General features: G+C 43.2%; 1 protein-coding gene across 1 annotated transcript; it reads left to right on the top strand.

Annotated features, from left to right (window-relative positions):
- Positions 1-44,136: 44,136 nt before the first annotated feature.
- On the top strand, positions 44,137-53,701 carry RPS25 (ribosomal protein S25). The gene is made up of 5 exons (XM_069224797.1): positions 44,137-44,286; positions 45,659-45,754; positions 46,171-46,354; positions 52,701-52,799; positions 53,645-53,701. Exons 1-4 carry the CDS (start codon positions 44,284-44,286, stop codon positions 52,793-52,795), a joined length of 378 nt encoding a protein of 125 aa, XP_069080898.1. The 5' UTR covers positions 44,137-44,283; the 3' UTR covers positions 52,796-52,799; positions 53,645-53,701.
- Positions 53,702-72,089: the final 18,388 nt, after the last annotated feature.

Genomic DNA, 72,089 nt, shown 5'->3' with positions numbered 1-72,089 from the left:
TTATTGCGCTTCTTTTTGACTGCCCATGCTAGGAACCTCCCCACATGTTCGTTCTCTTCATAATATTGCTGAAAACACGTGTTCTGGTTGATTAACTCCTGGGGCAAATAATAGTGCCTTAGTTTGCATCTGGCTTCTTGCATTCTAGCCTCTGAGGCTGTATTATGTGCTATTTGATGAACATATGTTGCTTGATCTAGCTCCTGTTGCTGGACCCTAGTTTTTTCCTTTCCTACCTTAGTTATGTGTGCTTTATAGGAAATAACGTCCCCTGATTAATGCATTACGTGCCTCCCAGATTACAAATATAGAGGCCGAGCCAGCATTCCTGTTAAAAAAGTCTGTAATGGAAAAACATAGGGCCACAATCCACCCCTTGTTTGTTATTGGGGATTTGTCTAACATACAGCGGGGTCATTCTAGCTGTGTATCTAGAATATTTATTCTAACAAGGGGACCGAATGATCTAAAAATGGATTTGAGAGAATGCATGAATTGCCCTGGCCCATTGGTGTAAGACTAAAATAAAATCAATCCTGGAGGCCAAATTGAATCATTTGGAGAAACAGGTACATTTTTGGGTCTGAGGAAGATCTACCCTCCAAGGGCCTATTAAGGCAAGGTACCTGGCAAGCTTTGCAAGCATGCCCGAGGCCTTAGGTTTTTTGTGGGATTTATTCTTGCATGAAGTATCCTTCCTTAGATCTTGTATAATATTAAAATCTCCTCTCACCACCAAAAGACATGGAAGTGGAAACAGAAGATTGTATAGTTCCTGCAAGAAAGTTGTCACATTGTCATTGGGACTATAAAAACTTACAAAGTGTAAAAGCTGACTCTAGGCTTTAACATTAACTATTATCCACCTAGCATTGGGATCGCTAAGGACCTGATATACCTCCCCCTGGAAATAGTGTGTAAACAACATGACCACACCCCATACTGTAGCGCTAGCCAATGTGGAGAAGGCGTGCAAAATAAAAACTGGAATTTTGGGCCATTTGGTCTGTAGTTTAAGATGTGTTTTCTGAATCAATATTATCTGTGCTTCCGATGACCTTAACCAATACAGTATGGCCCTGAATTTCGCATGGTTATTAAGCCAGTTCATATTGCACAAAGCAATCTTGACGCCCTTATTAGTCATACAGCCAAATAGTCTCCCCACTCTGCCCCTCATCCTCTTGTACCTTCATGGCATGGCTGTTATTAGCTTCAATTAATTCTCCTTTCCCTATAACTACTAAGTCAAAAAGACCTTTCCCTGTTTCCCTACCTGCTTTTTCACTGTCTTCCCATCCCCTAAAGGCCTTCCCCTCCCCTTGGATAGCCACTCCCAGTGAAACCCTACTTCCTGTGGGCTCCTCCCTGAGCGGTGGCAACGATACTCATGTGCCTTCCCCCGCCGCCCTCCTCCCCTCACCCCTAGCCTCTCCCTAGACAAGAAGTACCTTGGCATGGCACTCTTGAACCTGCAATTGGAGGTGCAACCTTGCAGATGGATAAATTGACATTGAGCCCAGCTGCATTTTATTGGGTCGGCCTGATGCTCTTTCTATCAGAAGCATCCTATAGCTTGAGGATGTATAGCCCATTTCTTTAATGGAAATCCCCCCTATATAAATCCTATTTTGGATCTGATTGACTTACACTTCCTGATCACATTTATTGGTCACATCATGCCACTTCACTGATATCCTCTTCCATATCCTTAATGAAAGCTACTACCTTCTCTTCCCCTTGGCCCCTCCTCCAAATAGGATTGTAACAAACATTTGGCCTGACTGACAGCCTGAAAAATATGGATCCGGCCCTTGTGAAAAACTTTAAATTTTGACTGATGGATAATATCGGCTGGTGCCCCTTGGTGCTCAAAGTCATCAATTAGGCCAAAAAAAGAAAAAATAAATGGTAAGTTTTCTACATGCTTGGGGAGTGGTCACATGGAGCTCCTGTCATGCTCCGTGACTGAATCTGCAGTTAGGTGAGAGGCAAGATGGCTCCACTGTGATGATCTGCGAAACGGAGCCAGACACGAACTGCATCTTTATGCCGTAGAAAGAAACTTATGAGGGGGACGGCGAAGTATCGGCAGAGGACTAAGGCAATAACAACATGAAGCAGGAGGGAATAGGAAAAGGAGGCCTGTCATTCTACATGCCACTTCACACTATGGCTCAGCGGTTTAGCGGTAGGCAACAGGTGGACTGAGGGCAGAGGAGGGGGAAAACCTGTCAGGCACATAGTGCATGGCTGTGAGTAGGGTCTGACTGCTGAAAGGGATCACACCATTGGCACTGCGTCCATAACTCCTCCCACTGGTGGCAAGCCAATCTGCCATTTCTCTACCTGATTTAGCGAAAGACTACCACAAAGCAAGATAAGCAGGGGCAGGCAAGGCTTCCTAACTCTTTTCAAGGCATTGGAGAAGGGCTGATGATCCAGGCAGCAGAGAATCGTTGAGCAATACCTCAGCAACTACCACGGCACAATACCGCATATCTCTGCAACAAGTATAAAAATCATCTGCAAGAGATATCTGAGAATACAAATATAAAGATTGACATAGACTGAAGGCGGTATGTAGGGGGGCTTAAGGCCATTTATTTGCAGGCTGAGATGCTTTAGAGGTGCTGCAGAAGCAGTCCATGCAGGATGCGACTTGTGGCCCTCCAGGGTCCTCTCCCACTTTCTCAGCTTATGGATAAACTTGTAAAGGTGTGCTGCTGTGAAGGGATATGAAATGCATTACCAGAGAGGGATCTCACAAGCTGCGTATCATGTCAAAACCCTCAAAATTCTCCAAACTGGTCAAGCCGCAATCAGTCCGGGTCAAACCAAAGTACTAGGGCTTTACCTGTGATGAAGGCATCCCTTGGCCCCTCATTAGATATGTGGCAGGACACATTAACGACGAGAGTCAAAAGTTTATGCACGATGGTACTTCAGGACAGCATTCATTCCAGGGCCCAGCTACACTGGAGGGGGGAAACTCCAATCGAAGCGACTATCATAGCCCGTTAAGGGGTGAGGGCACCGCCTCCCAACACTCACCATCAATTCTGCTGGTTCCAATGCCTCCAAAGTGAAGCCAACCTATTTGCTATTTACAACAGGCAAGGCTAAGAGATTGTCAAAGGAAACTACTCCAGTTAATCAAATAGCAGTTCAAGCCCTAGAGCAAGGGGGGAATCTGACTATGACTTCAAATTCGACCTTAGAGGGCCCCTTCAGTAGAATGGCCTTCTTAGCAGCCAATACACCACCAGACTATATATCAGGTCTAGACTCAGTAAGTAGTTTGGCGCTATCTACATCATTATAAACATCTGCAATGGCACGGGGGTTTCACCTGAGAAAGGGATGATGGCCCTGGTACCAGATTATACATCTTCAGAGCATCTTCCGGCTGCACCACAGATTGAGGCAACGCTAGACAAGATTATTAAGGTGTTACGTGAACTCAAAATATCTCAGGAAGAAGCCCATAGAAAAATGAGTGAGCAGATGGGCCAAATCAATGTCAGGCTTCTTCAGCTCTCCTCACATACATCCCAGCTAGAGCAAAGAGTGTCTGATCTAGAAGACTCGAGCAACAAGCACAATATGGGAATCCGCTGAATGCAAGCAGAACTGGAGGATTTCAGTTTAAACTTGAGGATATTGAAAATAGCTCTTGATGGTTTAATCTTACATTTATAGGAATACCGGAAGATCGGGTGATAGGATACACTGTAACCAAAATGATATCTGACCTTGTCCACAAAAATGTACTTTTTGGTAAAATTCCAGAGGACATGGATTTAACTATTACTCGAGCGCATCAAGTCCCAGTGGTGAGATCCCCTAATGCTAGATTTCCACATACTGTTTTGGTGAACTTTGGGGGCTTTCGGATCAAAGAACAAATTTGAAAAATTACAATGTAGAAGGAAAATTCTCATTTCAGATTTTTTCCGATATGTCTATCTTGTCTGCTCGACTCCATAGAGAATTTCCTGAGAGACCTCAATTTTTACCTCAATGACACCACTGACACCAACTCCACTGACCTGCTAGAAAGACTACACAACATCGACCTCATGTAGCTGGTTAGTGACCCAATGAATAAAACAGAACACGTGCTGTACCCGATCTTCACTTCCAGCAACAAAGTCAGGTACAGCCACACCTCAGAACTTACTTGGTCGGACCACTCCACCCTACACATCACCAATGCCGTACCCCTCTTCACGGCCCTGAACCACCACAACCCCCCCTCTGGCGGCTGGCCCAAGGTCACCAAGCTGCTCTGGACCAACGCCCTCAGCACCCCACAACCTGACGCCAAAACAATGTGGATCAGGCTGTACAGAACTTCAATGACTGGATTACCAGAGCAGCCGATCAGAAACCCCTAATCGATAACCCCAAGACCCACAAAACCACCAAGCAAGCCAGCTGGTACACCTCTGATCTTAGGGAGGCAAAATGCAACTGCAAACAACTAGAGAAAAGATAGTGCATCAGTAAGAACCCCACCGACTGATCCCCTCAAAATAGCCTTCAACGCCCACCAACGCCAGATCACATCCGTCAAAGAAGTCACCTTAGCCTACCAAATCGAATCCAGCACCAACCATACCAAAGAACTCTTCACCATCGTCAAGGAGTTTGCCTGCCCGTCAGCCGCTGAAAACTCCATCACCCATCAAGGAATTCTGCGAGGCCTTTGCTGATCACTTCCACAACAAGACAGAAGCAAACTACAAAAACTTCGACCCCCTCAACCCAAGGAACCCACCATTTTTACTTCCACAATCAATGGCAAACACCCGCTTGCAGCACAGGAACAGCTTAGTGCACTGCCCCGCCAATATCATGAGCTCCAATCAATCAGGGACCCACCGACCCCTGTCCCACAGAATTCTCGTCCTCGGAAGAGACAAGATCAGACACCTGCACACCACCATTACAAATACCTTGCTGACCACAGCCACCTGTAAAGAAGCCTGGAAACACGCCGAAATCCTACCCCTCCTCAAGAAACCCTCCACAGAGCCCAACGAGCTACAACAGTACCGCCCCCTCACCCTGCTCTCTTTCCCCGCCAAAGTCCTGGAGAAGGCCATCAACTTCCAACTCGCCGAACTCCTGGAGCAAAACAACCTGTTTGACCCATCCCAATCAGGTTTCAGAGCCAATCACAGCACTGAGACAGCTATAACCACTGTGACAGGCGACATCCGCACTCTACTCGATAGAGGGGAAACAGCCACCCTGACCCTACTCGACTTCTCCCCTGCCTTTGACACCGTCTCCCACCAGACACTCATTGACTACGTCAAATTAGGATTATTAACAACGCACTCATGTGGATCGCATCCTTCCTCACAGGACGCACCCAGAGAGTCTGCCTCCCCCATTCACCTTGCAAGCCAAGCACACCATCTGCGGCGTTCCCCAAGGATTCTCACAAAGCCCAACCCTCTTCAACATTTACACGGCAGCGCTAGCAGACATTGTGAGAGCACACAACATCAACATCGTCTCCTACACCGATGACACGCAACTCATCCTCTTGATCTCAACAGACCCCACCTGAACAAATGCAAATTTCCATAACTGCAAGAGAACGTCTCCATCTGGATGATGGACAACTCCCTGAAACTCAATACAGACAAAATGGAGGTACTAATCCTCGGCAGAGACTCAACGCTCTGGAACGACTCCTGGTTGCCAGGGGAACTCAGACTGGCCCCAACACCTAAAGATCATGCCCGAAATCTTGGCATAATACTCAATTTCGAACTCTCCATGAGACAACAGGTCAGTGCCATCTCCTCTGCCTGTTTACACACTCTCCACATGCTCCGCAGAATTTTCAATTGGCTCCCCTGGACACAAGGAAGGCAGTGAGACAGGCCTTCATCACCAGCCTCCTGGACTACATAGATGCACTCTATGCAGGCACCACTAACAAACTCCTGCACTACTCCAAACAATCCAGAACTCACAGCAAGACTAATCCTCAACCTGCCTAAGAGAACCCACATCACCCAGCACCTGAAGAACTTCCCCTGGCTCCAGATCCCCAAAAGATGCATTTTCAAACTCCTAACCCACATCTACAATGCCCTCCAAAACTTAAGACCCACCAATCTTAACCACCGCCTCCACCTCTACCAACCAAACAGGAACCTCTGCACACCTTGCCCTCGCAAAAATACTACACATACGGCACTGCTGGGCAGGAGGACGCACCTTCTGCCACCATGCCCCCAAGACCTGGAATGCCCTCCCCACCACCACCACACCCCACCATTGCTGACCCACTCCAGAAAGGGGCTGAAAACCTGGATTTTGAATAACACCTGCAGCAACCGCCTGGATACCCTTTGGAGTGACAAGTCGTGCTATATGAATATAGCATGATTGATTCATTTACAGAAGTCTCTTTTTCTGTTCAAATTTATCACTCTACTCACCAATTTACTATTCTCATCATTGTAAACACTGTTATATTCTACCATTTCAGAGTAATTAACTGGAATGTTAAGGATCTAAATAATCAAATCAATAGAGAGTTCTCTCTCACTTATCTAAATTACATGCGGACATTGCACTTCTTCAAGAAACACGTGTAAGTGATAATGAAGCTACAAAATTGAAGAAAAACTGGGTTGATCATATATTTTTTTCTCCTGCTGTGCAGATGAAAAATTGTACTATAAATCTAATTCATAAAATATTGAATGTTACAACTATATCACAATCCACCGACAATCAGAGTAGATGGATTACAGTTGATCTATTAATCCGTAAAATCCCATTCTCAATCCTCAATGTTTATTGTCCCCTGGTGATATCACTAAACAAATCTTGAATATTACTAGTGAATATTTTATTATCAGAGGTGATTGTAATCAGATTGTTGACCCAATTTTGAATAGACCATCTTAAGTCAAAGTTGTTACCTCAAAAATGCATAAATCATTTTGTTCAACCATAACACAAAAGTCATTGATTGACTCATGGAGAATCGCTAATCCCACAACAAAAGAATATACCTTCTTCTCCCCAGTGCACAGCACTCAATCCAGAATTGATTATATTTTCACCTCCAAAGCACTAGCTCAAAATCTCATCCATGCAGAAATTGGTTCCATTTTGATTTCTTATCATGCTCCCACTATTGCTGACTTCGATTTATTACCAATTTGACCTCATCCAGAAAAATGGAGATTCAAAACTCCCTCCTTTTAGACCCTGCATTTAACACAAAATTCACAAACTTCAATAATGAGTTCTTTACATTTAACACCTTTCAAGACTCACCATTGCATATAATATGGGACTATTTTAAAGCCTCTGCAAGAGGTTTTATTTTTTCACCATGTGCATTGTAAAAAGAAACCAACTAACAACGCTTTCAAGTCCTTACTGAAGGAAATCAAAAATTTAGAACACACATTTTACCATTTAAAATCTCCTGACTCTCTTCAATATCTTATACAAACAAAATTTCTATTCAATAAACGATCTACTGAAGCGTTTTTCTCAATAATTCTCAGACAAAATGCTAGATATTATGGGGGTCAGAATAAGACAGGCAAATTCTTAGTCAATTATTTAAAGGCCAAACAAGAACATACAAATATTGATTCCATTAGGAACTCAAATAATCAAATACTTATTAAAGATGAAGGTCCAATATAACACAAGCTTTATTTGGCCGTAAACCATCAAAGCAAAAATGGAAAAACATTGTTCATATAATAACATATACAATAAAATTCAATAAAAAAATAAATAAATAGCAAGCAATAAGAACATCATTCATTACTAACAGTAAAACCAATAAAATCTATCAGTGCATATCCCAAAGCGTGCCTAATTATAAACTACAACAGTTTTAAAACATGAATTTGTATATATCATGCAGCCTCAAGAAACTTACTAACTGTATGAATCAGAATAACAGAAGTATCACTCTTTAAGATCCTGAGGGCTGTAGCAAATTGCCTAAATCCCATCATCTGACAAACTGGACGAATCCACTTACGACAGGGAAGGCTATTTGCTGTACAGAAGAACATAAAATGTTCAACTGTTTCCAAAGCAGTTTTACAGCATGGACATAGTCTAAGTGTCGGCGATGGCCTCCGACTATTAACAAAAGACAGTAGTGGTAAACACCCATAACAAAAGCGAACGTACAAACTCTTCCCCAAAATATTAGGGATGCGATCTAAAAAAGGCTCAAACCCAGGATACCATTTAAGACCAAGAAAAATATTGGTCAATCGTCCATGTGATGAGCCAAGAAGGTAATTGTTCCTAACATCCTGTGGATTCTCCCAATAGTTCCCGAGCCCCAGGATAAGAAACCACTTAAAAACATGCCTGAACCATGGGATTGATGTTACATTGGGTCTTTTTAAAAGATCAAGAAGAGAGTCCCTGTAAACAACAAGCTGGGGGGTCGTCCAAATTCTTACCCAAAAGAGTAATGGTTTTACAGCTATCATATCAGAGATACGATTAAAACCAAGATCTAAAAAGATAGGTATCAAGGGGGTGCTACCTGGGCACGCAAGTAATGCTCTAGCAAAATTATTCTCACCCACCGCTAATATAAAAGTCTTAGGAGAGCTCCACACTTTAGCACCATAAATAGCGGCATTCTGTGCTTTAGCTAAATAAATCTTTATAGCCGGTGAAACCACTTTTGTAGTTATGCTCTTATAAAAGCGCATAATAGCTCCGGATCTATGTTGAAGAAGGGACACACTCTTGTTAATCTGTTCATCCCAGAGCAGTTTATTAGAAATCCTCACACCCAGGTAATCTATTGAGCTTACTTCCACCAGAGGGGCCCAAGCTAAAGTAATAGTACATCTCTTGACTGATCGAGGGCTAAGTACCATTAATTTGGTTTTACTAGCATTTAGTTCCAACCCATGGTCAGTACAGAAGGTTGTGAACTTATCCACAAGGATCTGAAGACCCACAGGGGTCTTGGAGATAAGGAGAGAATCATCTACAAAAGGCAGTATAGGGATTTTTTGCTCATTCAAAGAAGGGGCATCATTTTGGCAGTGAGACACAGCTTGTACCATCTCATTATATATAAAGTAAATAAGGTTGGTGCCAAAACACACCCTTGACGAACCCCCCATTGAATAGCAATATGATCTTTCAATTCGCCCTGATTACCCTGCCTCACCTGAGTGTATGTGCCCTCATGTAGCCGTTGTAGGAGGTGAATTATGTTAGTTGGGATACCTATTTTATCTAGAACATCCCATAGTTTCCCTCTAGGAACCGTATCAAACACGGACCGTAGGTCCACAAAAGCAACATACAATTTTTGTTTAGCAAGCATTACATATTTCCCGTGTAGAAGTGCCAACCTAAAGACCTGATCCATAGTGCTAATTTTGGGGCGAAAGCCTGCCTGAAGTGGAAACATCTCATAATGGGTATCAATCCAATCTGAAAGCCTTCCCAAAGGTTGTTTAGCAAAAGTATTTTGAAGATTATCAATAAGGCTAATAGGTCTATAATTACCAGGAGAACTCACCACTCCCTTTTTAAAAATAGGAACTATTTCAGCCCCTTTCCACGTACTGGGTATTAAACCCCCGCTGCTATTGCATTTCATATCATATTTATATAACTAGACCAAATCACTGGCTCAGACTTATAGAGGTCCCCTGGTATCTTATCTGGACCTGGGGGTTTGGAGGGTTTCAAGGAGTTAATTGCGGCTAATGTTTCCTCCAAAGTGAAAGCAATACAATCATCCTGTTTGCACGCATCCATTCCCAGATCACCAAATGGAGAATTCACTACAGCTAACTGTTGGGAGTAGAGGTTACAAGAGGAAGAATCACATGGCGTAGCATAAAGATTAGAAAAATGATCAACCCAACTCTCGGGTTGAATATGGGTGCAGGTTATATTCTTGCCCTCTCTCTGTCTGTCAGATAATACTTTCCAAAAGGACATGTTATTGTTAAGTCTGGCAGCATTCAGCAAGTTCTGCCAAGTTAAATCATCCCGACTTTTCTTTGCCTGTGCTATAACTTTATAATAGGCTAGTCTGGCTGTTCTGATCGCCCCCTGAGAGCGGAACACAATAGATAGTTTCAATAAATGTTTGGCCTTTGAACAATCCTTATTGAACCATTCTCTATTTTTTGGTAAATAATCAAATGGCTTGATGGAAATTCTTTTGTGAAAACTGTTTTGCAGCTATCTCATGGATGGTAAGGATTGGAATATCGGCAACCTCATGTCCCTCATAATCCGCCATAACACCAGTAAACAATTTATAGATCTCCCTGATCGTATATGGGTTAGACAGAACTTTTGGCCAACTGACATGAGTACAACTATTATTCAGGTGTGACTCAGGGACAAAAGTATGATGAATATTTAAAAAACTCCTAAATTCAACGCTAGGTAGAGTGAGAAGCAAGGGGTTATGATCACTATCATGACGGAATTCCACCTTCATATCCTCCAAGGTTGGCCATAACCTAACATCCAATAAAAAGTCATCAATAACACTGGACGATTTACCTCGTTTAAAGGTAGATGCAATATTTGGATCAGAAAGTGTACGGCCATTACAGGCCCTTAGACCATACTTAAGACACAAAGATGTCAACTGTAAGGCCACACAAGAACGACTACAAAGTTGCTCATTAACCAAACGAGGAATACCCCATTGCTCATCCTCTTCATCTACTAAATCACTACTTAAATAGGAGGGTTCAAATGTGCAGTTCATGTTCCTTGCAACTACTACCTTGATATTGGGGGGCAGGGTATCTAAGTATTCAGATAGCTGAATTATGGTCTGGGACTCCTGTCTACGCGACGCTGACCATGCGTAAATATTGATTATCACAATCTTAAAGCCTCTGTTGAATACAAGCTGCACACCTAGTAGATCCAGGGAATCGATTTTTAATATTGAATGACTACACTGTAACCTCTTATTAAGCAATATCAGTACGCATCCCTTGACACAAACAATATTTCCATCCGCAGGTAAGGCCATCACTTGGTAAGATAGAAACCCATCCAAGGAAACAGGGTCCAGAGCCCAGGTTTCCTGGAATAAGCATATATCCTGCTTGTTTATATAATTGGCCCAATCAGGATCCAACAATACCCTACATAGCCCAGCCAATTTCCAAGACATGATAGAAAGTTCCGCTCTAGTTCCCACATCGCTAGGCTCAAAGCATTGAACTTCCCCGTAGTCATCTGACTCGATAGACACCTCAAGCCTGCCCGCCGAACCCCAGTTGGAAGCTGCCAAATTGGAGTCAAGACACTGGGCTTCCCCATGACCAAAATAATTATTAAACTCCCCTGGCGTACTCAAAGATGAAGGTATCCTGACATTTTCTGCCTTTTATAAATCTTTATATACTCTGGAATCTGCCTCCTTCACTTCACATATTTCTACCTACTTAAACTCCATTCCTAAACCTACTTTTAAGGATGTGGATTTTTCCCACTTGGAATTGGACATTACCTTTCAAAACATTACAACAACTGTCAAAATACTAAAACACAATAAATTTCCAGAACCAGATGAATTCACATCTGAATTTTACTCTCACTTTTCAAAATGTCTCTTTCCATGGCTCCTTAAAACCTATCACAATTTTGCTCATTCCCAAATTGCTTTTGGTACTTTTCAAGAAGCTCTTATATGTCTAAATCTCAAAGAAAATAGAGATTCACAACAATGTGAAAATGAACGCCCAATTTCCCTAGTTAATATTGTTTATAAAATTATCACCAAAACTCTAGCACTCCAATTGGATCCCTTGCTCCCATATATGATTAGACTGGAACTAACTGGATTTATAAAAGGCAGTTTTTCCTCAGATAACACTAGGGGGGTGATTCTAACCCCGGCGGTCTTAGACCGCCGGGGCCAGGGTCGGCGGGAGCACCGCCGACAGACCGGCGGTGCCCCGCAGGGCATTCTGACCGCGGCGCTTTGGCCGCGGTCAGTGCAGGAAAACCGGCGGTCTCCCGCCGGTTTTCCGCTGCCCGTTGGAATCCTCCAAGGCGGCGCAGGGATTCCGACCCCCCCTACCGCCATCCAGTTCCCGGCGGTCCGCCCGCCGGGAACCGGATGGCGGTAGGGGGGGTCGCGGGGCCCCTGGGGGCCCCTGCAGTGCCCATGCCACTGGCATGGGCACTGCAGGGGCCCCCGTAAGAGGGCCCCTAAATGTATTTCACTGTCTGCTGCGCAGACAGTGAAATACGCGACGGGTGCAACTGCACCCGTCGCACAGCTTCCACTCCGCCGGCTCGATTCCGAGCCGGCTTCATCGTGGAAGCCTCTTTCCCGCTGGGCTGGCGGGCGGCCTGAAGGCGGCCGCCCGCCAGCCCAGCGGGAATGTCAGAATTACCGCCGCGGTCTTTCGACCGCAGAACGGTAACCTGACGGCGGGACTTTGGCGGGCGGCCTCCGCCGCCCGCCAAGGTCAGGATGAGGGCCTAGATGTCTTTTCAATTTGTTCGGTACGGACATTTATAACTTTCTTATGAATTAGCTCTCATTGCTTTAGATGCTGAAAAAAGTTTTGACTGAGTTAGTTGGCAGTTTATATTTGAATCTTTAAAGTGGCTTGGTTTTGGTCTGAAATTTCTAAACCTCATTTCTTTACTCCATACCAATCTTAAGGCAGCTATTTTTGCCAATGGTATGTGTAGGAAGCTGGATCTGTAAATACTATAACAAAGTGAGGTGTAGCATGCATAGGGTCCATGGGTTCCCCAGAGGCTTAACAGGGGCTAAAGCAGGTAATACTAATGCTCTCTTTGTGGTAGTGTGGTTGAACAGTTAGACTTATTAGAAAGTAGTGCAAAGCCTTTGTTGTATACCCACAGTCAAGAAATGAGGTACATACTCAATGATTAACCCCAGGCCAATTTTTTATTATAGCAAAAATGTGTTTTTGTTATTTTATTACTAGACCCAAAAGGTATTTGATGCAGGTAAGTACAGTTGTAAGTATCTATCAAGCATATGTATCAAACGTACTTTGTTTAGGTTTTGCAGATAAAACAGTATACAAGTAAGTAACACTTTTCAATTTTAAAAGCTGACAAAGTGCAATTTCTCATAGGAGCCAAAGCTGTACTAGGGGAGGAAAAGTGTTAGCAGAGTTAACAGGTAAGTACTCAACTTACGATCCCAGTCTTCGGTCGTTAGGATGTCCACAGGTCAAAGTTTAAGTTGACCCCAAAAGTTCACCACCAGCAACACAGAGCAGGCCAGATGCAGAGGTCAAATTTGGTGTCGGGTTTTCAATGGAATCCCATAAGGACTGGAGCACTCGGAAGAATACAGGTTGCAGGTAAGTACCTGCAGCTTCAGGACACGGGCCTGGGAGGGGTTTAGATCAGCAGTGGGGGGCCACAGGTCAGCACCAAACATACACCCTCGGCGGCACAGGGGCGGCCGGGTGCAGGGTGCAAACACAGAGTCAGACACCCAGTGTGTTTCAAAGGGGGAATCCTGGGGGTCACGAAGATGGTGCAGGCTGGGTCTAGGGGGGTCGGTTCCAGAAACCCAAAGAATAGACAAGTAGGAGAAGCACTGCTGGACTTTACTGGACCATTGGTGGGATTCCCCAGGGCCAGGGGGCTGCGGGTGCAACAGTACCTTTGGGCGTCGGGAATCTTCATTGGATCAAGTTGCGGTTAGTGGGAGTCCTCAGGATTAAGGCTGCAGGCATTGTCGTGTTGGCCAGGGGGGGTCAACCCAGGGTGGACTTGAGGTCGGAATTGCCTGGGGACCTCCTCTGGACCAGTGGGCCACCTGGTCTCGGGCTGTGGGCATCGGGTGCAAAGTGGAAAGTGCTTGCGGGTCTGGGGCGGTTCTGGAGTCCTTTTGGAGGGTTTCTTCTGGACAAGGCCACTGTCCTCTGGAGTTCTTGGTCCTCTGCTGGACAGGTAGTGCTCAGTGAGTTTGTAGAGGTCTCTGGTCCTGCAGTGCCTTTTTCTAGCAGGGGTCTTGAAGCTGCAGACAGGCTAGTAGGGCTGGAGCCAAGTCAGTTGTCGTCTGGCGTCTTCACCACTGGGGTCGGCTCTTCAGTCCTTCTTCTTTCTTCTTTCTTGAGATCACCAGGAATCTGGTGAGCAAGGTTACAAGAGTCAGAGAGCAGTAGCCAATGAGTGAACATGTGGCTACACCCTTCCTGTACCCACTCCCTTTGGGGAGGGGGCACATTCCTATCCCTATTGGTCACTCTCCTCTAAAGCAAGGTGGAGGATTCTGCAAGGAGGGGGTCACTTCAGCTCTGGACACACAAGAGGTGGTCCCAGATGAAGTGGTCACTCCTTGTTTTTCCTAATTTTGCCGCTGGACCTGCTGCCAAAAGTGGAGCTTGGTATGGAGTACGGGCATTTCCACTAGCTGGAGTGCCATAGGGCAGTGTAACAGGATGCCTGAGCCTTTGAGGCTCACCACCAAGTGTAAAGCACCTCCACCCAGAGCAGGCTTTGTTCCTGACCCCAGATAGCACAAAGGCTTTTACCCTGTGGGGTTGGAAACATGTCTGTTAATGGCAGGCTGGCACAGACCAGCCAGTCTTACACTAAATAGTTGGGTGAAATACAGGGGGCTCTAAGATACCCTGTGTGTGCATTTTACAATAAATCCAACACTGGCATAAGAGTGGGTTTATTGTGCTGAGAAGTTTGACATCAAACGTCCCACTCTTCAGTAAAGCCATCATGGAGCTGTGGAGTTTGCAATGACAAACTCCCAGCCCATGTAATTAATATGGACACACCGCACTTACAATGTCTAATAATAGACTTAGACACTGTAGGGGCATATTGTTGTTAACGCGCCTGACCTTAATAAGTAAACTTACAAAGGGACGCGAAAAGGTCGATGAACCTTTTGATTCGCAATTAAGATGTTCTCACCATAGATCCAGTACATAATCAATAATCAATACACAATAATCAACATTCATTATTAGTCAATAAAATCAATAAACAAAGGAGTCAGTAATTGTCACGCACCATGACCTTTCAGTCATGAATAACCACACCTTTAGTAAAAGTTTATAATGTTTATTTCCCTAGATTAACAATGCTAAGGCAGGGCCGGCATTTGGGCGGTGCGTGCGGTGCGACCGTACTGGGCACTGACCTCACGGGGGCACTGTGTTTAGCAATTACTTACGAAACATAAGATTTAAAAGTACCTGCTGAAAAGTTCCTTGCGCGTATAGCCTCCAAGAAACAATTAAAAAATCAAGATACCTCTTGTGATTAATGTTCCTGCTAAAGAGAGAGATCGGAGTTTTGCCTAGTGGCAGCTTTGACTCAACATAAAGTAGCATAGAGGGTTAATATGCCTGCTGCAAAAAACAGAACTATGGGGCATATTTAAGAAAAGTGGTGCTGCATACAGTGCAGCACCACTTTTCTTAAACCTCTTACCGCCCCCTAACGCCACCATGTGTGCGTCATATTTAAAATATGGAACACCATAGTGGTAGTTCGGGGATTAGTGTCAGAATTTTTTACACTAGTCCGGTGCTTTGCAGCATTAGCGTCGAAAATGTTCACGCTAATCTAGGAAAGCACCCAGAGGCCCATTGTAACCAATGGAGGCCTCTTTTTAATGCTGCTGTGAGCAGGCGTTAAAAGTGCTGGAAAAAAATGACGCAAAGAAATCTGACAGATTTCTTTGCGTAATTTCCCCCCTAACGGAGGGATGCCCCCTTTGCATACATTATGCCTGGCGCAGGCATAATGTAGCGCAAAGGGTTACAAAGTGGCACAACGCATGCATTGTGCCACTTTGTAAATATGGTACAGCATTTTTGGCCTCCTAACACCACATTAGCTTTAAAAAAATGACAATAATGTGGCGTTAGAATGGCACTAGGGGCTCTTAAATTTGCCCCTGTGGGGCATATTTGAAAAAAGTGCTGCTGCACACAGTGCTGCATCACTTTGCTTGTGCCCCTTAGCGCTCCCCTAGCGCCACCATGTCTGCGCTGTATTTAAACTACAGTGCAACATGGCAGTAGTTACAGGACTAGTGTTAGAATTTGTAATGCTAGTCTGGCGCTTTGCAGGATTAGCGTAAAAAATGTTGATGCTAATCCTGCAATCCCCCAGAGGCCCATTGTAACCAACAGATGCCTCCTTTTAATGCCTGCTCTGAGCAGGTGTCAAAGGTGCCAGAAAAAAATTACGCAAAGAAATTTGTCAGATTTCTTTGCGCCATTTTCCACCCCCCCAATGGGGGAATGTCACCTTTGCAATATATTTTATTCCTGGCGCAGGCATAATGTAGCACGAAGGGATACAAAGTGGCGCAATGCATGCATTGCGCCACTTTGTACATATGGCACAGTGCTTTTGGCCTTATAACGCCACATTAGAGTAAACAAAATGGTGCTAATGTAGCATTAGAATAGCACTAGAGGCTCTTAAATATGCCCCTTTATTTTATGTGGCTACCTGAGTGGATTAGTAAAGCCAGTTTTTACAAGTGCTTTAAAACACATTAATGTATGTAAAAGGGGAGCGATGGAGAGATGAGGGGCACATTTGCCGGTGGTAGTGAGTGAAACCGAGGAGGAGGAGGTCATGGGGTTGGGGGCGCCATAATAAACTGCTGCACATGGCGCCACCAGTCCTAAAGCCGGCCCTGTGTTAAGGTCATATAGATTAATCTCAAAATCAAATGAAACACACATAGAAACAACACCAAAGCAGCGGAAGAAACACAATCTAATAAAAGCTTGAACTACAACACATTCTGAAGTTATGGTGCAAATCAATACTGAAGTCAACTGCGTCAGCTAAATGAAGTACATGAAGTTTAGCAGAGAAATTCATCAAACATTAGTCTCTTTCATCATAAATGAGAATCCTTAAGTAACGTCAGATTAGCATCCGACTGTTGGGCTTCATGCAAAAACAATTTAGTAACACAAATTTGGAAAAACATCTAACTATGGCTCTATCAAAACAGCGCAGTTGGTACCTAGAAAGAAAAAGAAAATATGCTTGGTAATCACAATTCAGAATATACCTATCCTCAGGGTGGATCAGCAGAGCAGAATCAGTCTTCATCCTCAGGACATTAGTCGATCAGCAAAGCATCATGCTTCAGCATCAGAAATTTAAAAGGGCAAAGTCATTAAGCATTAAAATTAAGCACGTCTCTTGTCAAGACGCATAAGAAAGTAATAACTTTTCGGGCAGGAAATGTGGGCAGAATGAGCCAGAATGTCTGAATGACAAACTTCTCAGTGTGCAGTGTCGTTATATTAAAGTTACCTAAACTATCCCCAAATTCCCTATTGGTCAGTTAATCGTATGTTCACACTATGTCCAATAAAACTGCTATCCTAAATCTATGAATTCTAATATTTCTCCGTTCTCATATTGTTGATTGGTTCGTCTTGCGATGTCCTCATCATCCAGCTTGTTAGGTAACAATATTGTTGCAGCTTCTACTCTAGTCAGTATCTTCATTGTTCTTGTCCTGGGAAAGTCAGTCTCGCACACACTACACATAAAATGGTGCATTAGCCAACATCATCTCCTAGAAGTCGGTTCTCACGAAAAGCTTCCGTTATGAGCACATCTGAACAATACAATAGAGATTCACAATTTAAACTCTCTTGGTCAGTATTTTTATTAAACGGTAAGAAATACAGCTTTACATGAGGCCTGGCAAGTAGGCCAAGACACTCATTAAGTTAAGGCCTACAATTAATAAAGCTAAGGCATACTTCATAACCCTCAATATGACATATTACTGCATTAGTCTAACATATATTCAATATTTCATAAGTATTAATCATTGATTAGTACACTTCGCTAACATTGGTGGCCATTCTTCGTAATCACATTTTCAAATGTGTGCATTATTTTTCTGCGTTATTAAAATTTCTACATAAACACTCATTCATAGTTTTTATTAAAACACCTGCGCTATCACAGCTATGCCCTCACTTGAGGTATAGAGCACTCTGCGTTGGGGATGTAAGACCTGCTAGAGGGGTGACTTGCCTGTACCACAGGCAGTGGTTTGTGGGCATGGCACCCAGAAAGGGATGTCATGTTGACTTTATCTCTTTCTCCCCGCCAGCACACACAAGCTTCAATGGCAGTGCACATGTGTTTGATGAGGGGTCCCTTAGGGTGACAGAATACATGCTGCAGCCCTTAGGGACCCTCTCTGGTCACAGGGCCTTTGGTACCACTGGTATCTTTTACAAGGGACTTATCTGTGTGCCAGAGTTGTGGTAATTGTGGAAACAATTGCACAGTATTTGGGGAAAGAACCCAGGTTCTGGGGCCTGGTTAGCAGATTCCAGCACACACTCAATCAGGTTAGCATCAAATATCAGGCACAATATGGGGGGTATTGCAGCAAGGGGCCAGTTTTCTACAGTATGACTTCTGATTATTTTCCCTTACATAGCGGAGTACGTCAAGGTTGTCCCCATCGCCCTTTTTATTTATGCTAGTATTAGAACCATTTTTACCAAAACAATCAAAACAACCACATATTTAGTTTTTCATATAAAGATTCCCACGTATAATTATCAGTATATGCTGATTATATTTTTATTTATCTCTCTAACCCATCTAATTCTATTCCTGTCTTTCAATCTGAGACCCACCAATTTGCTACCGTTTCAGGGTTTAAATTGAATCTAAATGAATCTGAGATATTACCTCAAATTAAATTAGCATAAAAGAAAAATGTAAAGATCTGGGATTTATGTGGAGTAAAACAAAGATTAAATATTTGTGTTTGTGGATCACCAATTCTATTAAAACAAATCTTAAATTAAATTTTGAAGAGGTATAACAAAAACTACGAAATTATTGTACTAAATGGAATCCTTTATTTTTATCCCTGTGGGGTAGATTACGTTATTTTAAATGTATGCTTTCTGCTGATGAGATATACCTTATCTCTGTTTTTATTCCATTACAATTCTTCAAAAAAATAGATTTGGTTCTTTAGCTTTTTTATGGAATAATAAACATGCTTGCATGTCCCTCTCATGGTTGAAACTTGCCAAACATCTTGGTGCTGTAAACTTTCCAAGTTTTTCTAAATTTCATGAAGCTTTTTATCTTAAACAATCCTCCAATTGACTTCAAAACAATAGAGGTGCCTACACCTTTATGGTTTTTCATTGAATCTTCATTTATGTACCCCTTCTCTTTTAATGATTTTTAAAACTTTTTCATCCATGACAAATTTTCTTTCTCACACCTCTATTGCGTACTTGTATAAAACCCTGAAACCCCTTTGTGGCAGGCCGAACGGTATAAACCAGACTGAAACCGGATAGTATGGTAAATCAAAAAATGAGGGTTTTATTTGTGGTTGTTCTCTTCTTTTCTTTAGTCCAATCAAAAGAAATTATAGTCCGCACTGGGGTTCTTTGGGGCTGTGGTTTCTTCACTCCTTGTAACACTGTATTCCTTCTTCTTCCCTAGGTCGGTGAATGCGGAGTACTGCGGCTTGGTAAGCCACGACCCTCCGGGGTCGTGGCTGGCTCCTGGGTTTTCCGGCTCCAGTCCTTTCTCGTTCGTGTCTCCTCCTTCGGCTGTTTCCTCAATGTACTCGATGTTCTGCTCCTCCGTCTCTGCCCTCTGCACGTCCTCCTTCTCTCTTTCCTCTCGTTCCCCTGGCTGTCCGCGGGCTCTCCTTTTACTCTCCTCGGCGTTCCGGATGTGTTCGAGCGTTTCCCTGGAAACAGGGAAACGCGTCAGCAATGCCGAGGGCGTTCCCATGGCAACATGGGAACGCGGAAGTGCTGTCTCGGTCTCGTCCGTCCCGGAGACTGCTGCCTGTGCCAGAGGTGAGTTTGGGTCGGCCCGACCACACCCTTCTTTTTCTAAAGCCCTTTTGTTACACTAATTTTATAAATTCCTCCCCTTGGCATCTTGAATAATTGAAAATAAACAATAGAACCTTCTTTTGGAAAACCTGGAAGAATAAAGGCATTAATCTAATTAACCAACTAGTTCTTAGTGATACTTCTCATCCGTTTCCTTCAGACCAGACTCTTTTTCACCTACCTCAATTATTTCTTCATAAATGCACACAATTAACTCAGCACATATTTTACTTACTTTGTAATTCTAAGACCACTTTTATTTACAAAAATCTTGTCTTTTTCTCCACAATTAAAACCAAATCTAATTTAGAATTGCAATGAGATAATTATTTGCAAGTGAAGTGCTCTGCTCAATGTTAGGATAAGATCAGGTCTAAATTACATACATCTTCCGGAGCAAAACATGTTACCCAAACACTGTTCTTTATAGACAACAGATTAGTTATTACTACCATATTATTACATAAAATAAAAATTGGCACACTAGATGTTTGCTGATCCTGCAACGCACCTCATTGTGATTTGTTGCATATGTTAGTCCTTTGTCTTCGTATTCATGCTTTTTGTTCAGCTAAACTCAATCCTGCCAATCCCCAGGTTTGGGGTCACCTTACTAAGATTTTTAGAGTTAACATTCCTATACTGTACAGAATATATTTTTGGGAATCCTTTCCCTAATTTGGTTTCACCTCACCTATTAGACACCTTAAAAGCTGTAACTTTTCAACAGATAACTTCAATTTGGAAAAACAATATATGTTTCATATAAAGCATATTGGTATGCTGTTTGTTTTAATCACGGATTGGATAGAGCTGATGTACTTCCCATTTCCTTAGCTCTTAAGAGAGAAAGTATATGGTTGTCTTTAACTTTGTTTCTTGATATTTCAAGTTATCATAGTAAGTCAGTTAATATTGTTGCTGAAGAGGTTTCCAAACCTCCCTGAAATGTTTCCCATTTTTACATCTCAGTTTATGTTGTTTTACTATTTGTAATGCTTATCTTTAGTGCTTACAATGTTTCGTTTTATGAACTTCTGCTTAAATTTTTTGACATTCGTATATCATGACTGTCTTTTTCCTCTTTCCTTTCTTTCTTTTACTTGCTCGTAATGTTTTATTGAAACTTTATCCCAATTGTACTGCTCTTTTCTTACTTCTTAGTGTTCATACGGATGTATCCTTTGACACCGAAGTAATATTTCCCACATGTTAATCAACATCCTGTTACTTTGTTATTAATTATGTCTACTATTTCAATAAGGGATGCTTAAACTAAAAAACAATAGTAATAGTAGTGGTGAAAAACATACCAAAGCTACCAAGCTAAATCTCAGATGATATATGGAGACTAATCACCCTATCTAAGGTGCTGAAACAAATTATCCAAAAATATAATGCAAGGCTCCCAGCGTATGTCAAATTCATAGTCTCTACCTCCTGAACAGTGGGAAACTGATGAGTGTTTGAAGAACAGCTGATATCCAAAATGGAAAATGCAGCTCTTCACATAGCTGCCAAGTTTCCCAGGTCCATGCATGATGTGCTGCTTCAGTTCAGCTTTTTTTCTTTTAGTTGTGGGACTTGTAGTCCTGTTTTATAATGCAATAAGCAAAACTACAAATCCCAGAATTCAAATAAAAAACCCGGTCCGGAGCAGACCATCATGAATGGATGTGGGAAACGTGGCTGGCCTGAGTCCCTACTAATTGATCTAAAAATAGAGATTTTCTTAGCTTTCTGTGAAAGAAAGTCTTGATTTTATTAAAGACACGGAGGCGAGTATTATGCTATCTTCTCTTGCTTTTAATTCAATAGCAGCCAAGACACCACTACAACTCCCAGCATTCCTAGCTGGAAAACTTCAAAACATGTCGTAATGAAACGAACCAATCATCACACAAAATGAGTATAAATGTCTTGACTGAGAGCAACAAGTCCTATTTTCTTGTGAAAGCAGTTAATAAACTCCGAATAAGGGAACAAAAAGCATCAAAATGGAAAAAGCTAAAACATTTGTAAAAAAGCTTTCCAGGCGATTGATAACTTTGAAAGTCTTTTCGTCGAAGTCCGGAACCATGGAAATATCCCTGTGCCCATCCATGAATGACAGCTTGTGAGCAGTAGCAGCCAAACCAGGAAGCGGACTGAGGCGAGGATGGAGATCCTTCCTAAGACATCTGGTTGGGAGTAACGGTTGTACCTGATAAGACAAAGGGAGTGTTAATGAAACGTGGAGGGATAATACTCGCCTCCGTGTCTTTAATAAAATCAAGACTTTCTTTCAATGAAAGCTAAGAAAATCTCCATTTTATTACAAGACACATAGGCTCCTATTATGCTAGTTGAAAGCATAGAAACTAACGAACTGGCTACATGAGAGACTGGTTTGCAATAAAACGTTCTAAAAGTTGCAACATTGCTTTTGACCAATCGGACGATGTGGTAATGTCAGCTAAACTCAATCCTGCCCAAAAGGCCTTGGTTGCCATAGCGCCTCTGATAGAATGTGCCCCAAAAACGGAAATGTCAACACACGCTAGATTCATGATCCATTTTACCCAATGGGCATAAGTGGCAGAAGAAACAGGGTTATGCAGTGTTTTAAAGGAGACTAGGAGTTGAGGTACAGTTGACTTTCTCAAACCTATCTTTCTAGAAATATATTCTCTTAAACAGATTCCCACACACAGATTTGGAGGATCCAGAAAATACGGATAAAATACAGACATCAAATTTGTTTTTGTTCTTCTTCGAACCTGAAAGAAAACAACTGCAGCAGTATACTGTACAGAGGAGACATCTAGAGCTCTAACATCTGAAATGCGTTTTAGAGATACTAGGCCAGAGGTCTCCAAACCTTTTAATGCAGCGCCCCCCCAGTTGAAAAAGAAAAATCATTGGGCCCCCCTCAGAATTTTTCACAATTATTTTTATAAACATGGCAATATTTAAATATGTCTAAACCTATTTAAACATTGCAGTTAAGTACTGTTTCCTTTTTAAAACTGCAATAACATGCTTCTGCTTAAAACAAAGGCCTGTTATCTGTATAATATTTATTTTGGCCAGTGTCTGGGGCCACCCCTGGGATCACTTCAGGCCCCCCTAGGGGGGCCCGCCCCCCAGTTTGAAGACCTCTGTACTAGGCAGAGGAGCATAGTCAATTTTGCAGAAAGGATTCTAATACAAGATCTGATATAGAGAATTTAGTTTCTTATGTGAAAATTTTTCTGTGCCGGAAGTTGAAGAATGGATTTGTCTGAATCTATTAGGAATCCTAGAAATTCCATCTGACGAGAAGGGTTGAGATCCGACTTCGCTTTGTTTATGAGAAATCCCAGACTCTGCAAGAGGGAAATAAACTCGTTAACTGTTCTGTCAGGACGGCCCTGTCCTGATGTAAAATATGAAATTTGTCTAGGTAAGCCAGAAATCTGAATCCCTGAGCTCTCATATGTGTTACAACTGGTTTCAGAACCTTGGTAAAACACCATGGAGCTGAAGAAAGACCAAAGGAAAGGCTTTTGAAACGGAAGAACTGGTCCTTCCAATGAAATTGAAGGGATTTTCTGAAAGACTGGTGGATTGGTATAGAAAAATAAGCATCCTGATGGTCTAAAAGGACCATCCAATCATTTTCCAACAAGGAGTCTCTGAGATGTAGGATAGTTTCCATCTTGAAATGGTGATATACTACAAAATTGTTGAACAATTTCAAATTTATCACAGGACGATATTTTTTGTTCTTTTTTTGGATTCAAAATAAAATACTGACAAAACCTAAAGGATGAGGGGAGAACATGTCTATTGCCTGTTTATGAATTAGGGACTGGATCTCTTGAGAGAGAAGCTTTTCCTGTTTTTTTGGAAAACACCAGCAGTTTTGGAAAGCACTCTTGCACAGGAGTGGAATAAAGCTCCATGCAATAACCTGAAACCGTTTGCAACACCCACAGATCTGCAGTTATCTTTTGCCAATTTGCTAGAAACAAACTTATCCTCCCCCGACTAACAATGGGCCAGAACACTGATCTCTTACCTGAATTTTGGAATCCCCTACCTCTGTAGTCATGTTGTCTGAACGACCTATTCCTCTGTGGGTAGAATTGTGGCTTGAAATCCTGCGCGGATCCAAAGGAGCCTCTGGTCTGATTGACCGCACCTCTGTGGCCAACTCGGCAGACAAAGCAGCTCCTACCTTTGCCGGCCCTACCAAAAACACAAGAATGGATACAATTTTGTAAGGAAGATTGCGCCTTGTCAAGGGATGCAAAAGTGGCCACATATTTGCTGAGCTCCTTGATAAAGGAGTCTCCAAAAAGCAATCCATTAGCATCCTGACCCATCTCTTTAGAAGCAAGGTTGCTTAGTTTGGGATCAATTTTCAAATGGAGTCTCTTCTGCCTCTCCTGTGCCATAGCCACATTAGTATTACCTAAAAGACAAATAGCCCTCTGGTCCCAATTTGATAAAATGACAGGGTCGACTTTGGTGCCCTCCATTCTGGCTTCTTCTGCCAAGTCTAAAATTCTCGTGAGAGGACCAGAAAGATCCAACAATCTATCTTGGCAATTGGTCCAGGCTCTGTCCACCCCTTTTGTAGGGTCTTTTCCAAACTTGGTAAAGAACATTAACATATTCGGATTATTCACAGGAGTAGCTGAAATGTTATTAGCTTAGAACGGTCGAGGACATTCTGATTTTAGTCTATTTCATGGCAATTTATCTAAAGGTTGACGTAATTTATTGGAGACATAAGTGGTAACATGATCACAAGGCATCCACTCAGTGGAATTTTGGTGACGGATAAAGACAGGATCAAACATCGGTTGACCTGAAAAGTCTAGAATAGATTCATTAGTATTAGAAACTTTAGAGGACTCTCCCAGTTCAGAAAGAGAAGTTTTACTCCTCTTCTCCACAGGCCCTGACCAGATCATTATGTCTGGATCATCCTTATCCTTGTCAGAATCACCTAAATCATCATCCGTGTCTCCCATTTGAGTAATATGTAGGGGAAAACTAAGGTTTTAAGGGTGTACAGGCTCAGAAACAGAAACATTTGAAGGAGAGTCGATATTTGTAGCCTAATTATCTGCAATCTTTTCTTGGGCTTTTTAGAACCAGTACCAGTGGTATCTAATGTTAGTAATTTTTTTTACAGAATCCTCAAAAGATTTAGAAAAATCTGACATAGGGTTTGATACAGCTTTTTGGACTGAGTCCTTAATAAAGAAATCCAAATTGTCCTTAAAAATGTGTGTCTCTTCTTCTTCAGAAAAATTATCCATATTAATTAATTTATTCAAATTAAAATTATCAAATTAAAATTATAAAATTTCAACTTTAAATGAAAAATGTGGGCACAGAGTCAACTGGCTTCACTAAATAGAAAGAATAACCCACCGGACTAGGAAGGGTTAACTTTCCAAGACGCCCAAAGCAGGAAGTATTCCTGTCACAAACAAAGAAAAGGGGGGGTGAACTAGCACTCCGGAGCAGAAGGAGGCAAGACACCACCAAAGCCGGTGAAGAAAATACGAAATACCAGTATTTTGGGAGTCCTGAACGAAGAAGGAGCCGACCGCTGCCTTCACAAACGCGACAAGCAAAAGCGGGTAAGAGCGCTACTGTTGGAGTTAACGGTTGAGGAAGCGCGCGCTGCCCGACGACAACACTTGTTATAGAACATTGTGTTCTATAACGAGTAGAAGCAATTCAAGTGAACAGAAAGAACTACGTTTCTACAAGCATAACTGTAATAATAAATGTAATTATAAAACATGAAATACTGCAAATAGATGTAATATTATAAACAGTAGAAAAGTGGTACTTATCTTGACTGCAAGCAGCAAGAAAAGAGGACTTGTTGCTCTCAGTCAAGACTTTTATACTCATGTTGTGTGCTGATTGGTTTGTTTCGTTATGACATGTTTTGTAGTTTTCCAGCTAGGAATACTGGGAGTTGTAGTGGTATCTTGGCTGCTATTGAATTAAAAGCAAGAGAAGATAGCATAATAGGAGCCTCCAGTGCCTTGTAATAAAATCCCTGAGCATCCCTGCCCCAAGTCTCCTCACACACGTTGCTGTCAGTGCTGTGAGCGGGTTGGGTGCTTGAGGGGTGAGAAAGACTGAAATAAGTTTCCCCAAGACACCCCTGTCTGATGTCTCCGCACATCCTTTGCTCAAAGTGCTGAACGTGGGTGGGAGAAGCTTTGATGTGTAATGCGAAATTTCCTAGCTATCATGAAGGAAAGTTTCAATTCTATTAAGGACACGGAGGCGAGGATTATGCAGATCTTTCTTCACTTTTTATTAATTAGCAAGTTCAAAGTTAAACACAAAACGAACAAAAAAACTACAAGTTCCATGAAGCCGCCGCCATGGTAACCAGTATCCAATGAGGTTCCTCCAATCACGTCGGTATAAATATCCCCAAATGCGTCACACTTCCTCGACTTCACTGCAGAAAGAATCCTGGTAGAGTCAATTGGTTGTAGTTTCGGAACCTACAAAAAAGATGGTGTAATTAGGGACTACACTGATAAGATAATGTCGCATTCCAATGGCATTAATGAATGGAACATACAAGTCTTAAAACTTTAATAAAAAATACAAGCATAATAGCCATCAACTCCGCTTAATGTAAACTAGACATATGAGCAAAGATAATAAATAAGAGAATTAATGCAAATATATATACCACCTCAATACGAAGAGACAAGTGATCGCGTGGGAACAGACTCGTGAGTAGTATGTGGGTGGGATAATCCTCGCCTCCGTGTCCTTAATAGAATTGAAACTTTCCTTCACGATAGCTAGGAAATTTCGCATTCTATAGCTGGACCGGAGGAGAGGATTATGCAGGTTCAAAGCTTACCCACCACCAGTGAGGCTGCTTCATGAATTGGTTTAAAGTAAAACTTTTTAAAAGTAGATTCAGAAGACCAATCAGCCGCATGCATGATGTCCTCTAATCTACCCCCCACCTGTATGGCTTTTGAAGCCATGGCTCCCCGAGTAGAATGGGCGCCAAACACCTGAATATTAATACCTGCTTCGGACAGAATCCCTCTGACCCATCTGGCAATGGAAGGAGAAGAAACCGCCTTAAACGGTTTCTTTATGGAAATCAACAATTGATTTTCGCCTGGGGGTCTATGATTCACGGTCACTTCTTCATAGACCTTGAGACATCTAACAACGCATAATTTGGGGGAATCAGGAAAAGCTGGATAGGATACTGACCTGGTATTATTCTTCGTTCTCCTTGAAATAGCAAACGCGACTCCTTCTGGAGTAAAGACTCGAGATGATACATCGAGTGCTCTGATATCTGACACCCGCTTACATGAAATGAGGCACAAAAGCATGGCTAATTTGGCTGACAACTCCTTTCTCGACAAATACTGATTATCCTGCCAAGAGGTTAAAAGATTAAGAACTATGTTTACATCCCAGAGCTCTGCGTATCTGGGTTGTGGAGGTCTGGAGAGTCTAATACCTTTGAGGAGTTTACATATCCAGGGATGTTCGCCGATAGGGTGATTGTTCAGAGGGGGGGTGACCCGCGGAGATGGCTGAACGAAAGAATTGATCGTACAATAAGCGAGACAGGATTCCGCTAATTCTGCAAGGAAATTGATGATGTCTGTAATACTGGCCCCCATGGGATCGCAGTGTTTGCCCACACACCAACAAGACCATCTGTCCCATGCAGATCTATATCACTTGCATGTCCCAGGGGCCCATGCCTGTGCAATGAACTTTTTAGCCTCTTGCGAAAGTCGGCCGTCTTGCCAACGATGCCTGAAATCTTCCAAGCCATGAGGGAAAGATGACCCTGAAGGACCAGGGGGTGATAAAATCCCGACGGGTCCCGGAGGACCGAGGGAAAGACCGGGAGACGAAGAGGACACTCGCAAGAGAGTTCCAGCAGAGTCGGGAACCACGCCTGAGACCTCCACCAGGGGGTTATTAGAATCACTGTCCAGTGCTGGAGAAACGCATCTACTGCCGTCGCTCCCGGATCCGGGCGCCAGCTGAAGTATAGGGGAAGATGAGCATTCCATCTGGACGCAAAAAGGTCCACTGAGCAAGGACCCCAACGAGTCATGATCGCCTGAAAAATCGAATGATGTAGTTGCCAATCGCTGGAATCCGTGAGAAAAAGGGAATTCCAGTCCGCCCGAACATTCTGGGCTCCCGGAAGATATTCCGCTGTGACCGAGATTTGGTGTTGAAGGCAAAAATGCCAAAAATCCTTTGCTAGTTCCGCTAAGGCCCTTGATTGCGTCCCCCCTAAACGATTTATGTATTGTACCGCCGATACATTGTCCATCCGTAGTAGCACTACACATGAAACCCTGTCTCTCGTCAGAGACCTGATCGCAAACGATCCCGCCAGGAGCTCCAGACAATTGATATGCATGGTGAGCTCCTGACTCTATCACCAGGTCTGGGGCGGTTCCGAAAATGGCCCTGCCATTCCATGCTTCCATGTGGTCCAGCCACCAATGTAATTCCGTCCTTGCCTCCTGAGAAAGGGAGATGAGTTCGGAATACGTCACCCCTCGGCGAAGGTGAAAGGCCTTCAGGCGCTGCAGGGCTCTGTAATGTAGGGGACCTGGAAAAATGGCCTGAATTGAGGAGGAAAGCAGGCCGACAACTCTGGCTAATTGACGTCGCGAAATCATGTCGCGTCGAAGGACTTTCCTGAGTTCCTTCTTTATCTTGGATATCTTCGTCGTCGGAAGACTGAGGGAAGCCGACCGAGAATCTATGAGAAAACCGAGGAAGATTAGTGACTGGGTCGGAGTAAGTTCTGATTTTTGTTGATTGATTACGAAACCCAGATCCTGGAAAAGAGCAATAGTTGTGTTCAGATTGAATAAAAGTTGAGACCTGGATTGGTCCATTAAAAGGATGTCGTCCAGGTAAATGATGAGACGTATGCCTTGCAACCTCAGTGCTTCCACCACTGATTTGAGGAGTTTGGTAAAGCACCATGGTGCTGACGAGAGACCGAAAGGGAGAGTGGTGAATTCGAAGACCTGATCGTTCCAGATGAATTGCAGGAATCTGCGATGAGGGGGAAATATAGGGACGGTGAGGTATGCGTCCTTGAGATCTAGACGCACCATCCAGTCCCCTTGTAGGAGGAGGTCGTGGATCATATGAATACCCTCCACTTTGAAATGCCTGTAAACAACCCAATCGTTGAATGCACGAAGATTGATAACAGGCCGAAAACCCTTGTCCTTCTTCTCTACTAAGAAGATGTTGCTTACGAAACCTGTGGGGTGAAGGGATGGGAAGGATATGGAGCACTTGTGAAGAAGATCTTGAACTTCTAAGTCTATGAGCGTGGAGTCTGCTGCTGAAAACACTATTGGCGGTGGCAGAGATCCCTGAATCGGGGAACCCCAGAATTCTATCTGGAACCCTGAAACTGTCTGTAGAATCCATGCATCGGATGTAATGCGCCTCCAACTGTTCTTGAAAAAACGCAATCTCCCTCCGAAATTTCGAGGGGAAAAAGGGATAAGTCTTACCAGAGGGACCTCCTGGGGCATTAGCTACTCCTCGTGCGATCCTAGAGGTTTTGCCTTTCCCCCTTCCTCTGTTGGGGAAGAAAGTTCCCTGTCTGCCATCACGCCAACCGTTGTTTCGGAAGGAACCGGGGCCTTGCTGGTAAAGACGGCCGGAAGAGCGACCCCTGCCTCGTCCGGCCCCGCCAAAAACCTTCTTGGGGAAAATATTTTTGATGGATGATTGGGCTTTATCGAGAGCCGAAAAAGTAGCAACGAATTTACCCAACTCCTTTACAAAAGGGTCACCAAATAAATTGCCTTGGGCAACAGCCCCTGCCTCCGAGTTAGAAAGCTCCTCTAATTTGGGGTCTATCTTTATTAATAAAGACCTGCGTCTTTCTGCCGAAATGGCACAGTTCGCATTGCCCAGGAGACAGACTGCTCTCTGGGCCCAACCTGCGACAATGTCTGTCTGAAGGGGAGTGTTTGATTGCTTGGCGCGTTCCGCCAATTGAATTATCTGAGTGAGAGGTCCCAACACATCGAGAAGCTTATCCTGGCATGCCCTCCAGGATCGATCGATTCCCTTCTTGGGATCTTTGGTGTACTTGGCAAAAAGGTACACATTTTTGGGTCTATATCAGGAGTAAAAGCGACCTTATCTGAAAGAGACGGGCGTGGGCATTCCGCCCGTAAACGGGCACGCACCTCTTTGTCCAAAGGTTGTCTAATTTTACTGGCGACATATTCGGCCACCCTGTGGTCTGGACGCCACTCCGAGGAACGCGGATGGTAGATACCCTCCGGTTCAAACCTATCAGAGTCAGGATCCCCCTGGTCAGAAGGATCTGGTAGTGTAGCACCAGGACGCCAAGGACGACCTGAGTCATCACCCAAAGATGAGGAATCCTCGTCTGAACCTCCCAAGATGCCTTTAGGTGACCCGAAGTCAGGGTTCCATAAGTGGTGACTAAAATCACCCATTACTCAGGGCAACCGACCCTCCCGGGAGGGTAAACGCTTATACGCGCGAGCACTCTTGGAGTTTGATACAAATTCGCTATCCTCGAGGTGCCCCGCGTCGCCCTTGCGCATTTTCTTGGGAGTCGAAAGGGTAGAGGTAGCACCCTCCGCTCCCGTCATACCAAACATGCCCGTACCCTTGGATACCTGTTCCGTGAGTTTAGCGACGGTGTCCCTAAGAGGGGCCAAGGCGTGTGAAATTGCTTGCAAGAACAAAGCATCCACCCCTGGGGGAAGGGTACTGTGTGTGGGACCCTCACCTGGGGACATGTTGGTAAAAGGCTCATGTTCCTGAGAGGAGTGCATGCTGAGGTTCAGACTAAACACAATAGTGCGACAGAGAATACACCCTATAAAAATTCTATAAAGGGTAATGCCCTACCCCCTCTGTCAAGCAGTAACTAAAGAAAAAACCAAGAAAAATTCTTCCCCTCGTGGGTAATGCCTACCAAATAGGTGTCACGGGGTAGGGAAAACAAAGAAAAATACAATTTTGCGAGAAAAAGCTGAAAAACGTTAATGTAACTGTTCCAGTTGAGGCACAAAGTCACAACCTCGGCATAGCTTAGAGAAAGTACTGCTAAATAAGTACCGCCCGCTAGCCGAATTGCGCCCCTGGAATTCACAATAGACACAAATATTATTATTGTAACCGAGCGCCGAGTGTTGAAAAAACACCCGAGCTCAAACGCGCTTGAAACACACCGCGCGCGCCCTCTGTCAGGCCCGACGTGTGTAAGGAAAAACAATAAAAGCACTCGAGCGGAACGCTTGTTCCGAAAAGACTCCTGTAGCAACGCTCGTTGCTACAACAGAAATTCAAGAGGACTAACGCGCGAAGCAAGTCAAAACACTGTTAGCTGAGAGAAAAAATACCCGGAGGCAGAAAAGGCACTTATCTGACGGTTGGTAGCAGTGAAGAAAGAGGAAGTGTGACGCATTTGGGGATATTTATACCGACGTGATTGGAGGAACCTCATTGGATACTGGTTACCATGGCGGCGGCTTCATGGAACTTGTAGTTTTTTTGTTCGTTTTGTGTTTAACTTTGAACTTGCTAATTAATAAAAAGTGAAGAAAGATCTGCATAATCCTCGCCTCCGGTCCTGCTATAGAATTATGTGGATAACTCGTTGGAGTGAGCCACGGACCGTGAGCGCGTCCCGCCAGAGATTGACAGAGTGCGTTATTGGCCGCTCTGAAAGAAACAAGTTTATTCTATACTGAACATAAACACTGTGAACCCAAATCTAGAGAAAATTGAGGAAACATTATCTGAGGCTGTGGTGAGCAGCAAAGGAAGAGGACTATGAAGGGATGACAGATTCGCTAATATTGTTTTAGCCATTACGATTGGTTGTTGAAATCACGTATTGCGTTGTTGATGACATTTTACGTATACATGGGATTTTTTTTTTTAATTGGCCGCAGTGAAATGTAACACAGATCTAAAGGTGGTGTGAGCCAGATAGACTTTTAGTAGGCCTTTTCTTTTCTGCCAAGTTTCCCATGTCTACCCATGACTTTCCGCTCTAGTCCAGGTTTTTTCTTTGAAATCTGAGACTTGAAGTCTTGTTTATGCCAGTGTAGAGCTAGGACTACAGGTCCCAGAATTCAAGTAAAAAACCTGGGCTGGACGAGTTTGCCATACATGCACCTAGGAAGCATTGCAGCTATGTTTTTTGGTGGGTATTCTTTTATTGGACACTATAGAAATGTAATGGTTCAAAAGTATAAACATTTGTTAAACAACTGACCACTGTAATACTTGTTTCCCCAGCCGTACTATTAATGCATAAGGTGATCACTTACCTGTCAACATTTAGAAAATAGAAAGAGCGAGATATCAAAAGTGAAAATCGATGGACTGTGTTTTCCCCATAGACCTCTTTGAGGCAGAGGGAATTTAAGACTGGAGACTCCTCAAATAAAGCGGTTTTTGAGTCTCCTGACTGAATCGTGTCTGTTGGGATCTATGTGACCTGATTGCTCATGTCACCGGGGCATCACTTTTCGATTCCTGGACATTGCTTTTACATATCACTGTTACTACTACAAGAGCACACTGATGCGAAAAAGCAAATAGAATAGCTATTTGCTGGTGATATAGTGCCATCTGGTCACAGTACCAATGCAAATATAAAGTGGTACACTGTTCCGAATAAGAGAAAAGAAAAGGAGTCCTGAATTTCAGGAGCAATGGTCCTCACACACCTTAGTTGGTGTCATGCTTCATCATCGGACAGCTCCTCGTCAGACCGGCGCTGCAATGTCTGACGGGCACCCCCCGAAGGGGGGCTCTTTGCCGGAGATCTTTTTATATATTCGATGATGCCGTGGGACCTAATATGGATCCGAGAAAAGGGCAGATCCACAAGAGAGAGAAAGATAAGGATAAAAATGGCTCAAATCCCTCACTCAATGATTTATTGCTTGCTATTGGGAAATGGTCAAGATTTAAAAAAAAAAAAATGTAGGGAGTGGAAACAGAGGTAATGCTCGGACACTCACACAAAACATTTAAGAAAAGAGGATGGTGGAAATAATCCACTCCTCATTAGTATGCGGTCGACATGTTTCGCGTCTATGATGGTCCCACAGGATCCAGTGACGCTTCTTCAGGACCTACTAAATCAAAAAACCACTCTCAAAATATCAATGTACCTATACTCCTGCTGACTACTGTTCACAGTCAAGGCGTCATCAGTCACTTACTGAGGTCAAACCGGACTGGCTTCTCTTTCCTACTAGTCACCCTAAATCAGGGGAAAAAGGCTCAAATTAGCACTGTAAAAAATCACTCCCTCAGTACTAGAGAGTGATAGATTTGTGATGAAGAAAACAAATTGTGACAAACTGTGCAACACTCAGTGACCAGGTGGGTGCGAAGCAAGCCATGCTAATAACACATAGGGAGGCTTAACCTCTTTACTGAAAGAACAGGTTCCATGGGATCACGCTGGCCTCTTGCCTGGCTATCCGAAAATCTGGTTGGTAAGAAAACATATACCGAAATGGGGGACCACACGTTACAGTCCAACATTAGTCTATGGGATATTCCGCAAAGTAGCTGAGTATCAGTAAACCATAGCGTGGAGACAAAATTCAAAAGTAATACTTCACAACTGTGTATAGGTATCTCATAAACACACACAAATAACAATATCCACACAGCAGAAAAAGATAATGAGAAAGATATCGCAGAAAAAGATAATGCATAGTTTAGTACTGGTATGTCACCCTTAGAGACGAATATGAAGTAGGGTGTTCAGTACAACCATATTTAGGTAGAGATAAATGATCGTTTACTCTGATAGGTAATACGATATGACACAAATCGAAAAGTAATTCGCCCTTGCGAGGAGTGTGAGGTTCCGTCACCGATATATCTAAGAGTAGTATAAACATTCTGAAAGTAACCTCTTGAAAGTAAGGCGTCTCACTTAGCCAAAGAAAGAGAGTACATAACAGAACCGGGTACGAGGAAAACAAAAAATGCTATTTTTTACATCACTCGCCCAGAAGGAAAACGTCCCATAGACTTGTGAATACAGGCACCGTCTATCAAGATTGAGTACGTCTTTCAAGACGATCGAAAGGATCTATCAAGAGAGGCTGGGTAAGGGCACTTACTTTTCAAGTAGCCGAGGTCCTCCGTAACACCTACCCTGGGGTTCGCGGTCCCGGATGTGATCGTAGCCCAGGGACCGGCGAGTTTAAATATAACGCGTGATAGGCGCGTATGTCTTAATTAGGGGAATCGGTATCCTAGCAACCTCCTAGTGAGTTGCAACCATATCTGAAAATAGACGATGGACTATAAAAACGAGGTGGTAAAAACCCCTCGTTCGTGTCGGCCATCTTAAAATGGTAAATGGCCACAAATAATGAGCCTAGTCTGCAGTGATTGACCAGACATAGGACAGATCATTTAGAAATGCCAATGATATCGTTTGTGGCATTCATCAAATCACACAGTCTAATCATTTTGTACATCGTATGGTGAAAAACGGGGGTGAGAAGGTTGAAGACTGACATGAAAGGTGTCGTCAAAGGAAATCTATCCAAACAACAGGGATATATACAGGGGGGTTACGAAGTCAGAACAAACATACTGTCTATTTGGATAGGTGGAACCAAGGGATGTCATCATTGAGTCCCTGACGGTCGGTATTCAAACGAAACACCCAGCGTTGTTCCAATTCAAAAAGTGAATGTGTGCCTGTTGAGTTACAAGTCTGTAGCACCACCCACCACATGTCATCTGGTGTATGTTTGAGTTCAATGAAATGGATGCTGAGTTTGGTAGTGGCGCGTCCACATCGGATATTACTCCGATGTTCATTTATCCTGATTTTCACAGGTTGTGTAGTCATCCCTACGTATCGTAGCTCACACGGGCAAGTAATCAAATACACACAATTCCGAGTATTGCAGTTAGTGTGTTTCCTCAATTGCCAAGTGAGGAAGGGTTCAAGGTGTAAAGTGTCTGTACGCTTGGTAAGTGAACAGATGTTGCAATTCCCACACGGAAAATGGCCCACGACTGGGGGAAGGTCCCATAAAGTCCTCTGTCTAGGAAGGGTGATGGTAGGTTTTGGTCGGGTATGTACCAACATGTCTTTAATGTTGGTGGTCCTCTTAAACGCAAACACAGGTTTGGGAATATCTTCACCACCACTGCAGAGGACTGACCATCTCTTATTGATTATCTTCTTCACCGTATTTGAGAAGGGAGTGAACGTTGATACACAGGTGAGTTTATGGTCTTCGGGTTTTGGAGTTAGTTGTAACAGTGACTCTCTATCACGGTTCTTAGCTCGTTTGTAAGCTGTATTGATAACTCTCTCTGGGTAATGACGGTCATGTAGTTTGATCTGTAGATCAGCAGCTTGGGTGTTGTATAGTCGTAAATTGCTGCAGTTCCGTCGAAGGCGTAGGAATTGTCCAAATGGTAAGTTTTGTCTGAGTGCCTTAGGATGGTGACTATCATATAATAGTAGGCTATTCCGATCTGTAGCTTTTTGAAAAGTGCGGGTCTCTAATCGACCTTCCTCAATGCTGATTAGCAAATCTAAAAAAGGGACCTCAGTGGTAGAGACAGAGGAGGTAAATTTGAGGAAAGGGTCCGGATTGTTTATCCATGTAGAAAAAGCGTCTACCAAGGCTAAAGGTCCGTGCCAAATGACAAGGATGTCGTCAATGTAGCGACGCCATAGCTTAATGTTTGTGAAGAATGGATTAGACTCTGGTAAGATAAAGCGTTTTTCAAAATTGTACATGTACAAGCATGCTAAGCTAGGGGCGAATGTACTGCCCATCGAGGTGCCATGAATCTGGTGGAAGAGTTTATCCTCGAACTGGAAAAAATTCCTAGTCAGGGCCAAACTGGCACAGTGCATAATAAAGTGAACAGGTGTCGTTGATTCTAGGTTGGTAGATGTAACAGCTGACTCAACTACATCCAGTGTGGCTGCTTGCGGGATGTTGGTGTATAAAGCCTCAACATCAAGGGTGATCAAGGCATCAACAAACACTGATGAGTTTATGGTCTTGATCAGATTGAGGACGTCTTTAGTGTCTCTAAGGTAAGTAGAGGACCGTTGTACAAGAGGTCGTAAAAAGTGGTCACAAAATACAGAGAGTGGTTCAAGAACAGACCCAATGCCAGAGACTATCGGGCGTCCTGGTGGAGGTAGAATTCCCTTGTGAATTTTGGGAAGACAATAAAAGTAAGGAATACGGGGATCTTCCGTATTCAAAAAATCCGCTTCTTTTTGTGATATTCAAGTATTGTTGACAGCTTTTTCTAACATGCCCCGTATCTCTGTTTGCAAACAGGCCGTAGGGTCCTGATCAATTTGGGCATAATAGGTAGCATCGTCAAGGAGGCGAAGACACTCTTGTCTATACTCCTCTGTGTTCAAAACAACAATGGCGCCTCCCTTGTCTGCTGGTTTAATAGTGGTATTAGTTTCAGCTGCCAGAGTTCGAAGTGCCTCATTCTCAATTTTAGACAGGTTAGTAAATCTGCGTTGTGGACGTATATTTAATATGTCAGAGGTGACTGCTTTCTCGAATGCCAGGACCTCGCAAGGCATAGATGTATGTGGGGGTATGAACTTGGAAGGTTTTCTAAGGCCGGAGTCCTCAGGGGAATCAGTGGTAGGTCTGTCTTTAAAGAAGAATTGCAAGCGTATTTTTCTAAAGAACCGAGAAAGTTCGCATTGTAAGCGAAAAGGATCCTCCTTAGGAGTGGGGACATATCCCAAACCTTTGTTCAGTACCTTAGTTTCATCGGAGGACAAAGGCCTAGAGGACAGATTTACCACTAGATCTTTGCTGGAGGGGTTTTGCCCTGGCTCCGTGTGACCATCTGTGGTTCCTCCTGTGACCAATGGACTCGTCTTCCTCTTCCTCGTCTTCTGCCTCTTCCTCTGCCCCTGCCTTGGCCTAAAAAAGGCCCAAAAGGTGGCATTGGTCGGGGTTGGTAAAAGGGGAAGGGCTGTTGCCATGCCATCGGAGGACCCTGGTGGTATTGGGGGAAGTTGTAATAAGGTTGGGGTCTTTCGTCTTCCGTGCTCCATCCATCAGAGGATGAGCTATGGCTATATTTGCAAGGTTTTCGACCAGATATAGAGGAATCATCTGATGAAACGGAAGGTATATCACCTGTGTAATCATCTTTGATATAGGGATAGACCTTCTCTCTATTGAATCTATTAATGTCTTTCTGTAGCTTAGTGATCTTCTGTTGTGTTAGGAACTCTTTGGTATCATTAAGGTCAGCGGTAATTTCTGCTAATCGGCTTTTGAATGCTGTTATGGAGATAGTGGTTTTGAGTGTGTTCTCCATAAGGGTAATCTGTATGGCTAAGGATTCCGCTAATCGTCTGGAAGTATTGATAATAAGGACCAGCCAGTCCCGGGTGCACTTCCATGCAATCTGGGCCCAATCCTTCCTAAAGGCCAGGTCTTGTAGGAAGATCCTGGGCATGTTGGACACAAGTAGTCCATTAGGGGCTATGTTAGCCCTGAGGTATTCGGTCATAATAGTCCCATGGAGGACTGTTTTAACCAAGTCACGTTTGAGTGAGGACAGTTTATCCCATTCCTCTTTGGTGGGGCCAGATGGTCCCGCACCATCATTAGTCAGAATGGAAGGAGTCTGCAAAATAGCTGACACTATATCTTCATCAAAGCTGAGACCTTGAAAATTATCCATGTTAGAAATCTCAGTGAAATCCTCAAATTGACACCCCACAGCGAAACCGCTGTACTAAATACTTCAAAACACAAGGGGGGGAAAAGGGAGAATTGGGCGGTCCAGTGTACGTTCTCCCAATAATATGCAAATATAAAGTGGTACACTGTTCCGAATAAGAGAAAAGAAAAGGAGTCCTGAATTTCAGGAGCAATGGTCCTCACACACCTTAGTTGGTGTCATGCTTCATCATCGGACAGCTCCTCGTCAGACCGGCGCTGCAATGTCTGACGGGCACCCCCCGAAGGGGGGCTCTTTGCCGGAGATCTTTTTATATATTCGATGATGCCGTGGGACCTAATATGGATCTGAGAAAAGGGCAGATCCACAAGAGAGAGAAAGATAAGGATAAAAATGGCTCAAATCCCTCACTCAATGATTTATTGCTTGCTATTGGGAAATGGTCAAGATTAAAAAAAAAAAATGTAGGGAGTGGAAACAGAGGTAATGCTCGGACACTCACACAAAACATTTAAGAAAAGAGGATGGTGGAAATAATCCACTCCTCATTAGTATGCGGTCGACGCGAAACATGTCGACCGCATACTAATGAGGAGTGGATTATTTCCACCATCCTCTTTTCTTAAATGTTTTTTTTTTTAATCTTGACCATTTCCCAATAGCAAGCAATAAATCATTGAGTGAGGGATTTGAGCCATTTTTATCCTTATCTTTCTCTCTCTTGTGGATCTGCCCTTTTCTCGGATCCATATTAGGTCCCACGGCATCATCGAATATATAAAAAGATCTCCGGCAAAGAGCCCCCCTTCGGGGGGTGCCCGTCAGACACTGCAGCGCCGGTCTGACGAGGAGCTGTCTGATGATGAAGCATGACACCAACTAAGGTGTGTGAGGACCATTGCTCCTGAAATTCAGGACTCCTTTTCTTTTCTCTTATTCGGAACAGTGTACCACTTTATATTTGCATATTATTGGGAGAACGTACACTGGACCGCCCAATTCTCCCTTTTCCCCCACTTGTGTTTTGAAGTATTTAGTACAGCGGTTTCGCTGTGGGGTGTCAATTTGAGAATTTCACTGAGATTTCTAACATGGATAATTTTCAAGGTCTCAGCTTTGATGAAGATATAGTGTCAGCTATTTTGCAGACTCCTTCCATTCTGACTAATGATGGTGCGGGACCATCTGGCCCCACCAAAGAGGAATGGGATAAACTGTCCTCACTCAAACGTGACTTGGTTAAAACAGTCCTCCATGGGACTATTATGACCGAATACCTCAGGGCTAACATAGCCTCTAATGGACTACTTGTGTCCAACATGCCCAGGATCTTCCTACAAGACCTGGCCGTTAGGAAGGATTGGGCCCAGATTGCATGGAAGTGCACCCGGGACTGGCTGGTCCTTATTATCAATACTTCCAGACGATTAGCGGAATCCTTAGCCATACAGATTACCCTTATGGAGAACACACTCAAAACCACTATCTCCATAACAGCATTCAAAAGCCGATTAGCAGAAATTACCGCTGACCTTAATGATACCAAAGAGTTCCTAACACAACAGAAGATCACTAAGCTACAGAAAGACATTAATAGATTCAATAGAGAGAAGGTCTATCCCTATATCAAAGATGATTACACAGGTGATATACCTTCCGTTTCATCAGATGATTCCTCTATATCTGGTCGAAAACCTTGCAAATATAGCCATAGCTCATCCTCTGATGGATGGAGCACAGAAGACGAAAGACCCCAACCTTATTACAACTTCCCACAATACCACCAGGGTCCTCCGATGGCATGGCAACAGCCCTTCCCCTTTTACCAACCCCGACCAATGCCACCTTTTGGGCCTTTTTTAGGCCAAGGCAGGGGCAGAGGAAGAGGCAGAAGACGAGGAAGAGGAAGACGAGTCCATTGGTCACAGGAGGAACCACAGATGGTCACACGGAGCCAGGGCAAAACCCCTCCAGCAAAGATCTAGTGGTAAATCTGTCCTCTAGGCCTTTGTCCTCCGATGAAACTAAGGTACTGAACAAAGGTTTGGGATATGTCCCCACTCCTAAGGAGGATCCTTTTCGCTTACAATGCGAACTTTCTCGGTTCTTTAGAAAAATACGCTTGCAATTCTTCTTTAAAGACAGACCTACCACTGATTCCCCTGAGGACTCCGGCCTTAGAAAACCTTCCAAGTTCATACCCCCACATACATATATGCCTTGCGAGGTCCTGGCTTTCGAGAAAGCAGTCACCTCTGACATATTAAATATACGTCCACAACGCAGATTTACTAACCTGTCTAAAATTGAGGCACTTCGAACTCTGGCAGCTGAAACTAATATCACTATTAAACCAGCAGACAAGGGAGGCGCCATTGTTGTTTTGAACACAGAGGAGTATAGACAAGAGTGTCTTCGCCTCCTTGACGATGCTACCTATTGTGCCCAAATTGATCAGGACCCTACGGCCTGTTTGCAAACAGAGATACGGGGCATGTTAGAAGAAGCTGTCAACAATACTTGGATATCACAAAAAGAAGCGGATTTTTTGAATACGGAAGATCCCCGTATTCCTTACTTTTATTGTCTTCCCAAAATTCACAAGGGAATTCTACCTCCACCAGGACGCCCGATAGTCTCTGGCATTGGGTCTGTTCTTGAACCACTCTCTGTATTTTGTGACCACTTTTTACGACCTCTTGTACAACGGTCCTCTACTTACCTTAGAGACACTAAAGACGTCCTCAATCTGATCAAGACCATAAACTCATCAGTGTTTGTTGATGCCTTGATCACCCTTGATGTTGAGGCTTTATACACCAACATCCCGCAAGCAGCCACACTGGATGTAGTTGAGTCAGCTGTTACATCTACCAACCTAGAATCAACGACACCTGTTCACTTTATTATGCACTGTGCCAGTTTGGCCCTGACTAGGAATTTTTTCCAGTTCGAGGATAAACTCTTCCACCAGATTCATGGCACCTCGATGGGCAGTACATTCGCCCCTAGCTTAGCATGCTTGTACATGTACAATTTTGAAAAACGCTTTATCTTACCAGAGTCTAATCCATTCTTCACAAACATTAAGCTATGGCGTCGCTACATTGACGACATCCTTGTCATTTGGCACGGACCTTTAGCCTTGGTAGACGCTTTTTCTACATGGATAAACAATCTGGACCCTTTCCTCAAATTTACCTCCTCTGTCTCTACCACTGAGGTCCCTTTTTTAGATTTGCTAATCAGAATTGAGGAAGGTCGATTAGAGACCCGCACTTTTCAAAAAGCTACAGATCGGAATAGCCTACTATTATATGATAGTCACCATCCTAAGGCACTCAGACAAAACTTACTATTTGGACAATTCCTACGCCTTCGACGGAACTGCAGCAATTTACGACTATACAACACACAAGCTGCTGATCTACAGATCAAACTACATGACCGTCATTACCCAGAGAGAGTTATCAATACAGCTTACAAACGAGCTAAGTACAGTGATAGAGAGTCACTGTTACAACTAACTCCAAAACCTGCAGACCATAAACTCACCTGTGTATCAACGTTCACTCCCTTCTCAAATACGGTGAAGAAGATAATCAATAAGAGATGGTCAGTCCTCTGCAGTGGTGGTGAAGATATTCCCAAACCTGTGTTTGCGTTTAAGAGGACCACCAACATTAAAGACATGTTGGTACATACCCGACCAAAACCTACCATCACCCTTCCTAGACAGAGGACTTTATGGGACCTTCCCCCAGTCGTGGGCCATTTTCCGTGTGGGAATTGCAACATCTGTTCACTTACCAAGCGTACAGACACTTTACACCTTGAACCCTTCCTCACTTGGCAATTGAGGAAACACACTAACTGCAATACTCGGAATTGTGTGTATTTGATTACTTGCCCGTGTGAGCTACAATACGTAGGGATTACTACACGACCTGTGAAAATCAGGATAAATGAACATCGGAGTAATATCCGATGTGGACGCGCCACTACCAAACTCAGCATCCATTTCATTGAACTCAAACATACACCAGATGACATGTGGTGGGTGGTGCTACAGACTTGTAACTCAACAGGCACACATTCACTTTTTGAATTGGAACAACGCTGGGTGTTTCGTTTGAATACCCACCGTCAGGGACTCAATGATGACATCCCTTGGTTCCACCTATCCAAATAGACAGTATGTTTGTTCTGACTTCGTAACCCCCCTGTATATATCCCTGTTGTTTGGATAGATTTCCTTTGACGACACCTTTCATGTCAGTCTTCAACCTTCTCACCCCCGTTTTTCACCATACGATGTACAAAATTATTAGACTGTGTGATTTGATGAATGCCACGAACGATATCATTGGCATTTCTAAATGATCTGTCCTATGTCTGGTCAATCACTGCAGACTAGGCTCATTATTTGTGGCCATTTACCATTTTAAGATGGCCGACACGAACGAGGGGTTTTTACCACCTCGTTTTTATAGTCCATCGTCTATTTTCAGATATGGTTGCAACTCACTAGGAGGTTGCTAGGATACCGATTCCCCTAATTAAGACATACGCGCCTATCACGCGTTGTATTTAAACTCGCCGGTCCCTGGGCTACGATCACATCCGGGACCGCGAACCCCAGGGTAGGTGTTACGGAGGACCTCGGCTACTTGAAAAGTAAGTGCCCTGACCCAGCCTCTCTTGATAGATCCTTTCGATCGTCTTGAAAGACGTACTCAATCTTGATAGACGGTGCCTGTATTCACAAGTCTATGGGACGTTTTCCTTCTGGGCGAGTGATGTAAAAAATAGCATTTTTTGTTTTCCTCGTACCCGGTTCTGTTATGTACTCTCTTTCTTTGGCTAAGTGAGACGCCTTACTTTCAAGAGGTTACTTTCAGAATGTTTATACTACTCTTAGATATATCGGTGACGGAACCTCACACTCCTCGCAAGGGCGAATTACTTTTCGATTTGTGTCATATCGTATTACCTATCAGAGTAAACGATCATTTCTCTCTACCTAAATATGGTTGTACTGAACACCCTACTTCATATTCGTCTCTAAGGGTGACGTACCAGTACTAAACTATGCATTATCTTTTTCTGCGATATCTTTCTCATTATCTTTTTCTGCTGTGTGGATATTGTTATTTGTGTGTGTTTATGAGATACCTACACACAGTTGTGAAGTATTACTTTTGAATTTTGTCTCCACGCTATTGTTTACTGATACTCAGCTACTTTGCTGGAATATCCCATAGACTAATGTTGGACTGTAACGTGTGGTCCCCCATTTCGGTATATGTTTTCTTACCAACCAGATTTTCGGATAGCCAGGCAAGAGGCCAGCGTGATCCCATGGAACCTGTTCTTTCAGTAAAGAGGGTAAGCCTCCCTATGTGTTATTAGCATGGCTTGCTTCGCACCCACCTGGTCACTGAGTGTTGCACAGTTTGTCACAATTTGTTTTCTTCATCACAAATCTATCACTCTCTAGTACTGAGGGAGTGATTTTTTACAGTGCTAATTTGAGCCTTTTTCCCCTGATTTAGGGTGACTAGTAGGAAAGAGAAGCCAGTCCGGTTTGACCTCAGTAAGTGACTGATGACGCCTTGACTGTGAACAGTAGTCAGCAGGAGTATAGCTACGTTGATATTTTGAGAGTGATTTTTTGATTTAGTAGGTCCTGAAGAAGCGTCACTGGATCCTGTGGGACCATCATAGACGCGAAACATGTCGACCGCATACTAATGAGGAGTGGATTATTTCCACCATCCTCTTTTCTTAAATGTTTTGTGTGAGTGTCCGAGCATTACCTCTGTTTCCACTCCCTACATTTTTTTTTTTTTTTTTTTTTTTAATCTTGACCATTTCCCAATAGCAAGCAATAAATCATTGAGTGAGGGATTTGAGCCATTTTTATTCTTATCTTTCTCTCTCTTGAGGATCTGCCCTTTTCTCTGATCCATATTAGGTCCCACGGCATCATCGAATATATAAAAAGATCTCCGGCAAAGAGCCCCCCTTCGGGGGGTGCCCGTCAGACATTGCAGCGCTGGTCTGACGAGGAGCTGTCCGATGATGAAGCATGACACCAACTAAGGTGTGTGAGGACCATTGCTCCTGAAATTCAGGACTCCTTTTCTTTTCTCTTATTCGGAACAGTGTACCACTTTATATTTGCATATTATTGGGAGAACGTACACTGGACCGCCCAATTCTCCCTTTTCCCCCCCTTGTGTTTTGAAGCACAGTACCAATGCGGCAGTACTTTGCATTGTAGTTCTTCTTCACCCAATTTTGCAGGTTAGCGTTCTAGTGCATCGTCCGAACCGAGTTTGGGCTACTTTCTTCGTCCGGCTTATTGAGGCAGACTGCGTGGCGTAGGCTAGCGTTGCACGATGGGAGTCGTAGTTTTAACGTTGTCTGTGCCCTGTTTGGGTAGCTAATAGTGCCTCTCCCTATAACCCGGAAGCCAACAGCTAGAAGTCCCGCCCCGGAGCAGGGTTTCCCGAGTGGGGAAGCAGGGGCACTTCCTTTCTGTTCGCCATCTCACAGGAGCAGCAGCATGGTGAGGGTTGGGATGGGAACAGGGAACAGAAGAGCTGAAAAGGGGTAAAGCTTGGCAACGCGTATAGAAATAACATAGCCCGAGGTACCCCCAAACTCAACGCTTGGCTCTCGGGGACCCGTTAAATCCTCGGCGTGGTCCTGGAGGCTCTGGGGCAAAGTAAATTGTTCCTAAGGGCCTTCCGCAGGTTTTACCCCTTTTTTCCTTGAACTTTCAAAACGTAACTAAAACGCATCTTGAAGGACCTCTCTCTATCTTAGAGGGCTTTTAACTGGCCTAGAATTGCCTCGTTGAGTCGAACGTGTGTATATTTTAATTTGTGCGGTAGATGAGCTCAGGCTGCTTCCCTCCGGCCTTTGACGCTTTATAATGACAGCTTTGCACGGCCGGGTATGATAATTGGAGGAGCAGTACTAGCTTATGGCTGCAGACGATTTGGCGGAGAACAGTTATTTATTTTGGATCGTTAATTCCCGGATTTATACCTTCATAAATAGTATCTGCTTTTAATGGATAGCCTGCGAGCGGCAGCCATAATTGTGATCGGATACATTTCCAAAAATGTGAATAAAAACGTTGTCTTTATAGTCTGTTCACAAGCAGTCTTTAATTTGTGTGCAAGTCCTTGCGTGTGCGTTTTTCTGCTGACCACAAATCTTAATGGGGGGCTGCGGTTATTTGTGGTAAGACAACGCGTAAGAAAGCATCATGGTTTGGAAGGCAACTGACCGCCGTAGGTGATTACTGGTACGGGCAGCAGTGTGTGTAAACGTTTAGTGCTCATTGTCTTTGGGCGACATAGTCTTCGCAGAAACGTTTACATGTCTTAACATAACACCTAGTACACGCAGAGTCCGTGCAACTGTACACTGTTCCACAGCAGAGAAACAGGCCGGGGAACACCAAGCTAGACTTACGCTCTTCCTGATCATATATTTAATAGTTTTACGTGACAACGTTTCTAAAACTGATCCGAGTGGCGTATCTTTTTATTACGAATGCTTGTGTGAGATTATTATAAAGGATTTGTTGTTTTTGAGCCTGAACAAAATTTGTCAGGTGCACTATAGGAATAACCATTTTTCATCATTTAACTCAGCGGGGTGGTTTTCAGGTTTTACTGATTGAGGAAGTTGATATTTATATTGAATACAACAAATGTATGCTCGTGATAAAACTTTTTGTTCTAAATAAGTGTTGCACCCAACACAACGAGCCATGCTTCTGTTTTTATTTTGACTCATCTTGTTAAGTAGTTTAAGCAGCCCTGATTCACAGTGTATACCTTCTGCAAAAAGAAAACGAAACCTTGAAGCTGCTGCGGCTTATTTCTGTAGCAGTTATCTTAAAACTTCGTCGTTTGTTTCAACAGCCTCCCAAGGACGATAAGAAGAAAAAAGATGCAGGCAAGTCCGCCAAGAAGGACAAGGATCCAGTCAACAAATCTGGCGGAAAAGCCAAGAAGAAGGTAAACTAGTTCTGGGTTTTTTGCATATTCTGTATTAATCACTCATTGGAGGGAGCTTATAGAATTGTATGTGTGCCCTTGGTACCAGTTAGTTACTAAAACGTCTGTTATGATGAGGGAAATGATTGCGGAAAGCGGCTTTGCCGCTGGTGGGGGGCCTAAGGTGTAGCACTCTTCTTGCTTGATCGTAAGTTATACACATTTTAAGGGTGCCATTCGATAAAGTAGGGCATCTTTAATTGCCCTTTATAGCTCTACAATTCTACTCCTGCAAGCATTGCAGTTACAGAACTTTCTCTTGAGTTGAGGACTCTGCTGTATTTAAGTTGTATAGTTTTCCATTTCTGAAGAGTAATTTAGCATGCTACTAGGCTTTTTAATTTCAGAGCTGACCCGCTATTGTTTCTTTTAAGTAGAAGTGGTCTAAGGGAAAAGTGAGAGACAAGCTGAACAACTTGGTTCTGTTTGACAAAGCTACCTACGACAAGCTGTGCAAAGAGGTGCCCAACTACAAGCTGATCACTCCTGCCGTGGTATCCGAGAGGCTGAAGATCCGAGGCTCTTTGGCCAGGGCTGCGCTACAAGAGCTACTCAACAAAGGTGAGAGCAAGCGGTAGCGGCTATCGGGTCTCAAGAGAAAGAAGAAACGGGGCATTGTTTCAGCTGGAACTTAAAACTTGTCGCTGCGATATAGCATGTGCTTGTGGAGTGACGGTTTTGGCCTGTTAGTCGTATCAATGAGAGTAATGCACTAAGTATATTTTTTATTTTGATTCCCGTATCTTCGATCCTTTTTTCAGTCGTTCTTTTAGACGGGGAGCTTCCTTTTCTAGTTTGTGGATCATACGAAGCTTGATCTTGCACACTGTTATTCCCGTTCTTGTGTTTAGTTGTGTAGCAAACCCAGTCTTCATCTAAGTGGTTTAACATAGTTTTCTTTCAAACTGCATCATTACATTATCAGGGAGTGTTCAGCGTAAGTGTTCAGATTTATTGCAAGGCAAGTGTGAAGTATTGAAGTTAAAACGACTCTGGCAGATGCTCTTTTGGCCAACATTGTTCGGTTTATTCGCGTACTCAGTTTAACAAAGTCGAATTACAAATGCAGTTGGAAAAGTGTTGGGTGGAAAGGTTTGTATAATCCCAAATGCCCTTTTCAGCTACCTTCAGGCATTTTGTGTCTGGCATAGTGCCTACTGGTGATGGTGTGGTGATCTTGCTTTTGGGCGATGTAGCGTAGTAAATCAAGTTGGGATAGGTCCAACCCTTGGGGATTTGCACAACACACGCAAAACGGCAGGTTTGGTCCTTTAGTTCAACAGGTGCAGTCCTATTTTCCATAGGCCCAGCAGGGTACTGAAGGTAGCCAGGGTTGCCAACCTTATGCCTGCTGTTAGATTGTGGGTGGGGGAGAGACAACCTAACGAGGCAAAATTACCAAGGGCATATCCTTATCCCCGCCACTTCTGGGAGTTTACCACTAAACAATCCCACAGTGCATCTCGGCTCAAACCAAGATGTCAGAATTGCTTCTCGTGACACAATCTCTGGAACCCCTTAAGTGTGGCAAAACAATCCCGTGACAGTCCCTTCCCCACAAAGACATTTGTTCCCTTTTTCCTGTGAGCAGCTCACACATCCCAGCTGGTTTTCGGATGACAGTTGGCTACTTGAGCCTTCAGGCAGGGAATTGATAACTTTGTAAAAGCTACGGTTTAGAAACCACAGTAATTCATCTGTTCTAGTTACATTAGGGCACAAGTTATAGATAGTTATTTGAAATAACTAGATCAGCTGAATTTCTATGGTTTTGTGCATGTTAAATCTGACCCTAACTAGAACGTCTCATAATCTTTGGATTTTTTTAATGTGTGTGTATATATTTTTTTTTCTCAAATCTAAAGTTTGAACAGTCTTCCTCTACCTCTGAAGTGTAATTTCACCCAATTGTTCCTGTGCCTCTTTTCGTATTGAAAGCAAAACGACCTCCATTTGATATTCATTTTTGTTTCTTTGAAAATAGTCATGAGTATTACTCAGTGGCCTGTGCATAATATTCAGAGGTTAGATAAACCCAGCTAGGTTTACTTAAATAGGTCATTGAATAAAACATGTTGCAACTAGCTTATATGGTGCCACTTGGACAATGTAATTGAGTGGTCGTAAGGTTTTCCACACAATGGTTTTGAACATGCCACATTCTATCTTCTGCGTGTTTTTAAACAAAAAAATCAATAGCTGAAAATGCCACATGGTGCAACACTTTGCAAAGATTAACTGTTACGTTTCAGTTCTTCATTGCTATATCTAGTTTATACACTTGTACCAAGGAGCTAAAACCTGAACCCACTGCAATCTCTCCATTCCAAGGACTGCAGATTGGATTTTCTGTAGCATCGAAAAAATCCTGACATACAAATGTAAATCCTAAAGGGCTAGACACATTCTGTATGTCACTTTTTCAATCGTTAATTTGCACAAATTCAGATAACTCCGGACACTACTTTAGGGAGCCGTGATGTCGAGGACTGTCAAGAAAAACCCATATATATTTTTTTTAAATTAACTTGAGATGTTTTGAGCTGTATAGTGCACCCTATCAAAGTTAACAGTACACCTGCAGTGGAAATGACTGTACTGAAAGTGCTTTCTTTAATGGGAAGAGCTTTGATTAGACTGTTGTACAGACTAATACAAAATTGATTTGTTTCTTTTTTGCATAACTAGTGAGTCCTGCCACACTTTGATCTCCATTGCTACTTCCACGCAGAGGCTTTTTTAGTGTAATCGTTCATTTTTATATATATATATATCCCTTCTGTAATTAGGAAGTGTTAATAAATTTAGTCTTTCCCATGTAAGACAATTTGATGAATTAACATTTGCAGTAGGATATAGTAAATGTTTTCTTTTATTTATATAAAGTTTTAACAGATCTGTGGGTGTCACAGGCAGGTACATTTTCCAAAGACTGAAATCCTTTCACTATTGGGTGGTAGGATCAGTACTTTCTCTTGCCTAGTCGTTAAGCATAGCTGTGAGATTTTCATATTGCATATTTGTGTATATTTAGTAAGCAGCTTGTAATGTCCTAACCTATTTAGGATGTTGGAGAGTGGCTTTGTGGTCTCCTGTATAATTGAATAATATTGGGTCTTGGTCTAGTGTGTTCCCTATTGTATCTTACAGGGGTGTGGAATTCCTATAGCCCTATGCCCAGGGCATTGGGGTCAAGGACAACACGTTTTAACGTTTGTCCTTGGGACAAGTAGGCCAAACCCACAACCTCCCCCCCTCCCCCTCCCCACAGCACAAACCCTTAGGCTGCCAGTTTACAGGGAAGGGAACTGTCTGCAGTTGAGGTAGCCATTTGAACTTGTACTTATGGTTCATTTGTGCAAAGCTTCTATTGGGTTGAGTGCTCTAAATACACATAGTAAGTTCACACAGCATTTCTGACAGTGATTCCAGTGAAAAAGGTGTCTGTACATATTTAAACTTAACAATTAAGTTATGTATAATGCACCCAGAGTGCTCTGATAAGATGCAAATTTAGGATTTTTTGCCTTCAAAGTGAAATGTTCAGAGAAAAATGCAAGTAGGAAACGTTTTGCCAAATTACTGTGAAATTTTAGATGTATTCCTTTGAAGCATCTTTTAGTAAAATGTGCTGATGCAAGCTAGCATTTCCCAAAAATATTGATAATGGAAAATCGGTGTAACAATTTTCAAGAAAATAATGGCTAACACGAAATAAAAAAAGCACTGGTAAAGCCAACCAATCCAACATTGGGTGTCAGTCTTTTTTGGTTTTGTCAATGTGTCTTGTTTTAATATGGCTTTTGTAACACTTTATTGTTCGAGGTGCCAGGCCCTCACCATTGTAACTAACATTGATGAAAAGCAAAAACGTTTTTGGGTCTCGAACCACACACTGCCCCAGTAGTTCCTGGCACTGAAGAAAACTACTTTGCTTGCTAGTGTGCCTCTTGTGGAAGAGCAGAATGCTGTCACTCAGTTAAACTAGCCTATAGATGAAGAAATATAATTTTAATATACAAAATGTCTTGGTTAACATGAGACCTAATTGAGGGGCCAGGTCTTAGTCACAACTTCACACATGGTATGTCCTTGCATTAGTGGCTGCCATGAGAATTTACAAAAGTAGACCAAGAAGATGTACTCCAAAAAAACACTTGTGAAATTTAATTTAGCCACAGCAGATATGAATGTGAAGATTTGCTCATCCAGAAATCTATTAAACATTTACAAGTCCACTCTTCCTCCAGCCACTTTGTTCCCAACCCTGGAAGAACTTCTGTCCTTGGCAGAAGTACATTTTCAACCTTTAACAGTATGGAAAAAAGATCAGAGCTGCTGAAAATCCTTAAAACATGGAAGTTAGTATGTTTACAGAGACTCAAAGGTATTCCAGCCCTGGAACTATTGCTTGCTGCTTACTCCAACCACGGTATGTAGATCTGCGGAAAGGTGGCAAAAGAAGGCCATTTCTATAGTAGGACTTGAAATTGCTAGCATTCAACCCCTACTAAAGTATTATCCCTGGCATAGTCTGAGGGGCTATTAACAGAGCTCTTATGAGATTGCTGCCAGAATGTGTCGCTGATCTGCATGGCACCAAATGGACAAGTGTTGTGTGTTTTTTTTTTTTTTTTTTTTTTTTTTTTTTTTAACTTCACAGGACAAGTAGATTTAAGAAGCACAGTTTCGCATGGACAAGTAGATATTTTATTCAATTCTGCACTCCCTGGACTTAATGATTGTAGACTCTTAAGACCATGATCTCTTGGTTTATGGGGCATGTGCACCACATCAAGTCGCTGTGTCTTGACGCAGGCCTTCAGCAGTAGTCTGGATCAAACATTACATGCAGCCTAACTGTTTTGAAGTAAATCTAGTTAATATTTTGTAGTAGCCTTATTTTGAGGACGTCATGGCCCTCATTCAGTTTTGATCCTGGGTTCTAACTGGTGTATTGATTAGCTCAGTTGTCCATGGTTCCATATAGTTGTGTGGCAGTTCCTTGTGACTTGTATATATTCGCAATACTCTTGGTAAAGGTTTACCATGAATTTCTGACTTTTTTTCTAAAGTTCTGATCAGTTTCCTGGGTGAAGTACTTAAATGGCTTTTTTTTTTTTTTAATGAAGATTCAAAACGTTGAGTTCAGTGTAAGTTACTGTGTGGTTCTCAACCTTATGACTTCTGTGAACCCAAACTTTATCATTGCTGGGACCTGCACTGAATCATTATTGGCCTTGGAGCCCCCACGGAGTCATTGCTGGGGCCTGGGCCCTGTCGTAAACATTGTCAATATTTGAACTGCAGAACAATACACAAAATATAGAAACAAGCATTCGTTAAACAAATAGGCAAATAATAACACATTTTATTTATTTTGCAAACATATTTTAATAACTGAAACAATACAAATTTTGAAAGGAAAGTTGGAGCTTTTCTAAATTCAATTGAGACAACTCATCCATACTTTATTCTGTTTGAGGCACCTGCACTGCTTCCACAAATCAATCGGAGGCTCCAGTTACAAATTCCTTGACCTTTACAGTACGTATTTAAATTTCTCAATTGTACATTTAGCCGCTTGATTGGTATATAGTTTATTAGTCTGTTTAAACTAATCTTCTAAGGCTGTGGACCCCCAGGGGTTCCCAACCCACAGGTTGCAAACCACTGTTTAATTTTCCTCTTGCATTAATGGTTTTTTTTCGTTACTGATTTTTGTCAAAATCTCGAACACAAAGATTATAGGCAGTTGGAGATTAGACAACATGCCCCTTTTCACCTTCTATAATAATCATACTTCATCAATGAGCCATGATAATTGCGAAGTATTTTGTGGCTATGCACAGCATCACCAAAGACAAAGCCCTATCCGCAATATTTCAGCATCTATCTGTCCAGTAGCTGCCAATGCGGTCAAGAACAATTCCCTGGTAGAAAGGCCGAATGTCTAATATTTCGGTATATGGTAAAGGGAAACCTCCTGCAATGTAAATTAGCTTTTCTGTACTCCTATGTAAATCAAGCCCCTGCCACCAGTGTTCCACAGAGGGAGGGTTCTTACCACGTCCCACATCCCTGTTAGTGACAATTGTCCCTAAGTAGAGTTAAGCTAGTTTATATTGGTTAACATCTAGATCTGTTTCTATGAAAAGCCACCATCTTCGGGTCAGCCTGCAGCGTCCAATCTACCACAGAGCTCTGTCATGTTTCCCAGCATGGGGCCAGAACCCTACAACTCCATTTGGTATGCAATATATCCCTGTCCATAACATGAGGCAAGAGGAGAAAGTCACTACACCCAACTTTTATAGTCTGTTGCTTGAGGTATACTGCACAGAGATACTTAAGTCGAATAAAGAAGAACCTGGCTGCTGTGAGATTGTCTTGCACACCTGAGTTTCTTCCCACTCCTTATCTGCAAGGGTTTTTCTACAGGTCTTTTTCAATACTTTGCAAAGGCCTTCATTACTAGTGGCCCATAAACAGTGTGATTATAACAGCTGTTGAAAATCTGACCCTGAGAGTCTACATTTGCTGATCAAAATCTGGCATTTTCCTCCCAATTAAATTTTGGCATGTCTGACCTTGGAGACTTCATCAGAGGAAAATTACACGGGTGTGATTATCTCACAATTCGTAATTCCAGTCCCTCTGCAAACATGGGTTTTCACGGGTATTTGAATTCAACTTCTAATAAGGGTCAAACACTGGCCACGCCACCTGCTCGGCACTTGTATTATGTAGGCAAGACCTATCTGCTTTGACAATGCATGTGTCAAAATTACGAGATATCAAGATAAGCCATAGATTACCTACACATTTTGCATTTGTTGTTTCCTTGTCTGATATCGCTGTGGTACTTAAGTGAGGAACATTCAGTAATGCTTCTGTCCTCCAAAAGGTTTGATTAAACTGGTGTCGAAGCACAGAGCCCAAGTGATTTATACCCGGAACACGAAGGGAGGAGATGCGCCCGCCGGCACGGAGGAATCTTAATCTGGTGAGCTGTGACCTGAGTTGGTAATGTTGTGCTCACCTCTTGAGAGAGAGGTGGGTTATGAATGATCAAAACACAAGTAGTTTTCTTATCAACATGCTGATTAAGAAAGTTGATGTATAGCTGAACAGCCTTTTATGTGGTGCAATGTTTACTGTGCCATGAGTTCTATCAACTGCTATCTTATGGGGGCAGGAAGGGCTTCGACTACCACATAATCAAGAGAATTAAAGTGGAAAAAAATGTTTAGGAGGCAGTGTGGGTTGCAACACTTCTTTACCTCAAACACTAGCAAAAGGTATTGTGTAATTTTGATGCAGGGGAAAATGGGTTGTGGAGCTAAGTTAATGATTTGATTATCTGGTTTTAGCTGTAAGTATAAAACATCATGGTTTAGTAATCTATTAAAATTGAGTGTTTAAACAAACTGAGAAACACTCCTGCCCTGGCAGCAGTGTTGGTAAACTAAGACGTCCTAAGTTATGTGGGCTAGGTTCTTGTGATGCATGCAGCAAACTTTAGTATATTTAATGAAACAATGTTTTTTTGTACTGCAGAAATGCTGAGCTCACATATTTGAAGGTGCAATCATATGTGAGAATTAAGAAAAAGCTGACTAAACTATTTGCCTAGGATCACACAATTTGACTCTTTACAGGTCATTTATATTAGTGTTGTGTATTAGTAGCTGTGCATCCTAATTGATTTCATAATTTGCATGTGTGGTTGCGACTCAGCACTTATGTTGTGTGCCCTTGTTCGGTGGATGGATGTGAATTTCATGAGTAGCTGTGGTTATGCAATGCCAAGTCCTAAAAATGCTAATGCTTTGCTTTCTTTCATTGCAGGTTTTTCTGTTGGAGTATTTTCTAATGTAAATGTGTCCAATAAAAAATTGAAAAGAAGCTTTATTTCATATGGTGGTATGTTTGGAAGGAAAACGTAGTTTCAGAATTCAAAGATCATTGCAGTGGGATGGTGTGTTTTTAAAGTTTGGAAGGCCATGTTAAACTGTTAAAGAATGCATGTGGTAAATCTGCTTGTACTGCTCCACTGTACGTATACAAAAATTACAGAATCATTTGAATATTCTATGAAAAAACAGCAGAAATATTTAGTTTTGTTCCCATCAGTAAAACAAGATGATAAAACCTGTTTGGGGGGGGGGGGGATTCAAAACAACATACATAAAATATGAATCCTAGATGTGACATTTATGTGCAGCACAACTTAGAAAGGGGTTATTTTCTCTTAAGTGCTACATAAGATATTTGGTTAGTGGGTGTGTGTGTGTGCGTGCAAACCATGTGTCTCCTGTCTTAGTATACTTGAATACTTTAAAAATGCGCTGTTCCCGGTTAAGGGATTAGTCCCACAGTGCAGCAGGGATCCTCTTTTGTTTTTTGTGATCGCCAAGGGCAGTGCAGGAAGGGAGTTGATCCCACACTATTTTCTTCGAATTTTTACTTTTTTTTATTACGGGTAAACTATCATATTTACGCTATGATTCAAAACATGGCTACAGTGTTAATTTAGTTTGAATACCACCATACTTTTTTGCTGCAGTTAAAAGAAAAACACCTTAACGCACTCCTGAACATACCCTCATCTGCCTATCTTTAAAATATTTGTTTCCAAAAGCTAGTATGTTTAAAAAAACAAAGTGTAGTAAAGGTGCAAATACATTCTTGCATAGTAAAAGGTTTGTGATAAATGCCTTCAGGCAGGACAGATCTGTCCTTTTCCTTAAATACTTTTCCTGCTTTCGTCCTAGTGCTCCTATGTGTTTTTGGTGGTGCTGTGTCTTACGTCCTCTAGAATGTTTGGAGGGGGGTGTCAGCAAGCAACACCACGACTATTGAACGCGGACTGGTGTAACAAACAGTTGTTTGTTATGCAAACACGTGCTCTTCTTGATTGCTAGAATTTTTTTCTTTTTTTTATCTAAAAGATATATATAAATTAAAAAAAAAAAAAATTAAAGTACCCCTGAAAGCATGCTCCTAGTGGAAAGACTGTGCTGAAAGGAAGTAGTACTTGGTCTTTGCTCCACTGAACAAACACGCGAAGCCTGCACACGCTGCCTAAAGAGAAGCTTGGAAAAGTGAAGAAGCCAAACTATCCTAAGTAAGAGATGGGCTTTAATCCTTTTAAGTTTGTGGGTGTTCTTGCTTACTTTAAAGATGGTGCAAGTGTCCACATGTGCTGTTTCATGAAAGACTTAAGTGATTTAGTAGCTATCAAGATATAATCCCCCTACAGTTCATCAGCGTTTCTTCTACAAAATACAGAAGCAGACTTATCATGAGGACAAACTAAAAATGTACTTTCATATTTATCTTCCACATGTATTGTTCTGGAAACAAAGTATAACAGCAGAAAGGCCTTTGAAGTATCCAAATTTTAAGAGAGCAGCAAATTAGAACCAAGAACTAACAATTTTTAGACACTTTGTTCCAGGTACTTGAGATGCAAACTGTTGACCAAGGAACTATTAGCAAGGTGGATTGTTGACAAGGGAAAAGTCAGAAGTCTTAGTTTGCCGTGCAGGAAGATGATGAGGCCCAAAGCAGTCAGCAATATACTTGTTAGCATGCCCGCCCCCCCCTTTCCTTGTAATATAGCAAAATATTTTGTAAGTAAATGTTCGATGGCATATGTTGCTGCAGATACACATGTTTGGCACAGTCCGAAGAAGTCTTTTTGGTCACGGGACCGAAGGACTCCTCCCTCTTTGGCTCCATTGCGCATGGGCGTCGACTCCATCTTAGATTGTTTTTTTTCCGCTGTCGGGTTCGGACGTATTCCTTTTCGCTCCGTGTTTCGGTTCGGAAAGTTAGTCAGAATCTCGGAAGAAAGCGTCGGTATTGTTCCGTTCGGTATCGGGATAGTTAGGTACATCGACACCGATCATCGGAAGACTTTGGGGCAGTTTCGATCCCCCATCGGGGCCTGGTCGGCCCGACCGCGTGCGACATCGAAGCCGATGGAACGGACCCCGTTTCGTTTCTGCCCAAAATGTCACAGTAAGTATCCTTATACAGATCAGCACTTGGTCTGTAACTTGTGCTTGTCCCCCGAGCACAAGGAGGATACCTGTGAAGCCTGTCGAGCCTTCAGGTCCAGAAAAACACTCCGGGACCGAAGAGCCAGGCGTCACCAAATGGCGTCCACGTCGACAAAACAACGTTTCGACGGCGAAGAGGAAACATTCTCGGTTCCGGAATCAGAATCCGGAGACTCCGACGTCGAACAACAGCAACAAACTGAGTAAGACGTCAAAGTAAATCCATCGACAAACCGAAAGCCCAGGGGACGCCACTGCCAACAGGCCATGGCTCGACCCATAAATCAGGCGACCCGTCGAAGGGGCCGAAAAAGGGCACGCCCATAGCGAAGACACCCGACTCCGGTCGAGGGACCGCCATGGAGCAACCTCGGAGCCGAGAAAGCGGCTCCGAGAGACAAAAACAAGATACCGGCACCGAAAAACATCGGCACCGAGAATCCATGCCGAAAGGAACAAAAATTCTGTCGGTGCCGAAACCGAAAAAAGATTCTCGGCGCCGAAAAATACCACACCTTCATCCTACTCAGAGGAACAAGGACTAAGTGGCCAAATGCACAAATTTGGACAAGAGCTCCAAAGTGTAGAATCGGACTACACACAAGAGACTGTGCATCCAGCAAGATACAGGGAAGATATCAACCCTTCCCCCAATCATGAGGAAAAGAAGGATCGGACTTCCAAAGGATGACACACAACCACAAGCCAAAGTGGTTAAAAAAGTCACGCCTCCGCCCTCTCCTCCACAGGCATCGCCGGCACAAACACCGCCACAAATGCACTCACCAGCGCAAACTACCATAAGTCATGACGATCAGGATCAAGACGCTTGGGACCTGTATGACACCCCAGTGCCGGACAATGATCCCGAGTCATACCCCACAAAGCCGTCACCGCCAGAGGACAGTACCTCATACTCGCAACTGGTGGCTAGGGCTGCAGACTTCCACAATGTCCAACTGCATTCCGATCCTATAGAGGATGATTTCTTATTTAACACCCTCTCGGCTACACATAGCCAATATCAATGTCTCCCAATGCTACCAGGGATGTTACGGCACGCAAAACAAATTTTTGAGGAGCCCGTAAAATCAAGAGCCATCACCCCAAGGGTGGATAAGAAATACAAACCACCACCCACAGACCCAGTGTTTATTACTTCGCAGTTACCACCCGACTCTGTGGTGGTAGGGGCAGCTCGCAAAAGAGCAAATTCACATACATCTGGCGACGCCCCACCTCCGGACAAAGAAAGCCGAAAATTTGACGCGGCAGGGAAAAGAGTGGCATCACAGGCAGCCAACCAGTGGCGCATCGCAAATTCACAAGCGCTGCTGGCCAGATATGACCGCGCACACTGGGACGAGATGCAACTTCTCGTAGACCATCTTCCCCAGGAATACCAAAAAAGGGCGCAGCAAATAGTGGAAGAGGGACAAACTATCTCAAACAATCAAATCCGCTCTTCACTAGACGCAGCCGATACTGCAGCAAGAACAGTCAACACTGCTGTCACCATAAGGAGACACGCTTGGCTACGCACTTCAGGCTTCAAACCTGAAATCCAGCAGGCTGTCCTTAATATGCCCTTCAACGAGAAACAACTGTTTGGCTCGGAAGTGGATACAGCCATTGGAAAACTTAAAAAGGACACAGACACGGCCAAGGCCATGGGCGCACTCTACTCCCCGCAGAGCAGAGGCTCTTTCAGAAAAACTCCATTTAGAGGGGGGTTTCGTGGCCAACCCACAGACACCACCAGCCAACAATCTAGAACCACACTATATCAGGGTTCCTTCCAAAGGGGAGGTTTCAGGGGATATCGGGGGGGTCAATTCCCAAGGAGTAGGGGAAGATTCCAGACTCCAAAAACACCTCCACCTAAACAGTGACTTTCAAGTCACGCAACCCCTTCACTCAACACCAGTGGGGGGAAGACTAAGCCAATTCTACCAATCTTGGCAACAGATTACAACGGACAATTGGGTATTAGCAATAATCCAACATGGCTATTGCATAGAATTCCACAATTTCCCACCAAACATCCCCCCCAAAACACGCAAAATGTCACAACAACATTTAGAACTTTTAGGACTAGAAGTTCAAGCACTACTGCAAAAGGATGCAATAGAATTAGTACCAGTACAACAAAAAAACACAGGAGTTTACTCCCTGTACTTTCTAATTCCAAAAAGAGACTAAACATTGAGACCAATATTAGATCTCAGGACACTAAATACCTACATCATATTGGACCATTTTCACATGGTCACACTACAAGACATCATTCCACTGCTCAAACAGCAAGATTACATGACCACATTAGACCTAAAGGATGCGTACTTTCATATACCAATACACCCTTCTCACAGAAAGTACCTACGGTTCGTATTCAAAGGAATACATTACCAATTCAAGGTGTTGCCATTCGGAATAACAACTGCACCAAGAGTGTTCACAAAATGTCTAGCAGTAGTAGCAGCACACATCAGGAGACAACAGATACATGTGTTCCCTTACCTAGACGACTGGCTAATCAAAACCAACACAGTAAAAAAATGCGCAAACGACACCACTTTTGTCATACAAACCCTTCACAAACTGGGGTTTTCCATCAACTACACAAAATCACACCTAGAACCGTGTCAAACACAACAATATCTAGGAGCAACCATCAACACATCAAAAGGAATTGCCACTCCAAGTCCACAAAGAGTGCAGGCATTCCACAAGCTAATAAGTGCTATGTTTCCAAACCAAAAGATACAAGCAAAATTTGCGCTAAAACTTCTAGGCATGATGTCATCATGCATAGCCATTGTCCCAAACGCAAGACTACACATGCGACCCTTACAACAGTGTCTAGCATCACAATGGTCACAGGCACAGGGTCAACTTCAAAATCTGGTGTTGGTAGACCGCCAAACATACCTCTCGCTTCTATGGTGGAACAGCAAAAATTTAAACAAAGGGCGGACATTTCAGGACCCAGTGCCTCAATACGTTATAACAACAGATGCTTCCATGACAGGGTGGGGAGCACACCTCATTCACCACAGCATTCAAGGACAATGGGATATACACGAAACAAAATTTCATATCAATTACCTAGAACTGTTAGCAGTATTTCTAGCGTTAAAAGCCTTCCAACCCATAATAACACACAAATACATTCTTGTCAAAACAGACAACATGACAACAATGTATTATCTAAACAAACAAGGAGGAACACACAACACAATTGTGCCTCCTAACACAAAAAATTTGGCAGTGGGCGATTCACAACAACATTCGCCTAATAGCACAATTTATTCCAGGAATACAAAACCAACTAGCAGACAACCTTTCGCGAGACCACCAACAAGTCCACGAATGGGAAATTCACCCCCAAGTTCTGAACAAGTACTTTCAAATTTGGGGAACACCCCAGATAGATTTGTTCGCAACAAGAGAAAACTCAAAATGCCAAAACTTCGCATCCAGGTACCCACACCGCGAATCACAAGGCAATGCTCTATGGATGAATTGGTCAGGGATATTTGCGTACGCTTTTCCCCCTCTCCCTCTCCTTCCATATCTAGTAAACAAGTTGAGTCAAAACCAACTCAAACTCATACTGATAGCACCCACATGGGCAAGACAACCTTGGTATACAACTCTACTAGACCTTTCACTAGTACCGCATGTCAAACTACCCAACAGGCCAGATCTGTTAACACAACACAAACAACAGATCAGACATCCAAACCCAGCATCATTGAATCTGGCAATTTGGCTCCTGAAATCCTAGAATTCGGACACTTGGACCTCACACAAGAATGCATGGAGGTCATAAAACAAGCTAGAAAACCTTCCACTAGACACTGCTATGCATCTAAGTGGAAAAGATTTGTTTACTACTGCCATGCCAATCAAATACAACCAGTACATGCCTCTACTAAAGACATAGTAGGATACTTACTACATTTGCAAAAAGCAAATCTCGCTTTTTCATCTATAAAAATACACCTCGCAGCTATATCTGCTTACCTACAAACTACTCATTCATCGTCTCTATTTAGAATACCAGTTATTAAAGCATTCATGGAAGGGCTAAAAAGAATTATACCACCAAGAACGCCACCAGTTCCTTCATGGAATCTTAACATCGTCTTAACAAGACTCATGGGTCCCCCTTTCGAACCCATGCATTCCTGTGAAATGCAATATCTAACCTGGAAGGTCGCATTTCTCATTGCAATCACATCCCTCAGAAGAGTAAGTGAAATACAGGCATTTACCATACAAGAACCATTTATTCAAATACACAACAATAAAATAGTTCTAAGAACAAATCCAAAATTTCCGCCAAAAGTAATCTCACCATTCCATTTAAATCAAACAGTAGAATTGCCAGTGTTCTTCCCACAACCAAATTCTGTGGCTGAAAGGGCACTACATACATTAGACATCAAAAGAGCACTAATGTATTACATTGACAGAACAAAGCTAATCAGGAAAACAAAACAACTGTTCATAGCTTTTCAAAAACCACACATAGGAAATCCAATCTCTAAACAAGGCATTGCTAGATGGATAGTCAGATGCATTCAAACATGCTATCTTAAAGCCAAAAGAGAATTGCCTATTACACCAAAGGCACACTCAACCAGAAAGAAAGGTGCTACAATGGCCTTTCTAGGAAACATTCCTATGAGCGAAATATGTAAGGCTGCAACCTGGTCTACGCCTCATACGTTTACTAAACACTACTGTGTAGACGTACTAAATGCACAACAAGCTACAGTGGGCCAAGCTGTACTAAGAACATTATTCCAAACTACTTCAACTCCTACAGGCTAAACCACCGCTTTTAGGGGAGGTAACTGCTTTATAGTCTATGCCAAACATGTGTATCTGCAGCAACATATGCCATCGAACTGAAAATGTCACTTACCCAGTGTACATCTGTTCGTGGCATTAGTCGCTGCAGATTCACATGTACCCTCCCACCTCCCCGGGAAGCCTGTAGCCGTTTAGAAGTAGATCATAAACCTTAAACATCTGAACATTTGTAAATAATTATTAGAAACTCTTATCATACATACATATTCACTCCATTGCATGGGCACTATTTATACCAAACAACTCCATCCTCACCCTCTGCGGGGAAAACAATCTAAGATGGAGTCGACGCCCATGCGCAATGGAGCCAAAGAGGGAGGAGTCCTTCGGTCCCGTGACCAAAAAGACTTCTTCGGACTGTGCCAAACATGTGAATCTGCAGCGACTAATGCCACGAACAGATGTACACTGGGTAAGTGACATTTTCATTGTGAAACATGATCGTGTAGATATTCAGGCAAGGAAAGAAGCCCGGGTGTGTAGACAGCGTGCTGAAGTTTCTCACCACTCCTTGTTAAAAAGGAATATTGCTGTATAATCAACTGCTAGGCGGCGTGTATAGAGAATAGGTTGTCTGTGAAGGAAATTGGAGATATTGAAGCTCAAAACTACTGTTCCAAGTAACTCCTAGTCACATGATTATCTCTCCAATATCTCCCCCCCCCCCCCCCCCCCCCCCAACTGCATTCATCTGCGTTTTCAGCTTAAGTCTGATTGCTTTCAGCAGCTTACAGATAAACGCACGCCGGCATGTGAGTGTTTTCTCCTCCGGGTTGGGATTTGAAAATGCTCACACTGAGGTCGATGGGGTTCTGTGGACCCAGTGATGTCTTAAAACCAAACACACTCACTGAAATCTCAATTACAGCTACAATTTTAAATGCCATAACCAATTGGGCCATGGAAACAAAACACCAATCAATGAAAAGTTTCAGAGCTTTGTTACAAGCGCGAAGTCGGGCAAATAATGTGTAACGCTAAGTTATAAAGATAAATGAAAACCATAGGCCGACCAAATGTGTAAAACACATTTAATCTACTCAACAGCTTTAAATATTTCAGAAGAATTATGCAAACATGAAATGATATAAGTGCATCAGGAATATAATTGGGTCGAAAATGCAGCCTACAAGCTGTACATCCGGAACAAGCATGGGAGAAATTCACAATTAAAAATTCATAGGGGCACTAATATTACAAATGTAGGGAGGGGGACTTGGAGAGAGAACTTAACAGCTAGAAGGGATTTACCATGGGGATCAAATAAAGACTGCATAGCATGAGAGCAAAGAAGGAATGACTGCAAATTTCTAAAGTCTCTACCGAACTAGAAATGTCCAGTGCAATTTGATTGGGCCACAGTGTAGAACCGCACATCATAAAATAACAAAAGTCCAATGAAATTTAGAACACCCACTAAGTTTTCAACATCTCTAGATTCTCCCTGGGTTGGGGGTGAAATCATCTTACTTTCCATGTGACACTGGTAATAACTGCCAACTGTACATTACTTGATACTCTCTGATGTGAATCTCCTTACGCTTATTGGGTATATAGGTACAACAATGTGTGGGGAGCTGTAAAACTTTGCAGACTCCGCCTTCCTTTGCTAATAGGATGTCTAACGTAAGATGATTTTACAAAACCATTGATCTCGTAGCAACCATTTCTGTATTCACTGAAAACATAGCACCTACATAATCATTTGGCATCTTATCTACAATAGTTGACAACTTTCTTATCTTGATTTTAACAAAAATCACGCCAGCAGATGGGATCACTGCACCAAAAATGTCACCTGTAACCTCTGCTGCATTAGCGTCTTTGTCCTGGAATTAGATTTCACTTTAAAGACTGGATTGTCAAATTTCTCTATATAGTAGATTTTTGGAAAAACTACCTTAAATAACATGTACCATAACAGCCTTTCAGAAATTTGTATTAGGTATTTCTGCACATCTAAAATAAAACCTGGTATGGCTGGGCCATGTCCATGTAGCATAAAAGTCCAAGTACTCTTAAACAAAAGACGTCTACATTCACTAGTCCCTACAAATGTATTATCAGTCTTAAACCGCGGCCTATATATACACATAGCTTCCCTACATGTTGCTAAGTGCCCTTGTGTGGCATCTTGCTGCCAATCCTGTAAAACTATTCCCTTTTCTATCTTGATTTTCATTGCCTGTCTCTCGTAATCTACTTGATTTATGAAATCCTTTTTTACTTGTGCGAGAATGCATGTCAGGTTATTCTGGTGAGCGTAAGCTACACCAAAGGGTAGTATTGCTTCAAAGAAACCTCCCACTATGTCAATATTCTTTACCTTGGCAATGTTTTGCAAATAATAATGATGATTGATAGGCACAAAAGAAAAGACACCATTATTATTGGAAATAATGAATATACTAGATTATACAAATGTGTTAATAGCAAGCTACAGCAAATACTATGAGTCAAAGGCAGTTTAAGGAATCTGTGCACAACAATCACGCCCATCCATTGTTTCAATGTATTCATACAATCTGTAGTATACATTAGAAGACAAATCTTTGAGTTGTCAAGCTGAAGCAATCTTACATCTTCATACAATTGAGCTTGCTTTGTAATGTGTTTCTCCATGCACTGGTGTAACCACTCTCTTGTCTTCGATTGACACACTCAAACCAGCAATTGCTAATAAACTCACAATCATGCACACACTGTTGCTAAACCAATACACACATTTACCTTGATCTGGATTAATGGCTTATCTAAAATCACACCAAAAATACCAAATTCAAAAATCAAAATTGTAAATCGGCTTTTGAAATGCTTTTTGTTTATCTATTTAAATGAACAAAGTCAAACATACTGAAGTATTTTTGCACTTATTCACAATTGTTCTTGATCTAGAAAATTCAGCAAGTTTTCACTAACTTAAAAAGGAATTTGTAATAAATTACCACTTGGTAATCACTGATCAGTACTTCCAGTAAATAGTGTCTGTTCAATTGGCAAAGATATTTCACAATTAAACGCTAATGCAGTTTCAAGTTCCAGAATGTTCAGGTGAATACGCACGTTTGAAACCTAAGGTAACAAATATGTTCACCCATTCATTTGCAGCAAAATAAGTCCATTTGGCTGCAGAGTATCTACTGCTTGCCACAGTTTTTCCTCCTTGTTGCACTCTTTACATTTTAACTTTGATCAGATTCATCCGCTACAGCAGTTTTTTTTTTTTTAACTACATTTGCCACTGATTCTGCACTTTTTTTGTTGCACTTTTTAGTTTCATATTCAAAACCATTATACAGAGAACAGATTACAAGCCGTCAGGATTCGTGTACAACATACATCTTGGAAGTCTGATAGAACCACTCCGTGTCATGCAGATTAAGAAAGTGTTGTATGTCTACGGCATACAAGTACTACGAAGAGAGAATAACCATAGCACAATACTACAATAAGACTACATACCCCAATACAGTAAAGCAGGAACATAGTAACGTAATAATGCATTACTGTAATGCTATAATAACATTCCAACATTTCCCCTCTGTCCCTCCGTAGGCCCCGCTACGTGACATTTATATAGATACTCCCAACGAAACCAACTGGTCTACCATCTCTAGCAGCCCCATCACTAAGTGTCTCAAAGGGACGTGGGAGTACTAGGATGTCACATGGGGGAGACAAGATGCAGAGGAAAGACAACTGTGTAGGACCTACCGCTCAAAGACATGGGTGGAGGACGGCGTCCCAGGTGGTCCGCAAGCAGAGGTGATATCCTACCCTCAAAATAGGGAAGGAAGGACCTGAAAGGAGCAGAGGTGGAGTAGTGCCTCAGTCTTAATGCGACTAAGAAGAGTTGATGTCTCTTAATGCCGGTAAAAAGTAACATAGGCGAGGTCAGGGTTTATTTGGTTGGGGGGGGGGGGGGGGGTGACACCTGAAGAAGAAAAAAAAATAGAAAACAAAGAAAGGAGCATGATCATGGGATAATGATAAAAGAGGAGACAGAGGGAGGAAAAGAAAAATATCGGTGTGAGGAACAGAGGAGGGGGAAGCAGAAGGGAGCGTGAGGAGAGGAATATAGGGAGTAAAAACCGGTGGGGATAGGAATGAAAAAGAAACTGGGAATTATGATGGTGATGGGGCAAAAATAACAAATGGGAGGAGAGTAGGGGGAATAATAAAGGGAGGCTGACGAGCAGGGATAAAGAAAAAACTAAGGAAAATAATGAAAAAAGCTGGGAGAATGGAGGAATAAAGAAGGGAAGGGGAAAGATTTGGGGGGGGGGGGGTACGTGGGCTGTGCATGCTTGATAAGACAGGACAGCTGAGATCGAAACAAAACAAAAAGATGTAATAACGCACTGATGATTTGTGATTGTAAACGTACTAGGTAAGTGGAGCCCATCCTGATCAGTTGTATTGCGACCTTTGTAGAGATTATTCAACTCACTGGCCTAGAGAGAAAGGGCGACCATATTTGTAAAAACACGTCTGTTTTGTCCTGCAAGTCATATGAGTCGTTTGTGGGACGCAGCCTGGTATATTGCAGTGATCCATTCCCCGTGAGAGGGGGCGGATGCCGCCCGCCAGTGCCTGAGAATACATACTTATGTTGTGGCCAATGCAGTGTGCAATAAATGGTGTTGCGGCTGGGAGAGATCAAGGAGCTCTGGTATGCAACAGTGGGAGGGGTGAGGGAAAACGGGTCTAAGGGTGTCTCCTAATGATCGCCAAAAAGGCTAGGGTGTCTCCTAATGATCGCCAAAAAGGCTGACTGGCCAGGCAGTCATGTAAAAAATGCAGACACTGCTACATTAGGTGTAGATTCCACCTGAATCATCCCTGTATTTGGCGTTACCTCGTTCACAACTGGGGCTATAATATACTATGCTGTGCTAACAACTGAATAAATCGCAGGTACTTGTGTCACTGAACTAGCCGGTAAACTTTAGACTACCTAAACTTGGCTTAGTGAAACTGGAGCTCTAAGCACACTCAGGACTATGTTTTGTGCTGTCCTTTCAACCACGTTGTATGGCAGAGGATGATTTATCAAGAGCTGATTTATAAACTCTTCTTCTGAGTCACTCTCTTGCATAGCTGTCTTTCTATTCTCATTAGCCTTCTGCTAATTTTATTTTAGGTCTTGTGCTCCCATCATCTTCTGTTATAGCTGGAAACATTTTCACTCCCTCTAGCATGTCTGATCTTCAAATTTTCTGCTCCTCATCCCATCCAGCTACTAATAATGTATTTTCTGTGTAAGGAAATGCCTCCTTGGCATGGTTGCCCCCTGACTTTTTGCCTTTGCTGATGCTATGTTTACAATTGAAAGTGTGCTGAGGCCTGCCAACCAGGCCCCAGCACCAGTGTTCTTTCCCTAACCTGTACTTTTGTATCCACAATTGGCAGACCCTGGCATCCAGATAAGTCCCTTGTAACTGGTACTTCTAGTACCAAGGGCCCTGATGCCAAGGAAGGTCTCTAAGGGCTGCAGCATGTCTTATGCCACCCTGGAGACCTCTCACTCAGCACAGACACCCTGCTTGCCAGCTTGTGTGTGCTAGTGAGGACAAAACGAGTAAGTCGACATGGCACTCCCCTCAGGGTGCCATGCCAGCCTCTCACTGCCTATGCAGTATAGGTAAGACACCCCTCTAGCAGGCCTTACAGCCCGAAGGCAGGGTGCACTATACCATAGGTGAGGGTACCAGTGCATGAGCATGGTACCCCTACAGTGTCTAAACAAAACCTTAGACATTGTAAGTGCAGGGTAGCCATAAGAGTATATGGTCTGGGAGTTTGTCAAACACGAACTCCACAGCACCATAATGGCTACACTGAAAACTGGGAAGTTTGGTATCAAACTTCTCAGCACAATAAATGCACACTGATGCCAGTGTACATTTTATTGTAAAATACACCCCAGAGGGCACCTTAGAGGTGCCCCCTGAAACTTAACCGACTATCTGTGTAGGCTGACTAGTTTTAGCAGCCTGCCACAAACCGAGACATGTTGCTGGCCCCATGGGGAGAGTGCCTTTGTCACTCTGAGGCCAGTAACAAAGCCTGCACTGGGTGGAGATGCTAACACCTCCCCCAGGCAGGAATTGTCACACCTGGCGGTGAGCCTCAAAGGCTCACCTCCTTTGTGCCAACCCAGCAGGACACTCCAGCTAGTGGAGTTGCCCGCCCCCTCCGGCCAGGCCCCACTTTTGGCGGCAAGGCCGGAGAAAATAATGAGAAAAACAAGGAGGAGTCACTGGCCAGTCAGGACAGCCCCTAAGGTGTCCTGAGCTGAGGTGACTCTGACTTTTAGAAATCCTCCATCTTGCAGATGGAGGATTCCCCCAATAGGGTTAGGATTGTGACCCCCTCCCCTTGGGAGGAGGCACAAAGAGGGTGTACCCACCCTCAGGGCTAGTAGCCATTGGCTACTAACCCCCCAGACCTAAACACGCCCTTAAATTTAGTATTTAAGGGCTACCCTGAACCCTAGAAAATTAGATTCCTGCAACTACAAGAAGAAGGACTGCCCAGCTGAAAACCCCTGCAGCGGAAGACCAGAAGACGACAACTGCCGTGGCTCCAGAAACTCACCGGCCTGTCTCCTGCCTTCCAAAGATCCTGCTCCAGCGACGCCTTCCGAAGGGACCAGCGACCTCGACATCCTCTGAGGACTGCCCCTGCTTCGAAAAGACAAGAAACTCCCGAGGACAGCGGACCTGCTCCAAGAAAGGCTGCAACTTTGTTTCCAGCAGCTTTAAAGAACCCTGCAAGCTCCCCGCAAGAAGCGTGAGACTTGCAACACTGCACCCGGCGACCCCGACTCGGCTGGTGGAGACCCGACACCTCAGGAGGGACCCCAGGACTACTCTGATACTGTGAGTACCAAAACCTGTCCCCCCTGAGCCCCCACAGCGCCGCCTGCAGAGGGAATCCCGAGGCTTCCCCTGACCGCGACTCTTTGAATCCAAAGTCCCGACGCCTGGGAGAGACCCTGCACCCGCAGCCCCCAGGACCTGAAGGACCGGACTTTCACTGGAGAAGTGACCCCCAGGAGTCCCTCTCCCTTGCCCAAGTGGAGGTTTCCCCGAGGAACCCCCCCCTTGCCTGCCTGCAGCGCTGAAGAGATCCCGAGATCTCTCATAGACTAACATTGCGAACCCGACGCTTGTTTCGACACTGCACCCGGCCGCCCCCGCGCTGCTGAGGGTGAAATTTCTGTGTGGACTTGTGTCCCCCCCGGTGCCCTACAAAACCCCCCTGGTCTGCCCTCCGAAGACGCGGGTACTTACCTGCAAGCAGACCGGAACCGGGGCACCCCCTTCTCTCCATTCTAGCCTATGTGTTTTGGGCACCACTTTGAACTCTGCACCTGACCGGCCCTGAGCTGCTGGTGTGGTGACTTTGGGGTTGCTCTGAACCCCCAACGGTGGGCTACCTTGGACCAAGAACTGAACCCTGTAAGTGTCTTACTTACCTGGTAAAACTAACAAAAACTTACCTCCCCCAGGAACTGTGAAAATTGCACTGTGTCCACTTTTAAAACAGCTATTTGTGAATAACTTGAAAAGTATACATGCAATTTTGATGATTTGAAGTTCCTAAAGTACTTACCTGCAATACCTTTCGAATGAGATATTACATGTAGAATTTGAACCTGTGGTTCTTAAAATAAACTAAGAAAAGATATTTTTCTATATAAAAACCTATTGGCTGGATTTGTCTCTGAGTGTGTGTACCTCATTTATTGTCTATGTGTATGTACAACAAATGCTTAACACTACTCCTTGGATAAGCCTACTGCTCGACCACACTACCACAAAATAGAGCATTAGTATTATCTATTTTTACCACTATTTTACCTCTAAGGGGAACCCTTGGACTCTGTGCATGCTATTCCTTACTTTGAAATAGCACATACAGAACCAACTTCCTACATTCTGCTCTCCTCATTCTACTCTAAAACTTCTGTATTTCCTTTTATCTTACCACTAGTTCCTAAATAGCCCGAGCATCAACTTGTGAAGGTCTGGTAGGAGGCTTTAATTCGTACAATAGTCTCAAATTCTCTAGAATGCTCAACATGGTTGTGTTCCATAGCATGGAAAAGCGAATGAACCTTCTTTCTCTGTAATTTTGCACCATTGCTTAATACAAATGCGTGCGGAAACTCTTCTCGCTTGTACCACCTCATATGCTGGAATTCCCTTGGATGATGGTGGCTTACCCTCCCTACCCTCTCAGCTCACTTCTTAAAGCTTTGAAAATGTTAATTTTTACAGTACTTTCAATTCACAAATATGAATTCTTAGAGAACCAGGAAGTAATTTCAGGCCCACAATCCTTTTTGCGTGCTGTCCTCAACCAATAACAGCAGAGCACAGTACTGTCCACCAGTACGTGCGCAGCTTTCTCACTAATCTACCAATCCAGTGTGGATCAAATGATGTCAGTCACTCCATTCAGCAGCTGCAAGTTGCTTCGCGACTGTCTTACACTACTATGCATACACACTCTAAATGGAAAGTAAGGCAAGCACAAAAATCAAAAACCTGTCTGCTCACTGCAGGTAGAACTCAAACGCTTTGAAAGCTTTATGGGCTATACTTCTGACTGTGGCTTTCGCATTTACAAAAGTGAAACTCAGCCTGCAAATCTCACCCTGATTGATGAGAATCTTCCACGTGCACTCAGGATTCACCTAATACTAACCAACAACTCACACTCACTCAAGAAAAACTTGTGGTATTGTCAACTAGCACCTCATGACCAATACCTCACTGCAGGCTATCAATTAACCAAGTGTCTCCATACACTTGTGTGTTACTCCAGAGTCTTAGGCCACGACGGACCCTTAAACAACCAAAACCACATAGGCAGTTTTGAGCACAAAGCGCCACAATCACTTTGAGTACGATGACTCCACAAATTCTCCACATCACACTTCACTGCAATTTTAGCAGAAGCACCGCAAGCGCAAAACTACTCATACAAATACTGTACATTTCCAACACAATGCTGGAATTTCATCAACCCCTAAAACTACCGATTGAACAACTCTACTTATGGTTCTCCCGTCCTCGAGGGATAAAACAATAACTCTGCTACCAAGAACTGTCAGGATTCGAAAACGCTCGCCCCAAGGTCGATGGGTTCTTTGGACTCAGTGAAGTGTGATAAAACAAAACATTCAATCAAATCTCAGTTATCAAAACAACAAATTTAGGAAACAAAACTCCAATCACTGAAAAGTTTCAAAGCTTTATTACAACCAAAAAAGCCAAAGTCCTGTAAATAGTGCATAAACAAAGTTACAAAGCTGCATGAAAACAATAGGCTGACCAAATCTGCAAAACAAATTTAATCTACTCAGCATCAATACCATTAAACATTCCAAAAGAATTATGCAAACAAGCACTGATATCATTTTTGCAACAGAAATAGATTTCAAATCACTCCATGGTGACTTCAGTCAATATTCAAGTTCCAAAATCCATACACCAGTTTTATGAGGATGGTTCTTCCTATACTGCTATAACAAATTAGCACAAGCATGTGTTGGAATGGGCTAACACATGCTGGCAAAAGAAAAAGAAGACAAAAATAATTTAGAAAAGTCATCTATCTAGGGTTAGATCACGCGAACTAGTAAAAATCAAAAGAAAACCGGTGCCAGCATGCTAAACATTAAAATAAGGCCAGGGACAAAAAACATTTCAATTGTATACCTCTCCTGGAAACAGCAGTCAGGTTACATTCAGCAGCAGAATATATCAGATCCAGCAGAGCTCATCAGGGAAAAATGCAAAACAGAAGCTGCAGCGCAAAAACATGCAGCGGACAAATTAACAAGTAAAGAGTCATAGGGGCACTAATAATACAAATGTGGGGAGGGTACTTAGCAAGAGGACTTAACAGCAAGAGAAGCAAGAAAGGACTGAACAGTGAGGGGATCAAATGAAGACTGCATAGCATGAGAGCAAAGAGGGACTGACTAAAAATTTCAAAAGTCTCTACCTAACTAGAATGTCCACTACAATTTGATTGGTCCCCAGTGGAGAACCATATTTTGTAAAATAACAAATGTTCCATGAAATTCTGGAATGCCCATTAGGCTTAGAATGCCCATTAGGTTAGAGGTGAAGTCATCTTTCATCCCATGCGACATCGGCAATAACTAGTAACTGTACATTAGTTGATACATTTCAAAATCTTCCCGTGGCTCATAACAGTTTGCTCCTTTCACATGAGACCGGATGATTAAACAATGGGGTCTGTCTTAAAGTCCAATTCTCCAGAGATCTCAATGTACCAGTTCTAAGGTCGAAAGCTTACTTTCGGTGGCATGTGTAGCTGCAGATACACATGCTGTGCACAGTCCGCCATCTGGTGTTGGGCTCGGAGTGTTACAAGTTGTTTTTCTTCGAAGAAGTCTTTTCGAGTCACAAGACTGAGGGACTCCTCCCACTTCGGTTCCATTGCGCATGGGTGTCGACTCCATCTTAGATTGTTTTTTTTCCGCCATCGGGTTCGGACGTGTTCCTTTTCGCTCCGTGTTCGGGTCGGAAAGTTAGTCAGAATCTCTGAAAAATTTGTCGGTATTGTTTCGTTCGGTATCGGGTTAGTTAGAACAAATCGACACCGAATCTTGAAGAGCTCCGGTAGCCCTTCGGGGTAATTTCGATCCCCCGTCGGGGCCTGGTCGGCCCGACCGCGTGCGACTTCAAGACTGATGGAACGGACCCCGTTCCGATTCTGTCCTAAATGCCATAATAAATATCCCTATACGGATCAACATTTGGTCTGTAACTTGTGCCTGTCCCCCGAGCACAAGGAGGATACGTGCAAAGCCTGTCGCGCGTTTCGGTCGAGGAAAACGCTCAGAGACCGAAGAGCCAGGAGATTGCAGATGGCGTCCACGCCGACAGGACAACAACGGTTCGAGGAGGAAGAAGAAGAAACTTTCTCCATCCACGAGTCGGATTCCGAAGAACTCGACGCCGAAGAAACGTCAACCGTGAGTAAGACGTCGAAACAAAAAGCTCACGAAAAGACTGACAAAGCCCAAGGGACGCCACCGCCAACAGGCCATGGCTTAACTCGAAAAGTAGGTGACCGTCCATCTGCACTGAAAAAGGGCGGGCTGGTGCCGAAGTCATCCGACTCCGGTCGAGATACAGGCACGCAGCACTCTCGGGGCCCGAGAGAGTGGCGCAGAAAACATTCGGCACCAAGATTGGTCGGCACCAAGAGGGCACGACGCACAAAAGAAAAAAGATTTTGTCGGACCCGAAAAAATCAGTAGAAAAGGTTTCGGTGCCGAAACATCCGGCATC

Source organism: Pleurodeles waltl, chromosome 3_1 (genome assembly GCF_031143425.1).
Source record: "Pleurodeles waltl isolate 20211129_DDA chromosome 3_1, aPleWal1.hap1.20221129, whole genome shotgun sequence".
Lineage (NCBI taxonomy): Eukaryota > Metazoa > Chordata > Amphibia > Caudata > Salamandridae > Pleurodeles > Pleurodeles waltl.
The sequence above is the reverse complement of the archived record's forward strand: the minus strand, read 5'-3'. Positions and strand labels throughout refer to the sequence as shown.

What these genes read in the sequence shown, in the direction of transcription:
- RPS25 (XM_069224797.1), top strand. An exon ending in GCGGAAAAGCCAAGAAGAAG is followed by an intron (nt 45,755 to 46,170) that starts GTAAACTAGTTC and finishes TCTTTTAAGTAG; the next exon opens with AAGTGGTCTAAGGGAAAAGT. An exon ending in ACAAGAGCTACTCAACAAAG is followed by an intron (nt 46,355 to 52,700) that starts GTGAGAGCAAGC and finishes GTCCTCCAAAAG; the next exon opens with GTTTGATTAAACTGGTGTCG.